This window comes from Thamnophis elegans, chromosome 3 (genome assembly GCF_009769535.1).
Source record: "Thamnophis elegans isolate rThaEle1 chromosome 3, rThaEle1.pri, whole genome shotgun sequence".
Classification (NCBI taxonomy): Eukaryota; Metazoa; Chordata; class Lepidosauria; order Squamata; family Colubridae; genus Thamnophis; species Thamnophis elegans.
Window position 1 is genome coordinate 43,653,398 of NC_045543.1, and position 52,353 is coordinate 43,705,750.

General features: G+C 38.8%; 3 protein-coding genes across 4 annotated transcripts; 2 read left to right on the top strand and 1 right to left on the bottom strand.

Moving 5' to 3' along the window:
* The first annotated feature begins 3,626 nt into the window (after window positions 1-3,626).
* LOC116505420 (C-type lectin domain family 5 member A-like) lies at window positions 3,627-10,671 on the top strand. 2 transcript variants are annotated; one of them, XM_032212646.1, is made up of 7 exons: window positions 3,627-3,857; window positions 4,643-4,721; window positions 5,831-6,000; window positions 6,629-6,679; window positions 6,770-6,906; window positions 9,292-9,401; window positions 10,469-10,671. In XM_032212646.1, exons 3-7 carry the CDS (start codon window positions 5,886-5,888, stop codon window positions 10,575-10,577), a joined length of 522 nt encoding a protein of 173 aa, XP_032068537.1. In that variant the 5' UTR covers window positions 3,627-3,857; window positions 4,643-4,721; window positions 5,831-5,885; the 3' UTR covers window positions 10,578-10,671. The 2 variants fall into 2 exon arrangements, with proteins under 2 accessions (XP_032068537.1, XP_032068538.1); XM_032212647.1 differs by having other exon boundaries at window positions 5,831-5,940.
* Window positions 10,672-13,570: 2,899 nt separating this feature from the next.
* Window positions 13,571-24,175, bottom strand: LOC116506723 (C-type lectin domain family 5 member A-like). The gene is made up of 7 exons (XM_032214607.1): window positions 24,031-24,175; window positions 22,538-22,626; window positions 21,762-21,818; window positions 19,593-19,649; window positions 17,244-17,392; window positions 15,450-15,559; window positions 13,571-13,778 (listed from the first exon to the last, which is right to left on the bottom strand). Exons 2-7 carry the CDS (start codon window positions 22,614-22,616, stop codon window positions 13,664-13,666), a joined length of 567 nt encoding a protein of 188 aa, XP_032070498.1. The 5' UTR covers window positions 22,617-22,626; window positions 24,031-24,175; the 3' UTR covers window positions 13,571-13,663.
* A 5,296-nt stretch (window positions 24,176-29,471) lies between these two features.
* LOC116505460 lies at window positions 29,472-37,841 on the top strand. The gene is made up of 2 exons (XM_032212690.1): window positions 29,472-29,693; window positions 36,050-37,841. The coding sequence occupies exons 1-2, from the start codon at window positions 29,667-29,669 to the stop codon at window positions 37,688-37,690; spliced, it is 1,668 nt and encodes a 555-aa protein (XP_032068581.1). The 5' UTR covers window positions 29,472-29,666; the 3' UTR covers window positions 37,691-37,841.
* Window positions 37,842-52,353: the final 14,512 nt, after the last annotated feature.

Sequence of the window (52,353 nt, forward strand, 5' to 3'; positions counted from 1 at the left end):
TCACTTGGGGAACCTGGACACCCTAGCAAACTCAAGAAGAGCTCCTTCCATTCGTGGGGAGATTTAGCAGAAAACTTTTTTACATTCAAATGAACAATTATTACTTTCAGGTTTTCATGGATGTTTTTCCCACCAACTGGAACCCAAGATTTGAAGACATGATACCTGTTGAATATTTGTGGATGTACGTATTCTCAGCTGAGGGATTCTGAAGTCCCCAAGAAGGCAGCTGCCCTAAAGAGAAAGGCTAGAAGAAAGGTTTGCAGAACGGAGGTATTTCTACCCTCTACGTTTGCTTTTGCTAAAGGAAAAATGACTCAGGGCAATCCCATTGCCAGGCCAGTTGGCAGGTCTCTCAGAGCCTCCATGTGTTCACTCTTAAAAAGGGCTCATGGCTAGTATTAATTGGCCCTTCATTCTCTCCCCAGACGTGTCAAGATGGATGCCAAGCCTCTCCACAATTATGGAGAGCTCCACTAAGTTGGTAAGGCCTGACCTTCTCCTCATCATGCTAATGGCAGAATCCCTATCTCTACGAATGTGTTGATATGCCAACACACAGAATCTTTGCATTGTTATTTCAGGATCCATTGGAAGAATCCCTTCCATGTACATCCCCTGCATATATAGAGACCCTGTGTCCATCAAGGTAGGTAGCACCGGGGTGGGAGAAGACCCCTGCTGGTTCACAAGGGGCTTGCAGGGGAAAAAAAGACGAACAGGCCGGGTGGCTCATCATGGAGAGGGGAAGCTGAGCTAGCTTGATTCCTTAAACATTTCTCCTTCCTCTGGATAGTATGTTAGAAGCTGTGGAACAGGAGCTCCCTACCTCTCTCAATAGGGATGGGGAGAAATCTTCCTCAGAGGTAAGAAGGTTTTGGCAATGGGGCTGATGGAGGCTATGCCACAAGTCCTGATAGGGGAGGTGGAAATTGTGCAATATATCCTCCTAGGCTTAAGGCTTCCAAAAGTCCTCTTTCTCTTAGCACATAGGGGCTGAATGCCTTTATACTGTCATTTGCAGGATTCTATGAAGGTCCTGGTGGGCTCCACATGCAGCAGCCTGGAGGACGTGGACTCCCTTGATGAGCTTCTGTATGAGGTGTCAGAGGGAAGCTGGGAGGAGGATGCAGTGGCTTCCGATGCCAGTGATTCTTCCAGTCCATGGGTAAGAAAGTGTTTTCTCTTGGGAAGGGATGGAGGAAAAGAGTAGAGAGCCCATTTTTTTCACCCCCATTCAATAGGCCCTCTTTTAGGGTTAGGGTTAGGGTTTCAAAAGGCTAAAAACTACCAGTATGATGCCAAAAAAATAAACCCCTCAGATGGAAGATGTCCAATATGCTACCTAGGGAGGGTAATGGGTGATGACAAGTAACTCCAGAAAGAGTAAAGTGTTTGTACTTTTATAGAAAGCATGTGGTACTAATAATAGCCTTTGATTCCTCCCCCAGATGCTTCCCCTGATGCCTCTCCAGAAGTCAGCTTGGAGGAGGATGAAACAGTCACAGGAACATCCGGTGAGTTGGTCAATGCCTCCAGGGAGAGTGATTTGGCTGAAGCACAGCTGCAGCAGGGCAGCCCTGAGGCTTCAGGTGGGGAAACAATTCAGCTGCAGAGGGTTAGTGTTGAGGAGGAACTGCCTTCTGCACCTCATCTGAGAACAGGTAGGGCAGAGAAAAGGCAGGAGCAGCAAAGGTCCTCCCGGTTGCTTGCAAGGAGGCAGTCTTGCCCTTGTTGATGGGTTTATCAGAAGCTGGCTATTTAGCACAGCAGACAGACAGAGGCAATGCTGGGAACTTGTTCATGAGCAAGGGGTTGGACTAGACGATCTCTAGGGTCCTTTCCAACCCTGTTATTCTGTTCTGTTATTCTGTTTCAGCAACGGAGACAGAGGGCAGAATCACCATCACCGCCCACTCATCTGGAACTTTCCAAAACCCAATATATTTAAGTAGTGGTTTTAAAATCTTTAATAACAATTACTTTGTAAATAATATTTGTAAATAAAATAATTTATTTTAATATATTATTAATAAATTTTATAGATGTATATAAAATAAGAAAATGTTCACCTGATTAAGTATTTATTTATTTTTAAAAAGTATAGTTGCAAATGTTTCTGTCTTCTTTAGTGTACTTGCAAGTTTCCTTCCAAATCACTAGGGGGCAGGCTAGGCCTGTACTCCTCTGAAAAATATACGTTCCTATTCATGTTGTGGGTTCACCATTAAAGCTAACAATGGTGTCCCTCACCTCAATTTATGCAATTTATGAAGATTGAGCTTTACCTATATGGACATGTAGACATGCAGGTGTATAATAAATATAAATGTTTCTCAATTGCTTCATTATTGAAACAACTCTCAGTTCACCAAAATTAAGGGGGTTGCTGCAGTGGTGGGTTCCAGAACCTGTTGCAACCGGTACGGTGGAATGGGGCCCTGTGTCTCCCACATGCACATGCACAGCACACACGTGCAGCGTGCACATGCATCCTTACCTCCACAACGCCTCCAAGACGCTGTATGCTCCATTCGCCAAAGCGCTGAAGAGCTCAAATACATGTAAGGAGCTCAGGCGGCCAGGTGGGCCCTCTGGAGCACCATACCAAATGATACCCAGTGCTTCCAGCAGGCACCAGTACACCCATACCGGGGCATACCACCCCCACCCATGACTGGGTTGCTACATTACCTCCTGAATGATAAACCTTTTCTTGCTAGCACATCAATATGCTATATTTTTATTACATCCACTATATAATCTGCTCATGGTTTGTCCAAGACATTCCTTCTCTCTTAGTCAATGCTTTCTTATGCTGGAAATGTAACCTTGAAGAATCTTCCTTATCTTAATGATTTCCAATTTTATTCTTCTGAATTTCTTGCCAAGATGCAGAAATCCCCCCCAGGCCAGAACTGACTCTTTTGTGGGGCTATATATATGATCCAGATCTACAAGTAGTAAATCAGTACTTCATTAATCAGTAGTAAACTCATTAAAAATATAATGTTTCAATATGTAGAGTTCTTCTACCTATATGGGTAATCTGTCTAAGCATACTTGTGATTTTACAAGTAATCGAAATGAAATGAAGAATTGCTGCAGCTCAAAGAAAACCATAAAAAATGAAAACATAAAATAAAACAAGAACAATCATGCCACCTTCAATCTCTGAGGTCTGAGGGATTCATTCAAGGTGAATTCATTAGAATTGTACAGGGCTCAGATTTGATTCCAAAAAGGTGATTCAGAGTATGTAAGAGCCCTGCACTTCTTTCAACACACCGGCATCTTTTCTTGGGATGGCACAGCAATTCCTCCCTTTTTCAGCCATGTATCTTAAAGCGATAATCAACATCTTTCTAACATTTAGAAAGAAGCTAAATAAACTCTGATGTTAGAAAAGCTGACTAGGACCAAGTTCAGATCTCCAAATATCCCTAAAGTTCACGTGGGTCATTTTTCTGATCTGAGCCCAAATCACCTCACAGGGTTGTTGTGCGGTTAAAATGGGAGGAGGAGAACAAAACACACACTTCCAATTATGTTCTCAATACTGCTGTCATATGCATGTAGATGCACTTGTAAAAGCACATGCCAGCTTTTAAAAGGAGAACATGCAATAGCATATCTTAAGAAAGGCAGCCCCATAGTCTAACCAGCAGAGAAAATTTCCACAGCTATATTTATGAAATGAAGAAGTAAATATGGTCCAAGGGAAGCAAATGAGGAAGGAAAATAAGACTCCTTTAAGAGCTAAGAAGAGAGAAATGGCACAATGAAGTCCTCTTAGGCAGAAAGAAAAAGAATTCTACGGTGGAAGAAAACAGAAGCAGTATCTCATTTGCTCTTAGGTAAGCTTATTTTGTTTCTTTTTCTCTAACAAACTCTCTGGGTTGTTTCAGATTAGTTTAACTTTCTCTGGAATTCATGGTCAATTAAATTGACATGGACATTTAAATCTTCCATTCAGAATGGAATGAGGGAGAATTTGGTTGGACTATATTCATAATTTGATAACAAATTCCAGCACCTGACAGAATGGCTTTGACTGTAATAGGAAGTAAAATCGATGACTTTGCCCATCCAAGTGCAAGGTTTCAAAACTTAGCTCCTTATATTTGTGGTGTTAATTAAGAATTGCCCCTTTTCTCTTTTTGTCTGCCCTTCTAATTGGGAGTGTTTGAAGGTCAGCACCTCATGATATACCAATTTAAGCTATCACACAGCGGAGACAGTTTATTTAACTGTTCCAATTTTAAAGCTGTGTTCTCCCTCTTCTTCTCCTGATAAAACTTTGGTCATGGGCTTGAGCTACTATGCTTGCTTGATGAGATGCTGAGACATGAGTAGGGAGTGGGATGTGCTCAATTCTATTGGCATTTGAGACTGCTATGGACATGTCCCTTTCCCTTCAATTGCCTGGAGTTTGAGTACAGGTTGCCAGAGAGACTGGGCAGATATATAAGTATGTGCATGGATTGGGTTGGGTTGGGTTGGGTTTGATTTGGTTTGACTTGTTTTGTTCGGGCAGTTGGTCTTTGGGGAAAAAAACACTGTCAATGACTTTGGTCCATTGGCAAACCCCATCTCAGTCTGTCTTCTCTCCCTACTTCATGCTTGTCATTTTCTTCCCCAGCTTTCCTGTTTTTTCTGCTCTGTGGTTGGACGTAGGTGTGTCAAAAACACGATTCTGTTGCTCAGCAAATCTGACTAAGGTAGGAGGAAGAGAGAAGCAAGCTTCCTGTAATAACCAGCTGCAGTTGAGCAAGACATGAAGAATGGGGGATGTGGTTTTGCTTAACACATAACCACGTCATTGGAGAAGGAAACAATGGAATGAAGCAGAAGGTTGGTGTGGGAGGGGGAGGAACCGCCAAGAGGGGCTTTGAGATGAAAGAGGCAGCACTAGGACTGGGAATCTATAGAGAGAAACCTGTGGGATTCTCTCAAAGAATACCTCCTTTCTGCATGATATCCTCTGTTCTCTGCCTCGGTACTATGCTCAAGGCTTTTGGTTGGAGCTGCTTGTCAAGAAACCTGCCTTTCTCCACACTAGGCCAGTTGATTGGTGCAAGAAGCTCCCTTTCCCCCATACCCACATCTAACACCAACACACATAATGGAAGAAAAGCATGCTGTAGGGGAAGGGGAGAAGGTAGCAGACAATCTCATTTTGAAGCAAAATGAAAGAAATAGGGTTTAATGCTGTAGAGCTATAGAGTTTTTTCAGTTTTGAATATCTGGCAGACTATTTTGTTTGTGTGAATAAAAATACAATAAAGGAGAAATGAAAAATAAAGTTCCTTCCTCTTTGGCCCACATTTGTCTTCCATGCCTGCAACTACATCTGTAGTCTTGGGATCAAATATACGGCTACATTTCAGAAATCAGGTTCCTTTGGAAAACTGGAAGGTGACTCAAGCCTCTTTCCCAGGGATTTTCTTATGCTTATCCCACACACTCTACCCCATTGCTGACCTTCTTGCTGAAGTAGAATAGGGCTATGGTGGCAACACAATTTAAACAGGCATACTGTTTTCCTGAATCAAAACCTGGAGAAATGCATATTATTATTGCGAGGAAGAACCCTAAGTCTTGTACATTTTTGTTGATCAACTGTATAGAGAAAGAATAAACATGAAATAAAATAAATGGAAAAGGAAGTTCAGAAATTGTAAAATTCATATTCTCCGTGCAGTCATTATCAGTTTACTAAGTAAACATATAGATTTCCATTTACTAACTTAGTAGTATTTGCCTGACCGTGTAGTAACAATGAGTACTATACCTCATTTAATTTGACATAGCTCACTTTATATTTCAGATTCAAGCAAAGCCTGACTCATAACTGAAGATTTCAGTCTGAATAAAAAAGGAAAATGTCTTGGTGTTTTGCATCTAAACTACAGACTAATATGGATTGGAAACTCATGGGTATACTAGTGCCAACTTTGACTATTAAGCTAGTAGGCAGTTCTCTGTTCTTTCTATATAGTATGTATTATATTGATTTTTTTTTATTATCAGTCTTCTAATTTTAGAAAATAATGGTTAATACTGCTTCCTTTGCACGTCATGTCATTCTTGTGATGTGTCCATTTTCAACCATAGCAGTTCTTTTGACCAATGGAGCACTGACCAAAATTCCTTAAGCAAAATATATTGCCATTGTTGTTGTTATTGTTATTCTCTCTCATACACACAGAGAGACAGAGAGACAGAGACAGAAACAGAAAGATCTTATTCAAACTTCAATGCTCTATTACAGGGGTGTCAAACTCGCTTTGTCATGCCATCATGCGACTTAGCACAACTTTTTTCCCATTCGCTAAACCGGGCATGAGCATGGCCAATGTATATCGCATCCAGCCTGCAGGCCGTGAGTTTGACACCCCTACTCTATTAGAACAAGTTACACATCATTTCTATCAGTGTTTTAACTAGCATGGGAAGTTTTTATGGATCATGAAAGGAAATTCTCAACTGCAAAGAGTCACCTTCTATATGAGGTGGATAATACAGCTGGGAGGAAATAGGTGGGCTTGAATTTAGTGACATTTTTTGTGAATGACCATGATAGCTTTTTAAATGCCTGCTTATATTAAGAGTCATTTGTATTCAGTTTCACAGATTTTCTCAGAAGTCCCCAAAACCACCACACCAGGAAAAACCAGTGAGTTTGCAGTGTGAATGCCACCAGTGAGTTCGCAATGTGAATTCTCCTCCCCCGTATGCACTGAAGCCATTTCTTCATATTCTTTAGGCTGCTCCTTAAGGTGGACTCTGTATGAAGGAAAGTGCTACCACTTTTCTACGCTGCTAAAAACATGGGATGAAAGCCAAAAAGAATGTGTCTTCTTAAATTCTCATCTTGCCATTATCAACAGCAAACCAGAACTGGTGAGTAGATAAAGTGGATAGTAAAACAAAAAAAATTAGTGAGAGACTTGGGACAAACATTTAAAACTCATTACACTTCCATAAAATAATGTGTAATTGCCCCTCTCCCCGGACAAGCTGTCTTGTTTTAGTGCCTGAAAAGGTCTGTTTCGTTTATCCATTGCCATGTATTTAGAGAGCCAGGAGTTCTACAAAGATGTCTGGCTGCCAACTGTCGTTAACTGCCAATTCTTCAATATGGTCTGGCTGCCACTTGTTATTGGTCATTTGGTTCACGCTACCAAGGGTGCTCCTCGACAAAATATCCACCACATTGTGTCCGAATGTCCATCAAGAGTTAATACTGGCCCAATGTCTGATTTTTTTTCAACATAGATCATAGTCTTTGCATGGCTGGGTGCACTGGACATTAACATTTGAACTACTATAAGTCTATGCATTTGCTTTATGCTAAATGAATGCCCAGGCAAACAATTTACCTTTAAATGGAAATTAGGGCATAGTTGCAGCACTCCTTAAGCCCTCCTTTTGCTCATGCCTGTTTGACTCTGGTTCAGTTTAAGAAAATCTAGCCAGACAGAGCTGCTTTGGCAACAGCTAGCAAAGTATTCGATTCAGGTCTGAAGCATTTTTTTAAAAATATTATTTCTTTCTCTGAAATATAGGGAGTCCTCAACCTATGACCATAAATTGAGCCCAAAGATCTGTTGCTAAGTGGAACATTTGTTGAGTTTTGCCCATTTTACGACTTTTCTTGCCACTGTTGTTAAGTGAATCACTGCACTTGTTAAGTTAGTAATATGGCTGTTAAGTGAATCTGGCTCCCGCATTGATTTTGCTTGTCAGAAGGTTGCCAAAGGTGATCACATGACTTCAGGACACTGCAACTGTCATAAATATGAGTCAGTTGCTAAGCATCTGAATTTGATCATGTGACCATGGAGATGCTGCAATGGTTTTAAGTGTGAAAAGCGGTGATAAATCACTTTCTTCAGTGATGTCGTAACATTAAAGCATCACTAAATTAACTGTTGTAAGCAAGGACTACCTGTACCTATTTTTTTTTCACTTTTTAAATTCCAACAGTACATTGTTTCATCATTTTTCCAGTCACATGAGATAAAATTACCTCAGGTGACCAGAAAAACAATGAAGTGATGCACCACTGAACCTATTTTAAAGAAGAAAGCCCTGTGAAAAGAAATTACTTCAGGAAAAGAAAAATAGTAATTTAAAAACACACATAGATATTTGGGATAGATTAAGAACCAGTAACATTCCAGATATTAAACACCTGTATAGCTACCCCAACTATTATGAAATTAGTTTTAAAAGCCGTTCTAGATATTAAATACAATGACAACTATTCCCTCAGGTGAGAGGGTATTTTTGCCTCTGAAAAATAACCACACAAATTGCAAGGTTTAGATCTAGAAAAAAGTAGCAACCAAAATATTTTTGAAGTGTTGGTGAGGTATTTTTTTTAATTACTATTTCCCACCCCCTCCTTGATTGCAGAAATGTAGTGGTATAACCAGTGTTAAAACATTCTAAAAATACTGTAGAACAGCACAAATCTGGAAGTCCCTTCTCCTCAGCTACTGTGAGGAAATGACTTTCACAAACACTGTCTGTGTGGGAGAGATCTTGAAAGTAAAATGCTTTTACTTCTGTTTTAATTTTCTTTCCTTAAAGAATATGCATTTGATTGGCCCAATTCCAGAGAGCTTAGAATTGATACTATATTGAAACTGATAAGGAATGCCTTGTATTTATTTGAAATAGAAGCTTTTGTAGAGAGAGAGATAAACATGATACTGAAAAGGATACTGACAACCCAAAGGCTTCTCTGCCCTCCCCCACAGTTACATGACTGCATTTTGGACACTCAGCAATCAGCCCACATTTATGGGCATTTACAGCATCCCACAGTCATGTGACTGTGATTTACAACATTTTTGGCAGAAACCAGCATTTTCTTCTAGTTTATGTCAAAAAATGTCCCATAGCCAGAAGTGGATTTGCTTAACAGCTACAGAGTTCACTTAGCAACTATTTTGTTTGCTTTACAATTGCCACATTCTCTTAATAACAACTGCAAAGAAGATCACAAAATCGAGTGAGATCATGTGATAATCCAAACACTGACCATCACAACTTACAATCATAATTGGGGGCCCAATTAATGTTGTCAGTCGAGGTCTATCTGTAAGGCATAAGGTATGCATGGTTTAGGTTGATGCAATTTGTATGTCACTTATGCAGATAACGTAGGTTTACACAAGGTCTGTCCTTTTCCTTTATTCTATAGATACTTTGCAGGTCCATAACAGAATTTGGTGTCATTGTATTTCATAACATTTTGTTCCTGTGTATCCTATCCAGGCATTCCTGAACAACAAAACCCAAAATGCAGATTACTTCATTGGCTTGAGACGGAGAAATTCCAATGAACAGTGGAAATGGATTGACAACACAAAGTTTCAGCCTGGCATGTAAGTTTTATTAGACTTCTAATCATTATTGTTTACTTAGAGTAGGAGTAGGCCACCTTTGGACAGCTGACTGCATCTGGCAGTAAGTATGGATGTATATCTTGACTGGCCTTCAAGAAAAACATTTAAAATTCCAAAACTCCTGACCCTGCTCTTGTTTGTGGCTGCACCCATTACTCTGTCCACTGCAGCTTTTGGCATTTAAAGAAGGCCCCTGTTCACTCAAAGGTTGTCTGCTCCTAACAAAGAATGAAGGGGAAGTCAGTTGTTCTTGTCTATGGATAGACCTATTCTGGATTGTTGTGGGAAAAAATATTATTGTATATATTTACAGATAAACCCACCTGTGGTAAGTCGATCTTTGAATTGATAGGTGTTCAGGTATGAGAAAGGGCAATAGAGTAATTATTCCATGGGGTGTGCTGGTCTATTGGAAAAGCAACCTAAATGGAGAAGTAACCCATACAAAAAACACACTCGGCTAAAAGAAAAAAGACCGCAGGTTACCTAGATTTAACATGACATATGGCAAATACTGAAGCATTAATTCACCCGTCATTGGAAGGTGAAATGTATATTCTATTCTGATGGTGTTTTGGGTATCTCTTTCTGCAACTACTAATATCCAGTATATATAAGTGCAAAAATCTATGACTGCAATTCCCAGTAGGGGTTTGAACTCTCTATAATAACCTCTGGCTATCTGTGACTAAAAAGTCCCAATAAGGATAAAACTGATCACATGACTTCTGGTGGGGTGCATGACTTAATTATGTGAGCTGAAAAATATATCTTCTGCCTCTAAGATGGGTCAGGCCAGCAAGCATATTCACAAAACCTAGTTGTCTTGATGGATTGTGTATATCTTTTTATTGCCTACGTTTCAAACTGCTGTGATAAAGAATTTATATGAAATCTTGCCAGTTTTTTTCATTTCCATGTATATTTATTTCATTTGTATTCTTAGCTCCCATATAAAAATGAAATTTCTGACATTATGCATGATTAATGCTGTGCTCCATTTCCTGTAAATAAAGTTCTGATTTTTTTTCAATTTCCCTACATAGATTTAATGTTCAAGATAAAACAAATGACTGTGTTGCAATTGGATTAAATTCCACCAGCTCAAGACTTTGCTCTGAATCAAACCGCTTCATTTGTGAGGAGAAGGTATAAAAACTCTTTGGGCAATGGAAATTCACAGCAAGATCGAATCAGAACTCTATTCTCAGTTCATGAACGTTGGCCCTGATAAGAAAGTGAATATATCGTAATGCAATTAAAAATTTGGGGTGAGGATTCCTTTCCAACATATTTCAGATTACGTGGAATTCTACCCTTAGATGTAATTTCTCCTTGAATGAATATAGTATTTTTCCCCAATGCCATCATTTTGCTAAACAACTAATTCCCACAACACTTTCACTATTTAGTAAGACTGTATTAATATTATTCTTCTCATCTTTTCTATTGCTTATCTCCTTTTCTACTTATAACTTTGTTAACAGATATTTGTATTGTTTTATTTAGTTTCCTAGTATGATTTATGTTGATTCTATCACTGTGTTGTATCTTATGATTTATGATTAATGTAATTTTATGATGGCTTTGATTATGATTTATCACTTATAGCTTTTATGTACAATGAGAGCTTATGCACCTAAGTTAAATTCCTTGGGTGTCCAATCACACTTGGCCAATAAAGAATTCTATTCTATTCTATATAACCTGTATTATATTGATGCTTTAAAAATAAAGATTTTCCAGAGGAACTATGACTGTTACTTCAAATCAGCAAAGTAATTGCCAATGACTATCAGACATTGGAAAACTGAACTATTGTACTGTACTCTGCTAGAGCAAAATATGTACATATATTCATTTCAAGCTCTTTTCATGCAAAAGCATTATCCTGTCTTCTGTAGAAGATTAACAATTTAATGTTTTAAAGGTGATTTGTTTGTATGGCCTGTTAACATCCTGAGTTGTGTATGTTGTATTGCTTTATGTCAACCTGTTGGGTGCTGGTTCGTATAAAGCATCACAAAATTAGGGCTTTCCACACCAGGCCAACAGATAAAAAGAAACTATGGTTGTTTTTCCCTCATGGCAGAAATAAAGAAAGCAGTAGGATGATTATTGTGTTCATAAACTTGCATAAAACAATGGGTCCATTTCTCATATATGCCTTTGCCTTTTATGATTACACTTTACATGTTTTGAGTATACAAAAATAATGTGTTTCCTATTTGGTCTTTTAAAGGTTAACTTCCTCCTCCTAGAATATGCTGGTGCATATTAGATGAACTATTTTGATCTCCTTGTATTGGACCTGTGGAAAATGGCCTTTATGTGTCTCTATAATTTATTTCCACTAACAAAGAAAGATATGACAAAGTGAATTTCATCATTGGGAGAAACACTTGGCTGATTCAGTTTGTTAACTCAGTCCATTGACCCAGTGGTAGTTGCCAAGAGCCAAGGTGGCGCAGTGGTTAAATGCAGCACTGCAGGCTACTGCTAGATCAGCAGGTCAGCGGTTCAAATCTCACCGGCTCAGGGTTGACTCAGCCTTCCATCCTTCCGAGGTGGGTAAAATGAGGACCCAGATTGTTGGGGGCAATATGCTGACTCTCTGTAAACCGCTTAGAGAGGCCTGAAAGGCCTATGAAGCGGTATATAAGTCTACTGCTATTGCCATACAAAGCCAGAAGAAAATTGATGTTTCCATCCCACATGGTATCACGACATTGGGGAGGTCCACAGCAGCAGGTTCTGAATTGCAGGAAAGATCCTGTATGGAAATTCTCATTAATCAATTTAGCTACATTATTAACCTGGTGACTTCCCTTCCAAAGGACAGAAATAAAGTGGAGGATTCACAAATGGAAGAAGTTAGAAGCTTTTTTTTTTGGGGGGGGGGGGGAAACGGGACATGAATGATTTGGTCCGTTCTAACGAAAAGAATTTCTTTGTAAGACAAGAAAACAATTGAGGTGTTTTGGTTGGATAATGCAAAATAGATCTCTTTATCAGAGAAAACCATATGTAGGAAGCAATCTAACACAGATGCCTTAATCACAGTATAAGATATATTGCATCATGGGAATGGCATGCACATTATTTAGCAAACTCGAGTAAAGTTCCACTTTTTTGTTATGACACAAGGAAGCAACTAAGGTTACACAAAAACTGATGTGATATTTTACAGTGGCCTTTAAGACTAATGGGAATGAGCTTTCCCAATAGAGGCTAATATGAGGATCTGCTGTATGTATGTAATCAGTGTTAACAAAGCAATATTAAATTTTTAATGCCTTTGAGTATAGTTAGAATGATAGTCTGGACTACTGAAGAGTTGTTGTTGTTTTCTTCATGCGCAGCAGCTGTCTTTGAGACTAGATGCAGATAGCTACTGGATTGCCTAAAGTAGATATTCCCACATTATTTCATCTGCGTGCATTTGTAAATTAAATAAATATTATAACCCTTTCCATGTCTTCAAAACTAACATTTAGAGGAAATTACATTCTTTACAATTAGTTGAGAACTGTTTACTCCTCTGAAATGGCAATGAGTGATTTCACAGCAGAATTAGTTCCCGAATTTGATGTGGCAATGAAACCACAGTATCCATTTACCAAGAACACAATTTCCTTCCTTTTAGGACAAAACATTTTGTTTGAGTCATGTGTTTGGCTAAACACAATATAATTTTGTAAACCATGGCTTTTGACCCAGGAGACCATAATTAAAGAAGTCACAGTTTAGTATGACATGTGGCTCCTGTGACAGTCACCTTGCCGTGTTTTCAGGGACGGGAAAAATAATTTGTTCTTCGAGGGATCTTTTTAGGCAACTATATTATTATGAGCCTGATCTGGTCCCTCAAGATCTCATTCTGCTATTGGGAAAGAAAGGGGAATAAATATGTTCCTTGTATCTTTTTTCACATTACCTTCTAGATTTCTACTAGTTAGTATTTCGCCTCTTCATAATTCTCTATTCACTCAATTGCACAAAGGTTTCTGTATAGGAAAAATCCTTGATGCAAAATCCTTGAAGTTTGGGAAGTATTTCCTTTCCCTCTCCCCTTACAGTATAAAATGCTGTGATGATCTTGATTCAGTACCAAATATAGTAGCTTATAGTAAATGAACTGAGTGAGATCATGAAAAGATATAACTTTTATTAATCAATAAGGTTTGCTGTTTACTCAGTCTTCACTCCTAGGCAGCCCTGCAGAGGTTTCTTTCAATCACTTAACTATAGGTCTTCTCACAAATCCAGTTGTATTCATCATTACACGATACTGGACTCACATTTCCTGCCATGATAGCAGCACATTCTTTATCCATTGTTGCTTTAATTGGAAAGCTGTAAACAACAGAAGAATTTTAAAAAATCTGAATTTGGTTCAACAAATCTAGTAACATAAAACATGTGTCTAATCCAAAATAAAAAATATTGTTACAATTCAAGTTAGTTTGTTTATTTGTTTCGGGAAACAATAGTGCAAAGAGGTTATCAAGGATTTTATAACCAGATTAAGAGTTATTTAGCCCAAAAGACCAGATAAATTTAAGAAAAGTAGTTAGTAGTTAACCAAGAATTTAGAAGAGACTTCAAATATTCCTTCCCAATAATACTATCATTAGAAAAACTAGGATGTTTATATGGTTACCATTCATTTTTTATTGTTTGAGAAGGAACATGGAGAGGAGGAAATAAGCTAAAATATGTACGTTTCACTAGCAAAAAATATGATATACATGAAGAAACCAATATTGGAGATTAACTTTTATAAAGTGCAGATTTAAAATGGCAAAAAACCTGAATAAAAATCTAACTTTAATGAAAGATCATTTTTGTGGTATCATTTTTTTTTGCTTTTTTTTCATCATTTTTAATTTTTTCTTTTGTTCTGGCTTATTAAAGGCAAACGAATAAATAAAGGTCTGCTTATAAATTAAATTGGGAATTAATCCTAATGAATTAAAATATTCTACCCAGAATGCAGAACTATCTTCTTCGGTCTGTTGGAGCTAAGACAAACTGAATTCTTGAGCTCTTCTTGTTAGAACTTTAACTCATCTGAAACCAAAGATTCATTCTGGGCCAATAATGTTAATTAAAAGCCATCCACTCTCAACTCCATGTGGTCAGCTGCACCAGAATCACAAACATGTGCTTCTTTCCAATCAGCCTCCATTTTGTTTCCAGTGCCTTTCTCCCATTTGGAACTGAACCAGATGGATATTTCTTCCAACATAATGAAAATGATTTTTTCTCCTCTCCACAAATAAAATAAAACAAAGAGAGAAGTAGAGACTCCACAAGTTGCCTCTGGGCAAATAGAAGTTGCTTAGCTGTGGAAGAATTGAATCAGAGCCCCCTCACCACACACCACTTCGTTTATACGTCAGCATTCATTTAATTATCCTCCTCCTCAACTTTATAAATGTGTTCAAAGTTCCAGAATTAAACTCTCATCTAAAACTGATGCTGATAATTGGCTACAGATAAATCATTTTTAAATATGTAGGATCAATGCATTAAAATGCATAAAATAGAAAAAAACCATAGAGCTTAATAAGTATTATCTTTTAATAAAAGTCCTGTAGAAAGTGAACAACTGCTGCAGCAGTATGTCATTCGCATTTTGTGTACACAATTCTATGCCAGTGCTCGTTCAGAATTGTGAATAAACATAAGTATAGTTCCAAATTCTCAGTAATAGTGTGCAAAGTAAGTGTAGACCTTTAAAAATAGTAGCGTTTTACAGAATGTGTTGGGGACTAGAGGTATGGAAAGTGTTGGATTCGATGAGCTATAGATGATCCATGTTATTATTTAAGAAAGGGAAAAAAATAAACATTTAAACCTTTGAGAAAATGCATTTATAATTAGCTAGATGCAATATTTTCATGTAGATTTTAAAAGGAAGTTGCACATCTATGAAGGGAAACAGAACATGTAAAATTATTATATATGGGAAAAATAAATCCCTCTCTAAAACAGAGATGTGGTAAAAAAAATGAAACATACAGGATCATGTTGTGGTCTTTGTGATCAATCCACTTCCATTTTTTTATTGGTTCTGAATATGTGAGTCCAATGAAATAATTAGCCATTGCTGTTTTGTTAATAATAAATTCCTGGTGAGAAAAACAAAATAAAAATGGGAAATCAAAGGTTCTTATCAGGGGGCATGAAAATCACAAGCAGCCTGAAGTAGTCTCAAATGTAAATTCCCTATGTTTTTCATCCTGATGTAGGATATAATTTGAGTAAATTACCAGATTCAAATGATAGAAGATGCATCTGCCAAAGTCCCATAATTATTGTATAAAGCTACAAGAATCTTGTTCATGTTCATCTCTAGCTTCTCAAGTGCCATATGAAAGAACCTGTTCTGTATACTGTTTACTAAGGGTGGTAACTGGGGAACAAACATAAATCATGCTTAAAAATTCATGCTGTTTTCAATGTGGTAGACATGTGTATCCAGCTGCTAAATCACATGCAGCTTTCTTAGTGCAGATGGCTTTTGCTTTAAGATTGTGGAGACTCAGATGATTCCACAGACTTGTTCCGCAGCAGCCACACAAATGGTAATGAGACATTGGAATGGCAAATCCAAGAAGCCTTGTTCTCTACTGGTGATGATGCATCTGTTGGCTGTACCCAACATAGAGAGAAAAAGAGGGAGAGAGACAGAGAGACAGAGAGAGAAGGACAGAGAAAGAAAGAGAGAGACAGAGAGACAGAGACAGAGGGACAGAGATGTGTAAACAGAAAAAAACATGTCATTTCCAGAAACACTGTGATTTGAGTCACTCAATAAAGGCAAATATTGATTGGAAGCAAATATAGAGTACTGCACCCCTATTCCAAAATAGTTCTGAAGTTTCACATATTGCCTTCTTCAGTTTGGACCCCCAAAACAAGTTTTGCTTTGGAAAAGAAAAAGAAGAGGATTGGATCAATCTCCCAAGCAGACTGCTTTGTTTTGATCTTCAGATTCACTTCAGGATGATTTTGAAGATGAACCCTTTGATATGGGAAGCTGAAATATTGCTGATGTTACTTATGCTAATCAATTTGCAAACTTTTCTCCTTTCAGAGTTCACTGCAAATAGAAGAATGTCTGGGTCCCTTCCAGATTATGAGGACACTTTAAAAGTAATTTAAACATACCAGCTATATTTACAGATGGTAAGAGGTTCTTGCTTAGCACAGAAAGTTATAATTCATAGTTGTTTCTCTTGGATCTAAAATACTATGCTCATACTTCGTCCTCCTCTATTTTTAAGTGCACCTTGAGTGGTTAACATTGTGTGACATTCACTCTCCAATTTAACAGTACCCATCAAACATAAAACAGTACCCTTTAAAACTAGAGTTTCCTTACAAGTAAAAACTATGTCTACTGGAGAACCCAGTGACATATATCATGCATTCCTCAGGATACACTTGCTCTCATTCCCCTCATCCATAGCCCTCACGGCAAAGTTTATATTTCTTTCAAGCCCTTGCTAACTCTTTTTTTGACTCATGGTTAAATCTATCCAAAATGTAAGGTAAGGTCTGCTTCACACATTAACCTGGACATCTCTGTATGTCATACTCCATCCTACGATCCATATTTCAACTATGATAAATGACCTTCCTCCGGAATCCCAAAGTTAAATCAATTTTGTCAGAGAATAGTGATTGCCTCACTCATTCACTGGATGGTCTAGAGATCCTGACATGATTCTTTTCCCAGGTTAAAGGGGCATAAGAGCATAAACCTTTCAAGGATGAAGTTGGTTTCCTCCCAGGTGACCATAAACTTACCAGTTCTTTTGTGTCATCAATGATCAAAAGCTTTGATGTCCAGTCTTCACACTCAAGTTGGCTGATCTGCCACATATTTTTCTCTTCAGAAAACAAGTAATCATGCCCTCTGAATCGTTCCCACCTTGGTTGCTTCAAAGGAGTTCTGACTATAACAAAAGATCCAAGGAATAAATAATTTTGAAAGTGATAATAATAGTTCACCTTCAGGAGTTCCAGAAAGATAAAGCATATAAAGTCTAAGTAGAGTAATCTTCGTCCCATCCAAATTTTATCATAGGAATTTGATTGTTATTTCCTGGTACCAATACAAGCATCTTTGTCTTATTTACAAGGCACATTACTATTTCTTGAGAAGGTCTTTTTTATAGCGACTGTGAGTCTGTTTTTCTGTTGCATGTTGGAGGAAGATGCTGATCTAATTGCTGAATTCCCAATCTGGCTCTCCATTATTCAGTAGCTTCCCTGCTACTTCCTGCTTCTTGATCTGATTCTTCCTTTCTTCCAGCATGACATTCAGTCAAGGCAAAAAGGGACAAGAACTGCACCCATTGTCCTTCCTTTCAATTAAAATATGTATCCCGCAGGGCAAAAGGTTGCTTTAACTTCAGGTAGAGTTAATGTAGGTGCCAAAATCCACATTAAAGCAAAGAAAGTTTTCTGCATATATTTTCTTGTTAACCAGTGTCCATCCAAATTTTTGTAGCACAAGAGGCTTATTCAGGTCCCCACTGTTGACTGAAATATCTGGAACCCAGAATACCAAAGTGTTCAGATTTAGTTTCTGCTGAAATGTCACTAGCCCAAAACAGGTCAATAGAATTTCCAAAATTCAATGTTTTTGTACAGGTTTGTCACACTGTGGCTTGAGTGCAGTTGGCTTAGAATGAATTCAGACACCTGTATTTTGGGACATAATCTCGGAGCCAAAGTTGCAATTAAAAATATTTAACACAGCCATAACTGTACTGTAACTAAAACAGCATTTCCTTTTCTTTAGTTTATTGTAATATTGTAAGGAACACTACAAAACCTTGAGTATGCATTAATGAATATCAGCAATGAATTTGTTTTCAGAACAATTACCTGTTCACTGTTTTCCTGATTAGAGGGTCCTATTCCTTGCCAGAAATTCCATGGGAATCAAAGTTACAGGTAATTTTGTAAAACCTTTGTATACTTGAAAACAAAACGTCATGACTTATGTAGTTTAACGATCTGCTCAAGGTCTGTTTTCTTGTAAGGTAAAAGTGTTACAGAGATAGGAATGTTTGCATAAAGAGATGGGAACTGCACAACCCTGATCTGAAAGCTTCTAAACTTTGCTTCCTCAGATGTTTTACCAGGTTTCCTCTGTAGACAACTCCTACCTATATGATATAAATAATGCAAGACGTTCTACTACATATCTTGGAGAAATAATCTTTCCTCTTAGATATGGGCTACCATATTTCTATGAGACAGCTCTTTAGAAATGCTAATAATGAAGCTAAACTTAAAGATTTTGGAGGTGTGATGTAGAAAAAAAGTAGAAGACAATTGTTGTAAGAAGACAAGGTGGATCAACCCTATCATTGATGACACAAACCAGAGAGTACAAGAACTTAGCAGACCAGTAGCTGGCAGAAAATCTTGGACATAATGACTGGGAAATGAATGAGTAACTGAATAATCATTCATATAAATTATCACTATAAAGCAAGCTCCCTCTCTCTCTCTCTCTCTCTCTCTCTCTCTCTCTCTCTCTCTCTCTCGCTTTTCAAAAGGCAACTGGACTTTATTGGGGGTTTTCCCTTAAAAACATTTTGCTTCTCACTTCTTCAGAACTGAAGAAGCTTCTTGTATGAGAAGCTAAGCACTTTCAAGAAAAAAAAACCCAAGGAAGTCCAGTTGCCTTTTGAAAAGCAACATTGGGACAACCATGACTTGGATGATTAAGAAACTCTACAGACATATCTGAGTCAGTGTGAAAAACACCATTGAAAAACATTAAGTAGTAATAAAATGTAGCTAATATTAAGTCTCATGTATTTATTGCTGAGAGGGAACTTTTTGTCCTGGGATACAGATATTAAAATTTAATAAAAATGTGAGGGGAAAACAACTGATTTGGGATTTTTAATATCTCACACAAGATGATTTCAGTTAATTGTCTTCTCCCCTCTGTTATAAAAGAAACTTCACAATTTATTTTGTCAAACCTGGTAGACAATCACAAACATGACCTATTTTCCTCTACCTTGATATTCAAAGTTTCACTAGCAGAGTTACTACTTTCCCCACTCTCTTTCCAATCATACCCAACTGACTATCAGATATGGAGAGGAAAATAAGAATTTCACTTTCTACCTGTAGCAGGAGACAAAGGAGAGAATGAAGAGGTCTGTTCAGGAGAAGGGGGCCACACTAGGAAACAAAAAAAATGGCATCCATCATTTACATCCTAAATGTAAATTGAATTCACATCATCAATACTCAGCAGTACCCAAAATTTTAAAAAAGCAATCCTAAGGATCCTATATGCATCCTTCCTCAGCAAAACTAGTCTTCTTTTGACACTAAAAGAAAACAACTGCAACAAACAGGTAAATGCAACAAGTTCAAGCATACTTTTGCAAGAAAATAAACCATGGACTATAGCAACAGTATACAAGGCCATGAAGAGAAAGCACACACACCTGGCTTCAGCAAGTCAATCAATAAAGAGATTTTGACATATTTATTTTTTAATTTCTTTTGTATTATCATTATGATACCAAGGGGGGCGGAAGCAAAAGAAAAGGAGGGGGGAGAAAAATGTAAGCAACATAATATAGGCAGCTGACTCTCAGATCTCAACTAACTGACAAATCTAAACTATTATAATGGTTAATATATTGTAATACATCATTAATCACTTACAGTATTCTAAGACATTTCATATCCAATTTCTAGTCAAAGCATGCTTTGTTGAATGGTAAAATTATTTGATTGGCACAATTGAAATCAGTAAGAGAAACAGAAAACCTGCATATGATACATTAAAATAATATAATAACATGTAGGTTGTATATTAAATTACACACATTGGAACCCAAATTTGGAATGTGGCATGACTGCATGCATAGAATTGAAATCCAGAGATAGTTTTCAAATAAGATTGAAGTGTATATCAAATCTATTTTTAGTTACGAAGAGATTCTTGGCATTGAAACATATACCCACAATTTAACTAATTATTCTTCCAAAGAGGGGATCAGATATCTTTTCCAATAAAAAGCATATAAACTTGCAACTGTTATCATATATAATTCAGTATATTTTGAAGGAACACATGGTTTCATAAAGTTTAATTTAAAAATACCTTAGTTTAAAATTTTAGAATTTATTCCATTCTGCAATGAATTAATTTCCAGTATTGTTGAGGTTTGCAGCATTATCACCTCATATGTATCCAAATTGTTTGTTGCATTTCTAGCATTTTGAGAGAGGTTTTTTTTTAATCACCCTGAAGTTTCCATGAAATCAGTAGAAAGAATGATGTCATCATCACAAACTCCAAAAGCCCACCAATCAGGTAATTTAATTTTCAAATTCCCAGGCAAAAGCTTTTCCTCAACCAGAATCCTGTGCCAGAATTGAGTTTTGTGGGTCTCTATTAGGTGTTGTCTCTAGGCAGCCAAACTAGTCTTCCTGGCTTTATAAGACCAATTATTCCCCTCTATATGCCATAGATGCAGTTTATGAACAATACAGCAGAAGACTATTTATGGCACTTAATGGGTTGCACTTTATATTTAGGCCCACTCCCTGTGATCATGGAGTCACAGCTGAGGTTTTTAATACAGCCCCATGCTCTCTATAAAGAGTTCATCTGCTATGTAAAGTCACATCTAGCATCTTAGCATGAAGCAGGATCTACATGTTCCTCAGTCTGCATCATAGGAAGAGATGAGACTTTTCATAACAGGCATGTCTCATTTCTCAGCCAATCCCCTTAGTGCACAGTAAGGCAAAGTAATAAGCACACTCTGCTCCTCAATTGCATCAAATGAGTGGGATGGAGGTAAGGGTCAGGACCTGCTGCTTGTAGAATCTTGACACTTCCACCATGCATTAAGTGATACAAGGAGGGCATCATCCATCTCCTGGTTGAAGATGATGTATGACATGTCAAACATCTTTTGAACCAACTTATCACTCATTGACTCAAAACTATTTCCACTACAGCATAAGCAGCTGAGAATAACTTTGCCTCTTGTTACCAATACAGATTGCCTAGTACTGGAAAATGTTGGAGACATCTGGACAACATTTACTTAATTCTACTTAATCCCCTTCAATTCAATGGGAAAATTCTTTTATGTTGAAAACTCCTCTTCTTTGATGGAGAAAAGGGAGTTTCAACATTCAAGAATTTTCCCCACTGAATGCCACATAATATGTATTTTTTTTTTCTCAACAGAAATCAAAGTACATTTAGCCCTCATCCAGTTATTTTCTGGTCTCAGAAATCTCTGGATTTTTATGTAGAGTTACCTGAAGAATTTTCTGTAGAGATAGAAGTGATGTTCCCCTTGGGAAAGATCTGTGGAACTGAAAAGAAGAATATTTTTAAATAACAGCTGGTAAAAATTACTCAATACTTTTGCTAAAATAAAATAGGAAGTAAAAGAAATCATTTTGTCAACGTTATTCATTGTCAGCTGAGGGAACTGAACCAGAATCAACCCTTAGTTTAAATCTCAACTTTGCACTAAAAAAAATTCTGTCTCTCCATATCAGTCTATCTGTTAATCTGCCTCTTGTTTTCATTGGGATAATAAAGTATACTATAAAAATTCCACCCTGTGGAATGATAGTCACATATAAAATACTTCTTTGAAAAATCAAAAACAATAACAGCTGCAAACAAAAGGGTTATTAAAAGGGCATTGTAAAACATGGAAACTCAAAGCATTTCAATAATAATAATTTAATTAATTTTATATGCTACCCAACCCTCGTGACAATCAAAGATACTACAATAAAAGCAATAAAGCATAAAAAAATTAAGATAACAGAAGAGATAATCTATGTACTATACATTATGGCTTTACTTTTCATTTATACCAGCACACACATACGCACATACCCCCCCACACACACATACACACTGTAATGTGTGTGTGTGTGTGTGTGCATGTATCCATATTTCAAAACCGCAAAGCCCTTACAGTATATATACAAGACAGGAAAAAATGAGAAAAAAAGAAAAAAGACAATGACATGATTAAATATATTTTAAAAAGACTTAGAATTTGCCCAATACTCACAAAAAACAAAAAATAGAGATGTCCCTGTGAGTTTGACTAGTAAAAGGATGACTCCAGGAGCTACTTGCTGCCAATTCATTCTGGTTAATCTGAAAGAGTTCAGTAGCAATTCAATGAATCTCCATTAGCAGGATAACTTTCTAGAGTTATAATTTATCAATCAATAGACATGACAAATTGAATGGCAAATAAATAAAATTTTATTTATTTAATCCCCATTTTTTGTATGTTGTTTTAGAGTAGATGGTTTTATTACTGGCTGCTTTATTAAAGGTTTCTTTTATTCTTTTTGTATACCTCTCAAAGTGTCATTGTGAGATCATGCAAGAAAAAGAGAGATTAATTCATTACTTCCTCTGAAATAGGCTTTGCCAATGTTGAAGTCCCCACATATGTAAAATCCAACACATCCAGACAATCCTTGATTCAGAAAGTCTCGATTCATAAATGGATTAGAGACCACAATATTAAAGAGACACCAACTCTTTTATAATGTATGGGCAATCTATGTTATTTTTTAAAAAAAACCAGAATTGCAGAGCTAATTAATCACATCATGTTGTTATTCTGGTTTGAGATTAATGTCTGCTTTATTGCTTTGTGTGTGGCAAATTCTAGTTAAAACGGCACTGATTTAATGCATTATATAGACCCAAACATGTTGAATATCAGCATTTGAGCATCTTCTTTCCTGCTTAGCCAGAAAAGAAGTATAAAAGCAAGTGGAAGAAAGCTTCTATTAACAAGTTCTTCTCAGGGAAAGATATAATCTAGTTTATTTTTATTTTAAAATTACTATAAAAGGAAAACGTATTCTTGATCAAACTCCGCTCTTTGAGGATGTCTGCATCTATGTCGTTTTCTCGGCAATAGAGTGGAAATGTTGTGACATTGTCTCTTTCTGGTATGTCGCTGCCTTCCTAATGTAGGATTCCACAATAATCACCAATCTTATGCAATATTAAAAGAGCCTATCCTGTGCCAAAAAAAATAAAAAATGTTTACAGGGCTAGCAAATTGCCCACTTTGGGGTGGGATTTCTAATCCCCAACCAATTAACTTCCACACACCACTCCAGGCTGACCATGAACAAGTGGGAGTGCATTTTATGTGGAAAGACCAAAACTCCATTTACTTCTGAGACCCAAAACAAATTCCTCAGGCTCAAATCTTTCAGCAGTGTGTATGTAATTTTATTATTTACTACATCTGTATTTTGGAGAGAGTCGTAAATAAATAAATAAAAAGTAGTTCTTTATTTCTAACATTCTAGTCCAAGGCTTGAGCTAAAGGGGAAGCATCAAGCATTTCAGAGTTGAAATTCAGCCTCAAACCAAAACAGATGTTTGAAATAAGTTTAACCCTTATCTTGAAGCACTTTCAGATCATGTAATATTACTGGCTTTCTAAATTAGCAGTCTGTTATTTGATGGAATGAATAAACACACTTGAATTTTAGAAAAGAAAAAAAACAGAAAAAATGGAAATTTTACTTATCAGAAGGATTCTGCAGAGATGAGAAAGTGCTCCAATATAATTCTTCAGCAGACGATAAGTGACTGTCTGAACATTTTTCATCCCCTTTGGATTTATGCACTCTCACTCTTGCTGAGCAGCTGTTAAACCCTAAGAAATTATGACACTTCTCCTTTTGTGTCAAGATGTTGGTGATAGACCATGCACACCACTGTCTCTATTATGAGATACTTCCTTTTTCTTAAGCCTTCCTCCCGAGCAGTAGTTTGGGTTAGGCTTGGATATTGATGGCTTGGATATTTTTGGAGTAGAGCTATGAAAACACTTTATGTTTATTAGACATTCTCCAACCTACACTTCCCAAATTTGTTGTCAGACCCCACAACTGTAGCCTTAGAGAGCACTAAGTTGTAGAAATGCTGAGCGTAAAATATCTGGAAACTACAATATGTTTTAGGTTAAGACCTGCACTAATCCTTTCAATGGTATTCCAGTGGCTATGCACAAAAGCTAAAACTAAAAATAAATTTGGGATTACATTACATTTTATTCATTAAATTGAAATGAAATCAGAATTAGAGTTCATACAATTTCCATCTAGTCATAAATTACAATTTATCAGCAGTTGTTGGAGAAGTTCTGGAGGACACAACCTAGACTTTGGGGGGTATTGTGTAGCTCCTAAAACTGGGATTAATTGCCCTTGGCTAATCCTGTAATCTTGGAAATAACTCTCAGTGGACTCAGTGCAGCTTACTTTCTGGGTAAAAGCATCCGGCGACTTCAGCTAGTCCAGAATGCGGCCGCGCAAGTGATTGTGGGCGCACCGTGGTTCGCCCACATAACACCAATCCTCCGCGAGCTGCGCTGGCTACCTGTTGATCTCCGGGTGCGCTTCAAGGTGCTACTTACCATCCATAAAGCCCTCCGTGGTAGTGGATCTGAGTACTTGAGAGACCGCCTCCTGCCAATTACCTCCCTTCGACCAATTAGATCGCACAGATTAGGCCTCCTCCAAGTTCCATCCGCCAGTCAGTGCCAACTGGCGACTACGCGGAGGAGAGCCTTCTCAGTAGCAGCTCCGACCCTTTGGAACGATCTCCCTGTGGAGATTCGCACCCTCACCACCGTCCAGACCTTCCGCACAGCCCTTAAGATCTGGCTATCCCTTCAGGCCTGGGGATAAAGATTCTAATCTGCCCCACCCGAATGCTGAATGAAAGTTGTGTTTTATCGCTTTGTTTTTTTTTCACTCACGTATTGTCTTATGTTTTGTCTTGCACTTCCCCTCCCATGAATTGTAAGCCGCCCTGAGTCCCCTCAGGGAAAAGGGCGGCCTATAAATAATAAATAAAATCTAAAAAAAAAAAAATCCTATAAGAAAAACTAATTCATATATAACAGGAGTGGCAAATCTGAGGACAGGCTTCTAGGTGTTGTAGGACATCTGAAAAGCTGTAATTTTTTTTAAATCCAGGTTTAGTCCAAAACTGGATAATTTAAATATCTCCCTGTTGCCCTTTTACAGTTTCTTCATCTCCCACTACCTGAGTAAGATGTAATCTATTTTCACCGCCCGCCAGCCACAATCCTAAATCAATTATTATTATTATTTAATTAACTGGTCAGGGAGCAAGGAAAGAGTACAACCAATGCCTTCACAAGGAGAAAAGAACACACCTATAATAGCTTCCTTCTGTCTGTTTGTCTTCCATCTATCTTCTGTACATGTAGTGCCAGCAATCTGCCAGTTGAATGATGGAATGCATTCCGATACCTTGAGAATCTTTTGGAATCTTCCTACATAGAAAGAAATATGAAATGGGTGAATGTATACTTTAAGGGAAAGCTTTCAAAGTACAGATGGATGCTTCATAGCTCAATCCTAGAACCAAATCTGAGCAAGCAGAATTTGAATTTGAAAAAGACGGAATTATTGACGATTTGGGGGGTGGGGGGGGACTTCTGGACCCAGGAAACATGTCTGTTCTGGATGGAATCACACAATAAATTTACAATCTGCGTGTCATCTTAGATCTGGCATTGAAAATGGAAACCATATATTATCTATGGCAGAGCTAGCTTTTAATCTGCTTTGAATGAAAAACTGATTGTGCCCCTCTTTGGAGGACCAATCCTTCTAAACATAAGCACTGTAAATTTCAGGCTTAGACTTGTGAAAAATGTTCTTTATGAGGCAGCCCTTGAAGACATTTCAGAAATCGTAATTAGTTTAGAAAGTGATAGAGTAGGTATAAACAACACTTCTCAGGTATGCCACTTTAGTCCCATGTTAAAACAACCACTCTGGTCCCTGTTTACTTTCTGAACCCAATTCAAGATACTTACAACAGTGGACAAAAATTTATATATCTTAGACCCAAGTTATTTGCAAAATTTCTATGATCACATATTCTGCCAACATCTTCAGTGGGGCACCCTTTGCACTGTATTTCATAACTGTACCAACTGTGTTTTTTCCCCACGATATGCCCTGCTTTGTAGTTCAAAGTGCATCTGAGTTAAGACTTAGATCATTCCCTTCTCCCCACCACTATGTGACAATTGAGGAATGAACGTATAATGTATTTCTAAAATAAAATATTTTTAGCCAAATATCTGTTAACTTAGATCACAAAGGATTCATAGAGCTACAGAGAAGGAAATAAAGAGGAGCAGCAGCCCAGGCCACCTTCCAGGAACTATGAAGCATTTGGAATGCTTGTATCTTTGTGGCTGCGGAAATAAAAGTTGAACCCTCTTCAACCAATGCAGAGTGGCCTCAGAACTATGAATTATAGGAGAAATGCACAGGGATCACTACTTTACTATTTATACAAATGTTTTTATCCACATTCTGAACCTGACTAGCAGAGATTATGAAATTGTTCAAACTGAGGTGTCTGATAAAATCTAGTTGTGAAATTGAATAGAAAACAGGAAATGAAGGGAACAAACACTGTCTTTAGGTTTACCCATAACAATGTTGAGCCCAGTCCTATTATAGAAACATTTTTTAAAACATTAAAATGAACTAAAAGCATTACAGCATGCAAAAAGAGTAGTTTTGTGCATTTTGCTAAGAGGATGCAGTGAGGAAATATAAGATGCCTAATGTCTGGGCTTCTCAAAGTATGCAGTTGTTTTGAAATGTCAGAAGAGGAAAAGATGGGGAAAGCTATGAAGGGTCTGTTTCTAAATAGAGATGAAAAGGACCCCAATGACCAAATCAACTAAGCCTTACCTACTACATGATTCTAATGTAAGGAAGTGGTTTTCCCACAAAAAGCAATAGATTCCACTAAAATAAGGATTATATATACAGAATTTTTGATACAGTAAAAGTATATAAAACAAAAGAAAAATATGAAAGGAAATGAAAAAAGAAAACATGGTTATGCCTTTTGCCCTTCTTTCTATCAACTATCATTTATTTTCCCCTCATATTATTTGTGTTTTTAAATCCCCAAATGATGAAATCATCAATTCAGCTTTTTTTTCTCTCTCAACAAAAAATCTATATAAGGTTTCCAGTCTTTCAAAAACAGTTTTTCTCATGTTTTCCCCTGACCGAAAAAAGCAATACATTCTGTAGAATATGGACAATTACTTGCAATTCCACTTACAGCAGAAAATCTATGGGGTTTGTGCTAAGAGTTTTCATTCCAGACCTTATTTTAACTTGAATATCCATTAGTGATTTATAGTTTTATCTAGCAAAAAATGAGATTATTGAAACCCTGTCACTCATTACCATCATTTTTTTCACAACAAAGATTCTAAAGATATTTCAAACTACTTTGCACATCCTATTTCAGCAGCAATTTTTTTTCTTGACTACTTTCTTATGGGAAGCTGTTATTGTGATATTCTTTCATTCTTTGAGTCAGATGGCAAATCTGTACACAGAATCCAGAGGGGCATTGCTGGCAGAGAATAGTAGATATCACAGAGGAAAAACACTTATAATCTTGTATGTGTACTTGAAGGACACTGTACGAGGGCTGCTGGTATATAGTATGCAGGGCCAAAATAGACCATATTAGAATCATTTTGTGTTGTATTGAAAGATAAGCGCATTTGGATTTTTTTTTAAAAAAGTTTACCATTTGAGGAAGAAAAGTTCCTTTATCAGCAATATCAATAGTAAAATTGAATTGTCAAAATTAGCCATGGAGTCTTATTTATGGCTAGACTAGAGGAAGTGCCTGGAGAAGTGTCTCCTAATCATTTCCTCTCAAAGCAATTCTTCATCCAGGAGCAAGATATGATAATGTAAAGAAAAGTCTGCAGAATACACTGCAGTGATGTGCGGTGAGGTTTATGGCTGGTGAGGCAAGCGGGCAAAAGCCGTCCTGCTGCCCCGGCGCTATGTCCGATATAGAGGCGGGGTGCAATCTCCAACATAGAGGCATCCCGCCTCTATGTCGGACATAGTGCCGGGGCGGCGGGGCGGCTTTTGCCTGCTTTCAAGAGGCAAAAGCCGCCCTGCTGCTAACTTCACTCCAGTCATGTAATGCGTTGATTGTGGTAAAACATTCAATTGCTGTTATTTTTACAATGGATTAATGTTAACAGAAGTATCATCAGCTAAATAAGAAATGTGAGCTATATGTAGAAGAATCTATTCCAAAACACTTGAAGGAACTTCAACTGTTTGCTTAAACAAATTAACAAAAAATCATGTCTTCTTTGTGGGATATTGGAAAGATTCCTGACAGCAAGTTAATGTGTCTTAAAACTTCATGGCAACTTCCTCTTTTCCATATATCAAGTAGTGAAATAATCTTTCATTTGCCTAGGGCTGAATAAGATTTATGAACATGTACTAAGGCAAAGGGGCTTCATTTTGTTATAAAATATAAATCAAGGGACATATTGGTTTGGCTCAATCAACTAATCTATGATTTATTTTTGGCTTAACCTATTGTATGAACACAGCAATTGTGATCTATAAATCCATAGTTTAGAACTGATCATGATGTGTAAACAAGATTTGTTACATTAGTATAGGCTAAGTAACCACATATTTTTTCCATTTTTTTTTATTCAAGGGATAAAATACAAACTCACAGAAAATAACCAAGAACAGAACAAAAACAATTCAGCCTTTTATTTCCTATCAATTCTGGCACAAGGCAATGGTTTAAACCCCCCATCCCACACACACACACACACACCAATAGCGTGGAGGCTGAGGAAAATGAGAGCGGAGAATCGAGCTGCTCATTTTTCCGCAACCTGGGGGGGCAGAGGAAACGAGGCGAGGAGGCCTCTGGTGACAGCCCTTTGGAAGCATCGCTTCTCGGGCCGAGCCCAGGTGCGTCAGTAACAAAGCCCGTGGTAACGTGGTTGCCACCGCAGCGCCAGCTGCCTGCTAACCGGGTCCTGCCCCTTTAAGCCGCCGGAGGGTGGGACGGAGGTGAAGAAATTCTTTCCACCCCAATCTCTGGCCGGTTCCTCCGGCTCTCCCGCGGGTCGCTGGGTCCTGGAGCCGTTGCCCTTTCCTTTTCCTCCTTTCGCGTTCCCACTCCCCACCCCATGCGGGTGGCGGAGGGGAAGTAGTCTCTGGTGGCTGCAGCAGCAACAGAAGCGGTGGCAGCAGCTGGAGTGCAAATCCGGGCAGGTCACTCTGGCTCTCCCTTCCCCGAGCATGTCCCGTTGCTGCTGGCACCGCTGGGTGAGGCATGTGCAGGCCTAAACGGAACTGCAGAGGGGCGCACGTGGCTGAGAGGCTGGAAAGGAGACGGCTTGCTAGATAAGTGACCCAGTGTGGCATGTTGGGGCAAGAAGCAATTGTGGGGCATATGAAGTATTTCAGTGGGTCACGAAGGCCGTGGGTGGTCTTAGGCAGGTGGCCTCTTCAATCACTAGGGCCCCCCATAGCCTTCCCCACCCTGAAATATCTCATGTGCACTTAATGAACCTCGGATACAATTAGCAAATGTGTGGGCGAAAAAAGGGAGCGATCCCATTCAAGATATGAGATTCACTCCCACGAATCCTCAGGTTATGAATGGAATGGGCAGGCTCCATTACATTCATAACTTGAGGACTGCCTGTACTACACTGGAGCATGAGAATTGGGAAGGAGAGTAGATCAAAAATTATGAAGGCAATGCATCTGATCAGAAATGCTATATTGATGCTATGATGTCTATTAACTGGGGTTTTATTATTAAATTATATATATATATATATATATATATATATATATATATATATATATATATATATATATATATATATATATATATATATATATATATATACACATACTTAAAGTCACATAAATGTATTAATATTGGGCTGCAACACAAGTGGTACCAAACCAATCTTTAGAGTGAATTGCTACTTTTGCCTCCTTATTGTTTAGAATGCCTTGAAAGGTTGATATTGGTTTGAAATATGTTAACCTGAGTATGGAAAAACAAAGGGAGGGTAAATAGTAGATGCTGGAAAGTCAGAAAGATGGTGTGGGAGAAAACTGACCAGTTTTCCATCTGGTGACAAGAACATGGCATACTCAAAACTCCAAAGATGTCCACTGACGCAAAAATGTGTCTATATTGTAGAATAGAATTCCACAGTCACAGTCAAAAGCAGCAAGTAAAGAGAAAAGTTTAATCAGCAACAACGAATGTAGGCCAACTTACACAACTCTATAACTCTAGATAACCAGTAGATGGCAGTAAAGAGATGCCAAAAATCCACTTTTAACTAATTTCTCTGGGCCATCCATATTTGCTCCAGATCTGGTAGTTGTAGAGTCAAATCCTTGAAATTCCTCCCACACCCCATCCCCACACCCCAGATGGGCTGCAACGGTTCATGGTTTGGAAAAGATTTGCTTGAAAAACTCACCGTGGGAAATCCAGATTTCTTTTGCAGTCAGCAAAAATTCATCATTCTAATCAGACATGTCAGACATGTGGACCAGGTGCAGCCCACGATGCGGTGAGCAAAATCTCTAGAAATATGAATGTTTGTCTGTTACAACCACCACTCCCCTTTCCTCCTATTTATTCCCCAGCCAGGGAGGGGCCATTCAGTGTCAACCTCCATTTTGCTTCCCGAATTCACTCCATGCCTTCCATTGTTTACCTCTCCACACGCATGCATCTGGAACAGGCCCCAGCTGTTCTTCCTCCTCATTCATCTCTGACTCCAAACGCAGCTGCTCTCTGGGGGCTGGGAAATGCCCGACGGCCCTGGTTCTGACTCCGTGTCCAATGCTGAGCATCCATCAGCACCTTCCCCAGGCTCCAGAACTGACCCAAGTTCTTTCCCAACCTCTTCATCGTCCGAGTCTGCCGCCAACTCCACTGGCAGCAAACGGGCCACAACAAGCAGTGCCTGGCAGCAGTTGGAACTTGTTGGCCTCACCCTGCCTGGCCTTGAAGAAGCCATTACGCTAAGCAACTTGCAGCAGCGGCAGCATGCAGAAGTGAGCGCAGGAGAGTGAGGGGTGGCGCTGGGCAAGCAGCAGAGGCTTTTGAGCAGTAACTAAAGGTTGGAAGCTTTAGATTCAGCTCTGCCTTTGTCTTCTGGAGATAAAACTGTGTTAGGAGTGAAAGAAATTGTCCTTCTGGGTTTGGCTCCAAGTGGGGAAAAGACACTGGAGACATGGAGGCTGCTTGGAAAGATGGTTTATTTGTGGACAGGACCACATGGCTTGAGGATCACATGCTTCAATGTTGGTGGAGAAAAGAGAAAGGACTGAGATGCTGAGTTCCTGGTTTTATGCCCTCTCTGGCCTTTGATCTTGATCTTGTATTCTGATTGGTTGTCAGATTCCCATGGGCCCATGCAGGGGCAACACTCTAGGCTGTGTTTTGAATCCAGGTTTGGTTGAGTTCTCAGATGCCATGTGGGTAAAGGGCCAATATTATCATGCCTTAATCCCATCCCCCTGGAGCTGAAGGGGAGAACTCTTTATTATGTAAAGTGGACTAGCTTGGCCTTCTTAATGGCCCATTGACAAAGTGGGGATGGGCAGGAAGCTACAGGGAGATATTCTGTCTTTTAAAACATGTTTCTTCCTTTTCACATCCAGAGAAATATTCTGCCTTTTCAATATTTCCTAGGATATTTTATTTTTTCTGGGAGAAGGCCTGGTGATACCTTCCTACAGGAGTTAGGAGCCATTGCTGGCACATTTGGGGATCCGTGTTGTTGACAGAGAGCAAAGCCGGCAGACAGGTAGGCAGGCAAGTAGGGCAGGCTGCAGCCTAATTTTCTACCCAGAAAATATTCAGAGGCTTCATTTATATTCCCACCCCCTGCACCCCTGCAATATGATTCTGGCGGTGTACATGAGTGCTGGCGGGGGGGGGGGGGTGGAAAATTAGGCCGAAGCCTGCCCATGCCATTTCGAGGGCAGACTCGATCTAACTGCATCTGCAATGTGGCCTGTGGGCCTTGAGTTAGCTAGTGCGAATTGTTCCATCCCATCCCAGCCCCAATGAGCAGCATGGAGTCGCCCCCGCCCACCTGGCACTGTGAGTCGACATAGTCTTACATGCAACTGGTCCTTTGAGGGCAACCATAATGCTGATGCAGCCCTCAATGAAATTGAGTTTGACACCCCTGTTCTGGTTTATGACTGTCATGGTCTTGATGCAGAGAAACTAGAAAAGAGGCCATGCAGTTCATTCCTTTGCAACTTTAGTCAGAGGCTTTTAGGAAGTGTTAATTCAACTATCAGTCACACTTTTGATGAAGATGATGTTGGTACCTACAAATTAAAGTCTGCTTTTCCTCAAAAAGGAGAGAACTATCTCTCTGAAGCCTTTGTAAAGAACAAGGAGGTTTAACAAACAACTAGAATGTCCAAATTCCTTGTCAGAAGGATGAAGAGATTTTACAGAATGTCCTATCCTATACTAAATAATGAAATTTCTCCTCAGGCTTTTAGAACCATGTTATATGAATATTGTAATATGAAAACCCCATCTTACATTCTGTACTTCATAAGTGGTAAATATTCTAATTAATATTTTTCTCATCTGTTTTGATGGCAACCAGGCAAAGAATATATCTGCAAAGAATATGTACAAAGAATTATTGTGGTATGTACAAGTAATCTATTAATCAGCTGGAAGAGAATATGCCCAGACAGACATTCAACAAGTGCAAACTTCTTTAGTCATTTGATAAAGAGGCTGCTAATGAATCTATGTTTGATGCAGGTTAGCTGAGAAAGTCCTCACCACTTTCCAGCTGCTATAGTAATGTTGCAGGTAGAAATTCAAGAGGTCAAAAAGAACATGCTGCAAGGACAGCGTATGCAGAACCGCCATCAGAAACAGATGGTATACACTGATGGTATCCCAAACGAACATATTCAAAAACAACAAATATACCTGAAAAGCATAGCAACTAATTTAATCCAAAAAGCAAATTTCGCTAGATATCCAGGCCTGTAAAGGAAAGACATTCTTAACAGATTGGATGGGAAAATCAGTAGCAAGCTGTGAATAGTTAGCCTGCACTGTAGCTAGCAATTTTGCACACAAAGATTAGAAAAATGTTCCCTTTGGATCAGCTGTGAGGTCCTTAAATTACAACTTTATTGCTATTCCCTCAAATCTTGCAAGCAATTAGGCTGCCCAGCCCATCAAATAACTTTGGAATTTGCAAAACTAGGACATTAAAATCCAATATATTTAACCAATCCTGCCTCCAAATCCATTCCATGTACCTTGGAAATACATACCTTCAACATTTACATGTAATTTTGCTAAGTGGTGCAAGATTCACTAAGACAAATGGCACAATGTTCAACTAACTGAACCGAATACATTTTATTAATAGGTAGAGAATGTGTGTGTCATAAAGATACTGAACAAGTATTGGTTTTCACTTTAGACAATATTCACACGATTGGTAGTAGTGTCACATCGTCCTTTCATTCATGCAGCTCTTAATACTCACAGCTTCTGATCATTAATTGAAGCTAAAATATATGCCTAGTATATAGTGGCCCTCTTAAATACAGGGATATTTCCCATGGTAAAAATATTCCCATTATGTCTGTCAGTTTTCCTTGGCTTCTCTAGCCCCATCATTCTGAGTCAGCATTCTGTGTGATCAGGATGTCTATACTTCCTAATAGCTCTAGAGTAGACCTATCAAATCTCTGTTGCAAGCATTTGGCTGATGATAGTAAAGTATTAGAGCTTGTGGTTTGTTTGGTTGGTTTGTTTGGGGGGGTTGTTTGTTTTGGTATTTGTATTTCTTTATTGCCATCTAGTGCCGATCCAATTTTCTGCAGCCCAGATCTGGCAACCTTAATCTTGAAAGCACTGGGGAAAGCTGTTAAATCAAAACATCTTTTTACTTATTGAACGACTGTTAAAGACACAGAAGTTCTACCAAGGAGGTGGTGGAATCCTAGGTATATTTTCCTGGGAGAAAAACCCAAATGAACTCTAAAAAGAGGCAGAAATAGATGTGTATCCCCACCCCCACATTATATATGGAGAGAGAGAAATTGGTTGATGTATACCAAAGTGTCCTTGGTATGATACACTTCGTAAAATGAATAAAATCTAAATACCTGGCTATTTCCAAGTTGAAAGCAGCTTTATTTTCTCTACCAGTAACTTTTTGCATTTGTACAAAAAATTGTTTCTGCTTGATTATGTCAAGTAGGGGAGGACAACACAAAATCTTCAAGAAGATGCTGAGAAATAGAATGTTACCAAGCTGAAGGAAAAATCCAAATAGTAACTGGCAGTCGCTGATACCACTTGTATTGCTGTAGACTAAAGAAAAATACTTTGCAAAGCACGAACTGCTAATATTGATGTTTATGCTACTTCCACCATAAAATAACAACACAAATATTTTGGAAAGCAAAACCAGAAATGATTGGGCAAAAGGGAATTCCAGCAGGCATCAGTATCAGATCACTCAAGATAGAAGCTTCAGCAGTGACTATAGAGGAAACCTTCCTTCTAGAAGGCCACATTTATCACAGGATTAAAAAGTTCAATACTTACCTATCCCAATTTTGTGATTGAAAACCCAGTGCTCATGGGAAAGATTGGATTGCAATTATTTGGGAGGAGTCAGCACCCCAGGAGACAAATTACTGAGGTTAAAAAAAGGAAGGCAGCAAGGGTGGAATCTTGTAGTTGGCTTGGATGCTGTTGTATCTTCTAGTTTTTTCTCTCTCTCTAATCAAATAGTGACTTTGTGTGTAGGAAAGGCTTTTTTTGCTCTGAAGTGTTGTCTTCAATCTAGAACTGCAAAGAAAGTGAGTATGAGGATTTGTGGAGCATGTCGTGCTATTGGGAAGGGATGGCTCTGTCGGGTAACAACCAACCCCTTGTTGGTTGTGACCTTTCCAAAGCAATTTGCAGCCTTTAATGAGAAAATGATAATAATAGGCTCGACTTTGGGTTGTATGGTGGGGAAACTATAACCTGCCAAATGTTGGGTTGTATTGAATTGCTTGGCTCTTTAGCATTTGCAGAATTGATATAGTTTGTAGGCCCAGCATAATTAAAGAACAGGTAAAATTTTCTTTCTTACAAGTAGAAATTCTGTGAATGTAATGGCTGCATGAGCAGCTAGAAGCAAGTTGGAAACTGCTTTCTTATCACAGTAACCATAGGAAAAACTCTGCTTGTTAAAAACACAGCACAGGAACCTCTTAACCCAAAATGATAGCCCTGCGTGGGAAAGAAATGTTTGTTATAGAGACTCTGGTTCCATCTTTGATACACCCCATATAATGGGGCTTATCATTGAGTGGAACTGCAATAATAAAGAAAAAGAAATCTTTGACTTTAAATTCTTTGTTAAAACAATATTAAATTCTCAAATTGTGGCAGCAGCAGCTAGAAACACTGATAAAGCAGTCAGCCTGGACATGGCTGTATTGTTAGAAGAAATGTAAAAGGCTTGGTAAATTGGTACCAAGATCTCAGCTGCAGAAAATGAGTTCAAACACAGGCTATGTTTAATATATGGTTTGCTCCAGGAAAGGCTTTGCCTTCATTTAGTGATATGTTTGTTACTTTTCAGAGTGAATCCATGGCAAATCAATTGAAGAGATCTACAAAGCTCTCTCAACGCTGTTCTTCCCTGACCTTACAGGATGAGACAGATGCCCCTAAAGTTTCTGCTTCATCTTTCCACCCTAAGAAACAAACTGGTGCGATGCCATTGAATGTGTCCCGATGCCGTCGCGCAGAATCCTTTGCTGCGCCAGATTCAATCGTAGTGACTCTGCTCCAGGCCTTGGCCCAGATAGGAGTCCCACTTTCGGAGGCAGAGCGCTTTGAGGCTCTTGTGCAGCAGGCAGGGACTAGGCGACCATTCCCCTCCCTTGCACAGCTTTATCGTAGCTTCCTTCCTGCCCTGAGACAACGGCATGAATTGGCTCTTTGTCACAGCCTTCGGCATCAGGATGCCTTTGTCTTCCTTCATGAGGCTACCACAGACGACGGACGGATAGCCCTTGGACTCTCCCTTTCGCCTCTTAATAGACTTGGGCAGTCTCCACTGCTTCTTGGGATTGAGATCCTGGAAGAGTTGAGCCGTCCCTTAGTGGCCCGTGCTGTTGCCCGTATGCTGAGTGAAGGGCATGTTTTGTTCCACCGGGTACTGGCTGTGGTCACTTCAGGGGGTGTGCCTATGAGCCAGGCCTTCGCTGCAAATGGGATTTTGGGTGAGGTGTTGCCGGCTGCCCTTCATGTTCCTTGCTTGTATCATCAGTTGGAGTTGGTGATAGAGCTATGGCAAGATAAGTTAGAAAGGCTGGTTTCACTGCAGCATCTTCTGGATGAGACGTTTGGACGGCGTCCAACTCTCCGTCACCATTATGCACTATTCCTGAAAGAGCATGAACTGAAGCTGTCTCTCCCTGTGTGCAATAGGCAGGCCGGCCCTGAGGTTTGGTTGGAGAAAGCAATAGGCATTGCAGACCATCTCCCAGTTCTGAGGGAATTTGTAGCAAGTGATGAAGTCGAGGGACCCATTATGGCAAAATTGCAGAGTATCTTAGTGGAGAATGGCAAGCAACTTGTGGCAGAAGCCACTTTTATAGCTGAGCATGCCCAAGGTCTGTTGGCCACGGTACGGTTTCTCCACCAGACAGGTGAGCCCCTGGCCCACCGAATCTATGGAGAACTAGATTCCTTGCGAGTTTCTTTCTCCTATCACTTAGATTCAAGACTGGGGCCCAAAACAGAACAGCATCTGGCTTTGTGCCCACCTCAGTGGGCACAACAGTTTCGTGAAATCTTAGCTCAGAGCCTGAGTCTCCTGGAGTGCTTGTTTGACTATCATCCTGCGATGCCCACCTTGAAAGCAGTGCGGGCACTTGATCCCAAGCAACTGGGGGCTGTAGGATGGAACCAGATAGAGAACGACCAAGGGATCCCTGGCCTATTGGGGGTGCCAGAAATGGAATGGTTTCGGTATCAACATTTGGCTGAAGCAGCTCCTGTTGACGTCTCCTTGGCTCAGTGGTGGGAGGCACAAGCTGAGCAGCTTCCTGTGCTGAGTCCACTGGCCCGGCGATTCCTCTGGCTGCCTGTCTGTTTTCCCAAGTCTCCCTTCCTCCCAGGAGGTTTCTTCAAACTACCAGTGGCTGAGGATGGCTTTACACAGGAAGGTGCACGTCTCTTATGCATGCTTAAGTATAACCGCAAGCTCCTTTAATTGACTACTTCTGTGTAATTTATCCAGGACTGGGCAACGTTCACTTGGAATGGTGCAAAACCTCTAGTGTTTACTTTGGTTTTATGAGAATTTCAAATATTTGTCTTGTTAATTAGATGGAAAGTCACAAAATAGCCTGATTGTAAAACTAATAAAAATATCACCTGCATCAAATATTTCTTGTCCCTTCCCTTTTTGATGGTGAGGATAAATGATCAGAGTGCAACTTGAACTATGAGCATGAAGACTACAGTGGGAATTGAAAATGATTATGCCTGAAAAGAAGAGTTGGGTTCTCTTTTGGTGGTTTTATGGATACCAGCGGTATTCCTCTACTTCTCCCAACCTGGTCAATCCTTTTCTTCATCCCACCATTCAATGGCCTCTCATGTCCAAAGGTTCTAGTAAAAACTAAATTACAGCTGCCAACCCTTGCATCTGCCCATTCATATGGCAGTGCTTTCAGAAGTGGGCACTAGCATTTCAGCGAAGCTGTAATCTGACTGCTGTCCAGTAGATGGAGCCTGTGGGTCACACTAAACTCCACTTCTTTAGCCCTTACACCAGATAGAAGTTGCTCCAAGAGTAAGCAAGGAGTTTCCAAAGGAAGTTGCAGAATTTCATTAAAAGAAATTCTAGCATAATGCCTATATTTGAAGGTAGGTCTGGACGGATGCCTCCCTCCATTGCTGGCTGAGCTGGTGCTGTTTAATGGCTAGTGAGTCACAAGGGCAGCTTCCTCTGACTTCTGTAAAGAAATGTAGCCCTCCCATGGATTCAGGCAAGTTGCAGAAAGCTTCTGAAGGAGCAGCCTGCTGCATTGCATCTTTTTCATTTCTCTAATGCCGGATGAACAGAAATTAAACTGAGGGAAAGTTCAAGTACTGGAAGACACGTTTTAGGTTTTTATGAGCAGTAGGCCGCCATCTTCTCCTCAGGCTTTGGAACAGCTTTAATTTCTTTAATTAAATGGTAGAACTCCCAATTAAGAGGCAAAGTTCTATTGATCAAAAATGGTCTGCGTTCAGAAATCAACTTAAGTCTCTCTCAGAACTTCGGCATATTCACAGAGAATCCAAGGGTTCTCAGGAAGTCAGTTTGAACAATCCTACATCAATGCAAGGTTTTTATATGCTCAGGGGAGAGATTTTGAAGTTTGGGTAAGCATACCATTTCTTGTGGCTGTATATTTTGTATGAAAAGACCCTCCATGTATACTGGGTGGTATTCATAGGTGTTGTACATAGGTTGTACATAGGTGATGTTCTTTCTTGCTAAATATCCAGCAAAAAGACTTAATACTGGGTTTATAGATACCCTATTTGGTGATAGAGATAAGTTGCTTTCTGGGTTAATATATACTAACCAAATGGGCTGGGTTTACACAACCCAGGGATCACCCCAAAATAACTTAAGTTTAAAATAAACACATTGTAGCATGTATCAGTAGTGCAGTTGCCCATGTTTGAATATGGTGTTCTGACTCAGCCTTAGCAGAAACAAGAAACAGACTCCTTGTCACGAAAACCTCCTTTATTTAACTCTTGTGAATTAATTGTATTCACTCACTGAAAAGTCCAAGCAATAGTCTTTAACTCTAGTAACAGACCTTATCAGTTCAGGAGTTAACTCTAGTAACAGACCTTATCAGTTCTTTGTGATAATTGCTCGTGAGTTCCCAGCAGAAAGGTTGCAAATTAAGTTCTGGCAAGCATGAAACACAATGAGCAAAATCTTCAGAAATATGAACTGTTGTCTCCTAGGACAACCACTCCCCTTTCCTTCTATTTATTTCCCAGCCAGGGAGGGGCCATTCAGCATCCACGTGTGCTTTGCTTCCTGAATCAACTCCTTGTCCTCCGTTGTACATCTCTCCTAACTGCTCTGTACATACATGCATCTGGAACAGGACCCAACTGTTCTTCCTCCTCATATCGCCTCTAAAGGCTGCTGCCACTCCGATGGCTAGAAAATGTTGGATGGCCCTGGCTCTATCTCTGTATCCAACGCAGAGCATCCATTGGAGCCTGACCCAGACTCCAGAACTGGCCAACCTCCTCATCGTCGGAGTCTGCCGCCAGCTCTGCTGGCAGCTGGCAGGCCACAAAATATGGTATGCCTTGAATTGCCAAATCAGGAACATGACTCACCGTGTTGCGCAAAGTCAGCTAATATACAAGTAGTCCTCGACTTGTGAGCCCAAAATATATGTTAAGTGAGACATTTGTTAAGTGAGTATTGCCCCATTTTTTATGCTTCTTGCCAGAGTTGAGTTGAACACTGCAGTTGATAAGTTAGTAACCAGGTTGTTAAGTGAATCTGGTTTCCCCATTGACTTTGTTTGTCAGAAGGTCGCAAAAGATGATCTCATGATCTTGGGACACAGCAACGGTCATAAGTATGAACCAATTGCCAAGCATCTGAATTTGGATCACATGATCATGGGGATGCTGCAGAGGTGGTAACTGTGAAAAACGGTCATAAGCCACTTTTTTCAATGTTGTAATGTTGAACCGCCACTTAATGAACTGTTGTAAATTGAGGACTACCTGTACTTCATTTTTAAAACAAAGTTTGTTGCATGTTAAAACAGCATGTTGGGGAAAGGTTGACTCGTCTGAAAGACACGCTGTCTGCGTGCAATAAAAGGATAAATATATATCTTTATTTTAAATCAAGAGAATTTTGCCTTGCATTCTGAAATACTCTGCCCAAGCAAAGTAATATTAGCATGAGTGGCTTAAAAAAAAGCTGTTTCATGGAAAAGTGAGAATTTGTTTGACCAGCAGGTATTGACAGGTTGTGTGCTGTAATTTCTGAAGGTTAATGTATTTATTAAACAAATTTATAGGGCTGCTCAACTCACACATAAGGGGTTCCAGGTGGCTTATATTATTATTTTGCTTGTATTACATGTTCAACCATTGTCTCAAACCATAGGACTGGATGGATATCAAGGGTCCTGTAATTTCAATTATCTCATTCCTTATTACTCTTGCTGACCAAAGTAAAACAGAAGAAATAAAATATAATTACAGATTAAAAAGTATTTTATTAATAGCACTTCCCCCTGATTCTCAAGTCTACCTGATTATTTAACTTTTAAAATTATACTCATTAGTAGCTAAGGACTATTTAAAATGTATTGTTTCATTTCCTATAACAAGCCAGAAGACTGAATCTATCTGGAAAAAAAATACTGTGGGGGTAAGATACCCCTAACACCCCTCAGGGTGTGTGTTCTGTTAAGATACAGCATGTTGTGCGTTAAAATGGCTTCTACTGTACTGCCATGAAATGGCTTCTACTATATAGTGCAGTGGAGTTGCCATGGTAAAGGCTTCACAATACCCCACAAGAGGGCTCCCTCTGGTAAGGGGGAAAATCCAACATTAGAAATTACTTTTGGTCCGGGCATTTCCCCGCTATAAATAAATACCTGGGCAACACCAGATTATCGGCTAGTTCTTTATAAATATACATGCAGTTTTAATGGTAATTTAATATTTTATTTTCCAACAATGATCACAGGCTAAAGAAACATATGGAATGAATCTTGTTCAAAGTTCTTGGCAAAAACATTGAATATTAAATCTTCTCATCATCACTCATGACTTAGTATTTGTACTACAGCAACATACTTGTAGGAAGTTATCACCCAGCCCTCTCCCAAAAAAAATGAAATATCCTAGGAAATATTGAAAAGACAGAATATTTCTCTGGATGTGAAAAGAAAGAAACATGTTTTAAAAGACAGAATAGTTGCTTGTAGCTTCCTCCCCATCCCCACTTTGTCAATGGGCCATTAAGAAGGCCAAGCTAGTCCCTTTACATAATAAAGACTTCTCTACTTCAACTCCAAGTGGATGGGATTAAGGAACTTTACCCAACTCACCACATGGCATCTGAGAACTCCACCAAACCTGGATTCAAAACACAGCCTAGGGAGTTGCCCCTGCATGGCCCCATGGGAGTCTGACAACCAATCAGAATACATTTCTTATACAGGAACAGGAAACAGAGAGGTGGGACTGAACAAGTTATAAAAAGCCTAGCAAGCCCCTCCTTCAGGCCTTCTCTTCTTCTCCACCAACATTGAAGCATGTGATCACCTTTTCTGTTCAGGACTCAAGCCATGTGGTCCTGTCCACCAATAAACCATCTTTCCAAACAGCCTCCATGTCTCCAGTGTCTTTTTCCCCACTTGGAGCTGAACCCAGAAGGACATTTTTTTCATCACACTCAACATGAGGTGGTCGTTGAAGACGACTTGGAAGCTGCAATGGGTCCAGTGTCTGCAAGAGCAGTTACGGCTTTCTTTTTTTAATATAAAAAATATATTGAAAAATGAAAAAGAATGACAAGTGAAAGAATGTATGATATGAGCTAGTTTGACCTAGTGCAGGGTGTCAAACTCCCGGCCCATAGGCCAGATGTATCACGCGCTGGCCACCCCCACCCCCGTATTAGTGAAGGGGGAGAAAGTCACAATATGTCCCTCAACGACAACATAACGCTGGGAGTTTGACAACCCTGGCCTAGTGGTTAAGGCACCAGGCTAGAAAATAGGAGATTGTAAGTTCAAGTCTCGCTTTAGCCATGAAAACCAGTTGGGTAACTTTGGGCCAGTCACTCTCTCTCAACCCAACCCACCTCACGGGGTTATTGGTGTGGAGAAAACAGGAGGAGGAAGATGTTGGATATATTCACTGCCTTATTTGTAAAAATAATAAAGGCGGGATACAAATAAGTAAAATAAATAATACAAAGGGCTAAAAGTTTTGTTATAAATATGGATCAATGGGGGAATATGTGAAAGGATTGAAATTTACACTGTGATAGTCTTTACCGATAATTTTTATAAAATGTCATAAGAAAAACTGCCGAGAAGTATAAAGGCTCTTCAATCATGCTAGAAATGTTTAAAAAGCCAAACATTTTGGACACAATTACATACAATAATACAGAAGACTAAGACTCATATTTGATTGAAACCAGAGGCTTTTGTTGGAGATGGACAAGCAGCTGTGGGGAAAAATTATGGCACTTTGCAACTACAACAAAACTACTAAATGCACAAAGGTGAAAACTTTTGACTTTGCCTACAATGGAGTGGGTAGCGAAGAATTTGCTGAGATGGCCAAATTGACTGCTTCAATTAGAGGTAGGACATTGTCTAAATTTAATTATGATTTACTCTTTCTGGGAAACAGAAAATAAAAACTACGCTAATAATACGTCCCGAGGTACTTTTTCCTGGGCCATTTAAACTTTGAAGCCCCCGATTTATTCTCTTCTCGCACTCCTTAACCCCCCACCCTCCCCAAGGACACACAAAGGCTCTTGCCATCATTTCTGTTTATAACGGCAAGGCTGGGCGGGCGGAGAACGGGGCGGAGACTTCACTCCAGGCTTACTTTCCTGCCTCTTTTAAAGCAGATCTTGAGCCAGCAATTAAAGTCCCTCGCCAGCCCTTGCCAGGGAGAGGAGTCCCCGCCACTCCGGCCCAGCCTCTCGCAATGATGCGGGCTATTTGGTGCGCTCCGTCTTGCCTACTTTTGCTTCTCGGCTGCGCCGCGTCTCTGGAGGAGCCAGGCGCTGCCGCCGGCGGTTGTTCGCCCTGCGTCCCCGACGAGTGCCCGCCGCTGCCAGCCTGGGGTTGCCCGCTGGGCAAGGTGCGCGACAACTGCGGCTGCTGCTGGCGATGCGCTCGCGGCGAGGGAGAAGCGTGCGGGAACGGAGTCTCGGGCGGAGTCACCGTCGTCTGGGGACGCTGCGCGACCGGCTTGGAGTGCCGCCGCCGAACCAAAAGCCGGGGGGCCACCGCCGTGTGCGTCTGCAAGAACCGCTACCCGGTGTGCGGCTCCGACGGCCTCACCTATCCCAGCACTTGCCAGCTGCGGGCGGCCAGCCTGCGCGCCAAGAGCCGAGGCGAGCGCCCCGTCGCGCAGCGGAGCAAGGGGCCTTGCGAACAAGGTAGGCAGAGCCGGGAGAAGGTGGCGCCAGCGCAACAAGGATTAAAGGTGGGAAGGGTCGGGATGGGGGTCTCGGGCAGTGAATCCGCGCACTGCGGTTGTATTCCTAGGTGCTGCCACTCTCGCTTTCGCTTGGATGTAAACCCATTGAATTCTGTAGGGCTGACTTCGGAGTAAGCGCACAACAGGATCTAGCGACCTTTGCGTAATTTCTGAAGCTGGCTGTTCAAAGATATCAAGCATAGCAACTCTTAAAAAAAAAAAAAACTCAACCAACTATTGATGGTTGTTTAACCTCACAAAGGATGTAAAAAAAACCTGTTAATGTCTGGATACCAGTTTACAGTAGAATTGGGCACCTTTGCATGAGGTCAAGACAAGTTTGCCTTTGGCAAAAGTTGATTTATCTGGTCTTTTCCATGTTATCATTTCTAAGTTTGGTCCTCCTGTCTTGTCGTTTTTAAAACCAGTTCTGGTGTTCTTAAAAAATGTGTGGTTTGGGTAAGGAAAATTAATTAAATAAACGTAAGCCTTGGCTGAAAGCTTAATTCTTTTAGAGTTGATTCATATGTTCAATAAAACTCTGGTTACGGCTTTCTGTGGTGAGAGCACCATAATATTGGCCGGCACTTCATAGATGAGTTTTTATTGATTAATTTAGGGCTGAGAGTATTCAGATCTTTTATTATTTGTCTCCAGTAGTTCCTTGCATTTCTGCTAATCTGCACCAGGTTTTACCAAAAATGGGATTTCAGTCCCTATAGTCCTAAACATCCTTATTTGTAAGGGATGTTTAGGACTATAGATACTAACTTCTTAGTATCTTCACATCAAAATTTCAAGAAAAATTCTCAGGAAAGATCATTCTGGATTAGAAGTATAATCTTTATTGTCATTAAATACTTGAATACAATGAAATTTGCATTTCATTGTGCGATCATCACTGAATGGAAAGAACAAATTGTGGTGCAACCATCATGAATTAGGTAGGGCTACTTGGCAATTTCAGATTATGAGAACTACTGCAATTTTGAGATAAACATCTAGTAGGACTGTGGATGTATGTTTTGTCTTGGAAAAATCACTGACTGATATATCTTCAAGATGTGTCTTTCTCAATATTTTAGTGCCTATCCGATTTGCTTTATTCCTGTTTTTTGGCTCACCCAGCAAATGGCTTTTCCCCCACCTTTGCCTTGCACACCAGAAATGTTAATATAACAGTTGGAAGATTGTTATATCAAGTCTGCCTGATTTTATTATCTACAGTGCAAAAAAGGTATTCCAGGTTAGATCCCAACACAAGTGTTTCTCAAACCTTGGCAGTTTAAATAAATATTTGGAAGGTGCAAGGAACACTCAATTAGAGGAAATCTATCCTTACTTTCTGTTTTTAAGAGCATGAAAATTCACAATTTTGGTGATTAAAATAATGATTATGGATAATTTCCCATGACTTCCAGTAAAAAAAACCTTTTAAAACTTTTATAACAAACCAAACCAATTATTCCAAACTGTAGTATTTATTCACCATTTGCATTTTTATACACCATGTGGCATTATACCAACACTTGATAGCTTTTCAAAGGATACCAACATTAAATGAAATGATTTATTAGTTGTTCTATAATGTTGAGTCTCACATACCAATAAAAGGAAATGGGAAGACAGGACCACACAGGCTTGAGATATGCTTTAAACTTGCCAAAGAAAAAATTCCAAAGAAGCAAAACACTTAACTAAACCTCAGATGACCTCCAGACCCTACAGTAAAACAGAATATTTGCAAATGCTGTTAGTGGTTTAAGTCAAGAACACTCTAAACAGGAAATCTTGTATTAGTGATGAATAATTTGAGGAACATCACGTCATTGGAGAATAGAGCTTTGAGACTTGAGAAGATAGCAGAATCAAGTTTCCAAACTTATTATCATTTCCATATGTCAAAGTTGAATAGAAGAAATATAATCACAATAACAATCAGGTCTATCTGATCATCCATAATCCCCATAAATCAAGATTGTGGTCAGCTTCCAGATGGTTTAAAAGCTTTGTGATAAAATTCACTTCTTGAGTTCACTGAATTTTTTCAGAAAGTTTAAAGTAGCCAATATTAGTACTTTCATAAACAATCATTAATAGGGACATGGTGGCTCAGTGGCTAAGACGCTGAGCTTGTTGATCAAAAGGTCGGCAGTTTGGTGGTTCAAATCCCTAGCGCTGCGTAATGGAGTAAGCGCCCATTACTTGTCCCAGCTTCTGCCAACCTAGCAGTAAAAAAGCATGTAAAAAAGGCAAGTAGAAAAATAGGAACCACTTTTGGTGGGAAGATACAGCATTCCATGCATCTTCGGTGTTTAGTCATGACGACGGACACATGACCACGGAGACATCTTCAGACAACACTGACTCTTCGGCTTTGAAACGGAGATGAGCACTTCCCCCTAGAGTCAGGAACGACTAGCACATATGTGTGAGGGGAACCTTTGCCTTTTAACTAATCATTACTGTTTCTCGTTAAGGTGGCTATATAACCTCACCCACATTGAGACAAAGAAATGTTTACAGTAGCACTGGAGACAAAAAGGACATTTTCTTTCTCTTAAAGAGCTTCCAAAATACAATTTAGTTTCCCTGTCCTATAAGGATGACCTTTTGACAGTACATGCTTTTTGATATGTAACAAAATTTGGCAACCATCTGAAATGGTTGACAAGAAAAGTTATTTTTTTAAAGAAATTAAAATATCTTTGTCTAGAAAAACATGCTCCATAGATGTTGTTATGGAGTTTTAATAAATCTGTCCTGAAGAGAAACTTGAGAGATGAATAGAACCGATCATTAGATTCTGACTCTTTTCCTGGGCAGTTCTGCTTCTTTTTAAAACATATTTTATTTATACATTTTTCTTAACATATATAAATATTCAGTAAACAATGTATTGTCTGGGTCATTTTACATATACGTACATAATTCTAGTAACCATAATATTCTTTACTTGTATATAATAATATTCTTCCAGTTTCTAATTTGTACCTTTATTGTCTAACCATTGATAAAATAAATCCCAAGTTAAAAAGCATTCTGTATCTTAATTATCCTTATTTAACTTTAACATTAATCTATCCATTTCCGCACAATCTAGTATTTTTTTTTATTATATTTTCATCTGCAGGAGCTTCCTAATTTTTCCAGTATTGTGCAAACACAATTCTCGCTGCTGTCAAAACATGCAATATTAAATATACATCCCCTTTATCGTAATTTTCTGGCAATATACCTAACAAGAATATTTCTGGCTTTAGATCTATATGTTGTTTTATCTTTTCTCTAACCAAAAATTTTCAGCGAATTTTATTTTGCTTTTAGACATGTCCCCAACATATTATAGTAGGAACCTGGTATCTGATTGCATTTCCAATATTTGGCGGACATATTTTAAACATCTTTGCTAGCCTTGCTGGTGGCAAAAACTACCTATAAGACATTTTATACAGGTTTAGTTGCCATTGACAATTTATAATCTCTATCCCAAAGTTTCTGCCATTTATCTAGTTCTATAGTATATCCAAAACTTTTTGCCCATACTATCATTGTTTCTTTCACTTGTTCATCTTCCATTTTAAAGCTTAATAAATAGTTATATATTTTTAATTAACTTTTCATCCATTCCTAATAGTATCTGATCAAGTGTTGATGGCTCTTTATAAAAGCTATGTATTTTTACATCTTTCTCATATCTCGATTGTATTTGCAAATGTGGCCACCGTGTAAGGTTCACCCCTTGGTTTTGTAATTCCTATTTAGTTTTTAATTTCCAACAATATAATTTCACATCATATTGTTATTCTGGTTTGAGATTAATGGAATGTCTGTTTTATTGCTTTGTGTGTGGCAAATTCTAGTTAAAATGGCACTGATTTAATGTATTATATAGACCCAAACATGTTGAATATCAGCATTTGAGCATCTTCTTTCCTGCTTAGCCAGAAAAGAAGTATAAAAGCAAGTGGAAGAAAGCTTCTATTAACAAGTTCTTCTCAGGGAAAGATATAATCTAGTTTATTTTAATTTTAAAATTACTATAAAAGGAAAACGTATTCTTGATCAAACTCCGCTCTTTGAGGATGTCTGCATCTATGTCGTTTTCTCGGCAATAGAGTGGAAATGTTGTGACATTGTCTCTTTCTGGTATGTTGCTGCCTTCCTAATGTAGGAGTCCACAATAATCACCAATCTTATGCAATATCTTTATTAGAAGAGCCTATCCTGTGCCAAAAAAATAAATAAAAAATGTTTACAGGGCTAGCAAATTGCCCACTTTGGGGTGGGATTTCTAATCCCCAACCAATTAACTTCCACACACCACTCCAGGCTGACCATGAACAAGTGGGAGTGCATTTTATGTGGAAAGACCAAAACTCCATTTACTTCTGAGACCCAAAACAAATTCCTCAGGCTCAAATCTTTCAGCAGTGTGTATGTAATTTTATTATTTACTACATCTGTATTTTGGAGAGAGTCGTAAATAAATAAATAAAAAGTAGTTCTTTATTTCTAACATTCTAGTCCAAGGCTTGAGCTAAAGGGGAAGCATCAAGCATTTCAGAGTTGAAATTCAGCCTCAAACCAAAACAGATGTTTGAAATAAGTTTAACCCTTATCTTGAAGCACTTTCAGATCATGTAATATTACTGGCTTTCTAAATTAGCAGTCTGTTATTTGATGGAATGAATAAACACACTTGAATTTTAGAAAAGAAAAAAAACAGAAAAAATGGAAATTTTACTTATCAGAAGGATTCTGCAGAGATGAGAAAGTGCTCCAATATAATTCTTCAGCAGACGATAAGTGACTGTCTGAACATTTTCATCCCCTTTGGATTTATGCACTCTCACTCTTGCTAAGCAGCTGTTAAACCCTAAGAAATTATGACACTTCTCCCTTTGTGTCAAGATGTTGGTGATAGACCATGCACACCACTGTGTCTATTATGAGATACTTCCTTTTTCTTAAGCCTTCCTCCCGAGCAGTAGTTTGGGTTAGGCTTGGATATTGATGGCTTGGATATTTTTGGAGTAGAGCTATGAAAACACTTTATGTTTATTAGACATTCTCCAACCTACACTTCCCAAATTTGTTGTCAGACCCCACAACTGTAGCCTTAGAGAGCACTAAGTTGTAGAAATGCTGAGCGTAAAATATCTGGAAACTACAATATGTTTTAGGTTAAGACCTGCACTAATCCTTTCAATGGTATTCCAGTGGCTATGCACAAAAGCTAAAACTAAAAATAAATTTGGGATTACATTACATTTTATTCATTAAATTGAAATGAAATCAGAATTAGAGTTCATACAATTTCCATCTAGTCATAAATTACAATTTATCAGCAGTTGTTGGAGAAGTTCTGGAGGACACACCCTAGACTTTTGGGGGTATTGTGTAGCTCCTAAAACTGGGATTAATTGCCCTTGGCAAATCCTCTAATCTTGGAAATAACTCCCAGTGGACTCAGTGCAGCTTACTTTCTGGGTAAAAGTATCCTATAAGAAAAACTAATTCATATATATCAGGAGTGGCAAATCTGAGAACAGGCTTCTAGGTGTTGTAGGACATCTGAAAAGCTGTAATTTTTTTAAAATCCAGTTTTAGTCCAAAACTGGATAATTTAAATATCTCCCTGTTGCCCTTTTACAGTTTCCTCATCTCCCACTACCTGAGTAAGATGTAATCTATTTTCACCGCCCGCCAGCCACAATCCTAAATCAATTATTATTATTATTTAATTAACTGGTCAGGGAGCAAGGAAAGAGTACAACCAATGCCTTCACAAGGAGAAAAGAACGCACCTATAATAGCTTCCTTCTGTCTGTTTGTCTTCCATCTATCTTCTGTACACGTAGTGCCAGCAATCTGCCAGTTGAATGATGGAATGCATTCCGATACCTTGAGAATCTTTTGGAATCTTCCTATATAGAAAGAAATATGAAATGGGTGAATGTATACTTTAAGGGAAAGCTTTCAAAGTACAGATGGATGCTTCATAGCTCAATCCTAGAATCAAATCTGAGCAAGCAGAATTATTGACGATTTGGAGGGGGGGGTGGACTTCTGAACCCAGGAAACATGTCTGTTCTGGATGGAATCACACAATAAATTCACAATCTGCGTGTCATCTTAGATCTGGCATTGAAAATGGAAACCATATATTATCTATGGCAGAGCTAGCTTTTAAACTGCTTTGAATGAAAAACTGATTGTGCCCCTCCTTGGAGGACCAATCCTTCTAAACATAAGCACTGTAAATTTCAGGCTTAGACTTGTGAAAAATGTTCTTTATGAGGCAGCCCTTGAAGACATTTCAGAAATCGTAATTAGTTTAGAACGTGATAGAGTAGGTGTAAACAACACTTCTCAAGTATGCCACTTTAGTTTAGTCCCATGTTAAAACAACCACTCTGGTCCCTGTTTACTTTCTGAACCCAATTCAAGATACTTACAACAGTGGACAAAAATTAACTTAGACCCAAGTTATTTGCAAAATCTCTATGATCACATATTCTGCCAACATCTTCAGTGGGGCACCCTTTGCACTGTATTTCATAACTGTACCAACTGTGTTTTTTCCCCACGATAGGCCCTGCTTTGTAGTTCAAAGTGCATCTGAGTTAAGACTTAGATCATTCCCTTCTCCCCACCACTATGTGACAATTGAGGAATGAACGTATAATGTATTTCTAAAATAAAATATTTTTAGCCAAATATCTGTTAACTTAGATCACAAAGGATTCATAGAGCTACAGAGAAGGAAATAAAGAGGAGCAGCAGCCCAGGCCACCTTCCAGGAACTATGAAGCATTTGGAATGCTTGTATCTTTGTGGCTGCGGAAATAAAAGTTGAACCCTCTCCAACCAATGCAGAGTGGCCTCAGAACTATGAATTATAGGAGAAATGCACAGGGATCACTACTTTACTATTTATACAAATGTTTTTATCCACATTCTGAACCTGACTAGCAGAGATTATGAAATTGTTCAAACTGAGGTGTCTGATAAAATCTAGTAGTGAAATTGAATAGAAAACAGGAAATGAAGGGAACAAACACTGTCTTTAGGTTTACCCATAACAATGTTGAGCCCAGTCCTATTATAGAAACATTTTTTAAAACATTAAAATAAACTAAAAGCATTACAGCATGCAAAAAGAGTAGTTTTGTGCATTTTGCTAAGAGGATGCAGTGAGGAAATATAAGATGCCTTATGTCTGGGCTTCTCGAAGTATGCAGTTGTTTTGAAATGTCAGAAGAGGAAAAGATGGGGAAAGCTATGAAGGGTCTGTTTCTAAATAGAGATGAAAAGGATCCCAATGACCAAATCAACTAAGCCTTACCTACTACATGATTCTAATGTAAGGAAGTGGTTTTCCCCCAAAAAGCAATAGATTCCACTAAAATAAGGATTATATGTACAGAATTTTTGATACAGTAAAAGTATATAAAACAAAAGAAAAATATGAAAGGAAATGAAAAAAGAAAACATGGTTATGCCTTTTGCCCTTCTTTCTATCAACTATCATTTATTTTCCCCTCATATTATTTGTGTTTTTAAATCCCCAAATGATGAAATCATCAATTCAGCTTTTTTTTCTCTCTCAACAAAAAATCTATATAAGGTTTCCAGTCTTTCAAAAACAGTTTTTCTCATGTTTTCTCCTGACAGAAAAAAGCAATACATTCTGTAGAATATGGACAATTACTTGCAATTCCACTTACAGCAGAAAATCTATGGGGTTTGTGCTAAGAGTTTTCATTCCAGACCTTCTTTTAACTTGAATACCCATTAGTGATTTATAGTTTTATCTAGCAAAAAATGAGATTATTGAAACCCTGTCACTCATTACCACCATTTCTTTTCCACAACAAAGATTCTAAAGATATTTCAAACTACCATTGGGGATCCTGTCAATATCATTTCTGCAGTATGAGATCAGATTTGTGAGATGAATGTTTGAAGTGGACAGCAGCCAAATAAATGTATAAACCCTCCATATCTCAGAATATATTGCCAAGTAAACTACTTTGCACATCCTATTTCAGCAGCAATTTTTTTCTTGACTACTTTCTTATGGGAAGCTGTTATTGTGATATTATTTCATTCTTTGAGTCAGATGGCAAATGTGTACACAGAATCCAGAGGGGCATTGCTGGCAGAGAATAGTAGATATCATAGAGGAAAAACACTTATAATCTTGTATGTGTACTTGAAGGACACTGTACGAGGGCTGTTGGTATATAGTATGCAGGGCCAAAATAGACCATATTAGAATCATTTTGTGTTGTATTGAAAGATAAGCACATTTGGATTTTTTTTTTAAAAAAGTTTACCATTTGAAGAAGAAAAGTTCCTTTATCAGCAATATCAATAGTAAAATTGAATTGTCAAAATTAGCCATGGAGTCTTATTTATGGCTAGACTAGAGGAAGTGCCTGGAGAAGTGTCTCCTAATCATTTCCTCTCAAAGCAATTCTTCATCCAGGAGCAAGATATGATAATGTAAAGAAAAGTCTGCAGAATACACTCACTGCTCTTTATCATCATATGAATTGTGTAGTCCCAGCGTATGTTTAAATGCTAATTGCCTAAGCACAATCATACCCTTTCAGAAACAAAGAGCAGGCATAGCCT

Bases quoted from the DNA above. Each gene is read 5' to 3' on its own strand.
- LOC116505460 (XM_032212690.1), top strand. From the start codon at position 29,667: ATGTCCCGTTGCTGCTGGCACCGCTGG. The intron at 29,694-36,049 runs GTGAGGCATGTG...GTTACTTTTCAG, and splicing joins GTTGCTGCTGGCACCGCTGG to AGTGAATCCATGGCAAATCA.
- LOC116505420 (XM_032212646.1), top strand. From the start codon at position 5,886: ATGTCTTGGTGTTTTGCATCTAAACTACAGACTAATATGGATTGGAAA. The intron at 6,001-6,628 runs GTATGTATTATA...ATTTGTATTCAG, and splicing joins TTCTCTGTTCTTTCTATATA to TTTCACAGATTTTCTCAGAA. The intron at 6,907-9,291 runs GTGAGTAGATAA...TATCCTATCCAG, and splicing joins TCAACAGCAAACCAGAACTG to GCATTCCTGAACAACAAAAC.
- LOC116506723 (XM_032214607.1), bottom strand. From the start codon at position 22,616: ATGAATTGGCAGCAAGTAGCTCCTGGAGTCATCCTTTTACTAGTCAAA. The intron at 19,650-21,761 runs GTAACTCTACAT...TTTGTTTCCTAG, and splicing joins CTCTACAGAAAATTCTTCAG to TGTGGCCCCCTTCTCCTGAA. The intron at 13,779-15,449 runs GTATGTTTCATT...TGTTGTTTACAG, and splicing joins AAAGACCACAACATGATCCT to CTTTCCAATTAAAGCAACAA.